This window comes from Quercus robur, chromosome 1 (genome assembly GCF_932294415.1).
Source record: "Quercus robur chromosome 1, dhQueRobu3.1, whole genome shotgun sequence".
NCBI lineage: Eukaryota > Viridiplantae > Streptophyta > Magnoliopsida > Fagales > Fagaceae > Quercus > Quercus robur.
The window spans coordinates 51,980,762-52,052,850 of NC_065534.1; the positions used below are offsets into that span (position 1 = coordinate 51,980,762).

The following is a 72,089-nucleotide window of genomic DNA, read 5'->3' on the forward strand; positions in this document are numbered from 1 at the left end:
GAAAAAATCAAGCTGAAAATCGAGTTTTAAAGACTCGAATTCCACAAATTGAATTAAAAACGCCGCTATAGGTCTATAAAACGTCACTATAGGGATTAAAAACGCCACTATAGGACCCCCTAAACCTGTACTTTAAAAAATTTTTTGCAGGAAAACGACGCTATAGGGTTTTAAAACGTCACTGTAAGACTTTAAAAACGCCACTATAAGTGAAATTTTTTTTGATTAAACTCGAGTTTTAAAGACTCGAGATCTATGTGGCATTTTCATACTCGCAAAGCGAGTCTTTTGAACTCGAGTTCTAATAGGATCTCGAGTTTCTAAAACTCGAGATGCTATTTTCCTTCATTGTTTCAAACGTTGTCTAACTAACTATATACAATCCTTTTGCACTGCTATTTTGCACATTACCTCGACTATTGGATATATGACTATTATGCTGTGTATCCAAGAGTTAAGTTATTTTGAATATATACCACTGTAAGTTACTTTAAGACATCTTCCTCTCTTTCCATGTGTGTGTTAAAATACTTGGTATTTTAAAAAAAAATACTTACATTGCAACATTTATTGGATTATTGAATACTAATTTTTATTTTTAATTTTTTGTTTGATTGATATTTTCTAAGAAAACGTTAATGCTAAAACAAAAAGAAAGTTAGTAATTTAATGTTTCATATCAAATTTTTAAGATTGGAATCTTAATATGTGACCAAAGGGGTTACAAAAGGTATATTTGTAAAACTAATAGTCGAAACTAATAACTAATAGTCGAAACATATAACTAATAACTAATAATCAGTAATAACTAATAATCGAAACATTTAACTTTTTGTTGACTATTCTTTATTGCGCTGTGTGACTACACAAATTTATGCCATGTCTACTTAAAAAAAAAAAAAATAATAATAATAATAATAATAGTTGTGCCTTTTCATTTTGCCATTAAATTTCAGTATCTACCGTCCTTTTCATATAAGATGTAAATATTAAAATAAAGGGTCATTCCACAGCACCCATCGTTCTTTCACTCGTTCTTTCAATTCAGAGGCGATGTCAACGAAGACGATGCGCGAGACTGCTTCCATGAAGTTCAAGATTGGCAAGGCATGAACTCTAACTTGTTTTTCATTTGAAATTTCAAACTTTGTTGTCTTCTTTCTTTCTTTTCATTTGCAGTTTTTTGTTTTGTGTATTTGAATGAATTTGGAACCCTAAACTCCCTAATATATGGTTTTGGTGTTTGGATATCAATGATTTTAGATCCTTTGGATTCATTACTGAAGCACAATATTTCAGCATTATGTTGCTTTAGTTTTTTATTTTCTGGATATAGGCAAGTTGAAATTGCAAATTTCCTTGAGTTATGATTGGGTTTTGCTTTATTTTCTATTTGGATATCAATGAATTCAAATCCTAAATTCTAACCACTGGATTGTGATATTAATAGTTCTATACATACATAAACCTCCGTAAATCCCTGTATGTATGTGAAGAAGGTAAGGATCAAAATAAAACTCGTTTGTTTTGTTCCCTTTTTTTTTTTTGTTGGATTTTTGCAGCAACCCATTACATCACTGATTTTGTAATGTATTTTAGTCTCTTAATCTACAGAGTCTAGATGATAACTCCTCTTCTTAAATTAGAATCTAAGTTTCTGATCCTAATAGTTTTTTAGCATAGATTTCTTGGAAATAAATATTTTTTTTTGAACATCAATTTTGTTCCCCTTTTCTTCTTTGTATTAGTAAATTTTTGTGGCTTACCTTACATGATCTTGTTCGTTTATTTTGTGGTCCTTGGTTCCCATGAATATAACATATAATATATATATATATATGTTAGTCTGCAATTTGACATTCACTCATTGGACAATAATTGATATTCTCATAGGATCTTGGTTTGTTTTTGAATTGGGAACTAGTATCTTGTCTTCAAATAGGAGACATGGGGTTCAAATCCCGCCTACACAAAAAAAGAATTGGTGTCTTAGCCCGATGATAGAGAACAATTATCATAGAGTAGATGATATAAGTTTGAATTATATCCTATGTTCAAAAAGGTAGTAGCTTTCCTCAATTAATGCTGCGCTAATTTTTTTCTTTAAATTGCATGTGCACATTATTGTATCTTCCTCGGCTGTTAAGATTTTTGGTAGCCCAAGAAGATTAATTTTCTTGGAAGGGGCTGATACTTTCTGAACTGTAATGAAAAGGGGGTTATAGAAACAATAACAGTTTCTTAATAAGGAAATACAATAGTTCATCAAATTAGGTTGTCTTGTGAAAATGCAGTTATGTATGCATAGTTTAAAGTAACGCAGTTATGTATGCATAGTTTAAAGTAACAGAGTTTAACCTAAAACAAGAATTGGGGAAAATAGAGAGAGAGAGAGAGAGAGAGAGAGAGATTTTCTTGATAACTACCTTGATAAAAATTCTGATTTTGATTATGATAACTACCTCTATAGAATCTTCCTCCACTGCCTCAATTATTGGTTGATCTACCTCTTCCTCTATTTGCTTGGAACTGACCATTAAAGGTTGGAGGAGACGAATTTGGCCTAGGTCCTTGACCAGTCATAGCCATATGAACAGGGTCTTTGATTAGCTCAGAGGCATGCTTTAGTGATTTTTCTTCAGAGATGAGAAGAACATGAACTTGTTCATATCCTATAGGATCATCCCTGGTTCTTAGAGCAGAGGAATAGTACCCTTGTGGCAATCCATCAAGAACAATGTGTAGAAGCTCTTCATCTTCAACATGAAACTCCTACTGCCTCCAATTTGGTTCTGCAATCTTTGATTTTGGCCAAGTACACATCAATAGAATCATTGTTCTTCCTAATGCTATTTAGTTCTCTCTTCAAACCAAGAATATTGTTAGATCTAGACATAGAAGTATAGCACCTTTCCAAAGTATCCCATACACCTTTAGCTGTAGTTTGCCCAACAACAAGAGCAAGAGCTAAGTGAGACAACGTAGCACTGATCATTGACATTAAAGCTCGATCTTTTTATGCAACATTGAAGAAAATCTAGATTTTCTTGTGTGATAGGCAATCCCTTATCATCTCTGAGAAATTTTTCTAGACATGGATAAGAACCATCAACAATATCAAGAAACGAGTAAGCACTTAAAGGTAATCTAAAACTTCCGCTTAGATTACCTATCAAAAAAAATGAAACTTCCACTTAGATAGAGGTAATCTGGCCTCCTTTTGGATTTGCTAGCTAAAAACTAAGGGTTGTATTGTTGTTGGAAAATCATCACTAGGAGGCCTGATGCCTCTTCTGTTTATGTATTAAGTACATATAATGAGAGCTTATTATTACTTGATTGTTAAACGTGTGGAAACATAAATTGTGATGTAGGATTTAAAATTCTAAGTTGCTTTTGGTAGATTGGCACCAAATTTATTGTTATGTTAGAGGATTTTTTTTTTTTTTTTTTTTTTTTTTAGAAACATGTTGAGAGGATTTGTTGTAAATCAAGTTCCTTCTTTTGACATTGGCAATATGTGGTCCTGAACAATAATAATGCTACATTATACACTTAATAAGAGCAATTTCTTGCTCTGATAATAATATATGCCTGTTTATAGGCATGATATGCAGAGAAGATGGCAAACGTGTGGGAGAGACTTGCAGAAGAAACCAACACATATGTGAAAGCTGGCAGCTGAAGTATTTGGCTGTAATTTTTTTTTTCAGACATTCCTTTCTACTTTTTCCCTGTATTTGGCTGGAATTTTCAAATATCTTATAAAGTTGAGTTGTTCATAAACTTCATATCCTTCTTTGGGCTAATATAGTTGTCCATATCCTCCATTGTGGATGTATTCATTATTCAATAAAAAAAATTATTTGCAATTTATTCTTGTTGCTTTTCTCTAACTTTTAAGCCATTTTAGATTCTCTATACAACTATTGAATCAAATTTTCCCTCTTAGATGTTATGGGTAATTGTCAAAAATCTGAGTAGGCCATGTGCAGGACAGAAATGACTTCATTAAGACTAATCTAGTAATCCTTTTATTAAAAAGGACTCTTTAGAGTTGATATAAAATTGCAAAAGAGTTTCATATAGAAGAATTAAGTGGTAAATTTAATGAGTAAATAGTGAAACCCTAAGTTTAAAACTTATTCTAACCCATTTACCCTTTAATTTCTTTATAGAAAAATAAATAATCTTAAGAATTTCTCAAACTCTAAGACGATAATGATTATATTTTGGAACTTACACGAAATCACTATCATGAATTTTATTAAAATTAATGAACAACGACAATTTGAGCCACTCATTCCAAAGAGTTACTTGGAGAGAGAGAGAGAGAGTGATACACAAACCAAGACTCTATATACAAATCAGTATTTTCTTTTTTTAATAAAAATATGAAATTTAAATTTTCAAAATATTTAAAATATCTTAAATGCAAAGAGGGCGAGAGAGATTCCAATACTCAAAGGGAGGGAAAGAGAGAAGCTCAACAATGAGAAAATTCAAATAAGCATTTTTAATATATATATATATATATATATATATGGGTTAGATTTAAGTTACACCTAGTGTAACTTTAAGCAATGTTACACCATTCAATATTTTTTAATTGGATATGAATATTGACAAATTCACCGTTAGATTATATTATCTTTGCATATTCTTCATGCTTGCAAAATTTCAAGGTAATCAAAGATTAATTGCCATGTCATCAATCAATTGTTAAAATTCAAGTTTTTGTAATTTAAAATAATACATAAAAGATGAATTTATGAATCAAATGGTAAATAACATCCGATTGATATGAAAATTGACATGCATGTAAATAACATATAGAACATATAATTCAATGGTTGGATTTTCAAAGTATTAATTCATAACAAATTATTGGGTGGCGTAACATTGCTTAGAGTTACATTAGGTGTAACTTGAACTCAACCCTATATATATATATATATATATATATAGTTTAGGTCATGTGGCATCCTAGGTGGCATGGTATATATATATATATATATATATATATATATATATACTTCTAAGTGTGTGTGTGTATATTATTTTGATTCTTAACCGCGATAGTTTTAAAAAGAGGAAAATGTTAAGAGTTACAAATTTTTCTACAAATTGATATTGTGGTGAGTAGTTATTAGTAAGTAAAAATGTAATATATGTGGTAGGCTAAATGCAAACTAAAAAAAAATTATTACATCAAAAGTTTTGAAAAATTGTTGTAGAAAAGTTTGTGGCTATAACATTACTTTTAACAGAATCAATAATATTGTTGAAAGAGGCAAAGTGTAATTTTATGGAACAAAATTTCTAAAATTGGTATCTATGTATATAATATATATATATATATATATATATATATTTTTTAAATTAGGTGGGGTGAGGGGGGGGGGGGGGCATTGCCCCTGAACGTCTAAGTCTTCTTCTGACCCTAGTTGATACTGCATAATGTGACGACTGAACCTTTAAATGTGAGTAAAAAATAAGGGTACCACCGAATGTGATAATAATACAGTCAGATATGATGTTGGTACTGCATGATATTAATATAGAATAGTCAAATGTGAGTAAAAAATAAATGTACCACCAAATATAATAAAAGTACGGTTAGGTGTGATGTTGGTACTACTTGATGTGAAAGTGGAACTATTAAATGTTAGAAAAAATAAAAGAATCATCGAATGTGACAAAGTACAGTCACATGTGATGTTGGTATTACATAATGTAACGATGGACTATTAAATGTGAAAAACAAAATAATGGTCTCATTGAATGTGACAAAAGTACAGTTAGATGTGATATTTCAATCATTTCTTAGGTTTTTAGGGTTAATTCATTCATTTTTTAGGTACTAAGGGTATTTTGGTCATTTTCAAGTTTCTAAGGGTATTTCAAATATTCTCTAGGAATAGGGGGCATTATGGTCATTTTTAAGTTTCTAAGGGTATTTCAAATATTCTCTAGGTATAGGGGGCATTATGGTCATTTTCTTTTGTTCTAAGGGTATTTTGGTCATTTTCTAGATTTCTTGGTTATTTCAGTCATTTTTTATCTTTTAGGGTAATTTTCGTCATTTTTAGGCTTTAGGGTCATTCATTTTTTTTAGGTTCTAAGGCAATTTTGATAATTTTTTTAGGTTGTAAGGGTATTTTGATAATTTTCTTAGTTCTAAGGGTATTCCGATAGTTGTTGAGGGTTTCAGGGTATTTTAGTCATTTTTAAGTTTTGAAGTATTTTGGTCATTTTACAGGTTTCAAGGGTATTTTGAAATTTTTTAAGGTTTCAATGTCATTTCGGTCATTTTTAGGACTCTATGGGTATTTCGATCATTTTTTAGGTTTAAAGTGCATCATGGTTGTTTTTTAGGTTCTAAGGGTATTATAGTCACTTTTTGGTAAATGATATGTTGGTGCTGCCGAATGTGAATGAAACAATCATATGTGAGAAAAAAAATAAGAGAACTATAAAATGTGATAAAAGAACAGTCACATGTGATGTTGGAGTTGCACAATGTGAGAATGGAACCATCAAATGTGAGAAAAAAAATAAAGGAACCATCGAATGTGACAAAAATACAATCACATGGAATGTTTGTACTGCACAATGTGAGGATGAAACCGTCAAATATGAGAAAAGAAAAAGGAATTCACCAAATGTGACAAAAGTACTGTCAAATGTGATAAAAAAATAAAGGAACTACAAAATGTGATAAAAGAACTGTCACATGTGATGTTGGAATTGCACAATGTGAGGATAAAACCGTCAAATGTGAGAAAAAAAATAAGGGAACTACCGGATTTTTTTAAAAAATAACTATAAAATCTAAACTATTTTATTAGTTAGCTAAGGTTTGAAACTATTTTGGTATCTAACAAATCGAGTTCAATAGTGGCGATTTTGATGTATAAATCGAGTATAGTGCACTCGATTTCCCATTGCAGAGCAGCTGAGCTGGAAATCGATCCCAAAGAACTCGCTTTTTCTTCATAGAAATCGAGCCCAAAGGACTCAGTTTAGTTTAATGGAAACCGAGCCCTCTGAGCTCGATTTCAGTTCAGCCAGACCACTCAAAAAACTGACTCAAACACTTACACGGATTTTTTTTCTTCTTCTTCCTTTCCCTTTTTTCCTTAAGATGCCGTCCCACTCTCCGATCCGATTTGCTTTCGCCGTGTCAGAATCGGCGTCCTCCACTGGAGCGGCTGCGAGAAAACCACACATCCGATCCGATTTGCTTTCGCCGCCTGGGTTTGATCATGGGTTGGCATCGTTGCTTCTTTCTTCCACTGGAGCGGTGGCGAGAAACCACGTACGATCCGATTTGATCCATCGCCTGAAGCTTTCGCTGTCTGGGTTTGGTCAGAATCGGCACCTGAGTTGCTGGACGTTGTTTCTTTCTTCTTCGTTGTTCATCTCTGCGCTCTCTGCGTTACTAAATCAAGTCCATTGGGTTCGGTTTCCATAAACGAAAACCGAGTCCAGTAGACTCGATTTCTATGCTTAGAAACCGAGTCCAATGGACTCGATTTCTAGCTATCAAAATTATAAAATAACAACCCAGAAATCGAGTTCTCTGGACTCGAATTGTTAGAAACCAAATTAGTTTGAAACGATTCCTAACTAATGATATTGTTTGAGTTTTGTAGTTATTTTCTAAAAAATCCCGGAACTACCATATGTGACAAAAGTACTGTCAAATGTGATATTGGAACTGCACAATGTGAGAATAGAACCATCAAATGTGAGGAAAAAAATAAAGGAACCACCAAATGTGACAAAAGTCTTATCAAATGTGATGTTGGAATTGCACAATGTGAGAATGAAACCGTCAAATGTGAGAAAAAAATAAGGGAACCACTAAACGTGACAAAAAAATTATCACATGTGATGTTGAAACTATACAATATGAAGATAAAACCATTAAATGTAAGGATTTGATAACCTGGTATAATAAATTGCCTACTAGTGGTACTGTACCCCAAAAAAAGGGGTACGGTAAAGTTACCCTTGCTTCATGGATTTCGTGGGCTAATACGTATTATATTCAAAGTTTGAGTTCTCTTGACCGATGAAGTTTAATTGTTTGCTCGATATAAAAAATAATTTTGCTCTTTGCTAAAACTTGCGTCTTTATGCAGTGATTTTTTCTAGGATCTGCCATCTGATTGCTCCATCCATGTTTTCTTTACAATAACAGTTTTTTGTTTTATGGAGCAATCGGATGGCAGATCCTAGAAAAAATCACTGCATAAAGACGCAAGTTTTAGCAAAGAGCAAAATTATTTTTTATATGGAGCAAACAATTAAACTTCATCGGTCAAGAGAACTCAAACTTTGAATATAATACGTATTAGCCCACGAAATCCATGAAGCAAATATGGTTATTGATAACTTGGTATAACAAATTGCCTACTAGTGGTACCGTACCCCAAAAAAAGGGGTACGGTAGAATTACCCATGAAGCAAATATGGTTATTGATTTCCTGAAAAATACTAATACTCACATAACATAATGGCGAAAGAATACTATGGAGAATCCCAATCGAGTTAGAGTGGGATTTTGGGGGTAGGTTCACTTCTTTGATTCTATGGTGAGGGTGTTTAGACCGAATAAGGGATTTTCTTTATAAAAAAAAAAAAATTTTGGACCTTCTTAAATTAACGTGTTTTAGAAAAGCAATATCTGCCATGGATTGGTCAAAGAGTTTAGAAACACAGTTCAGGAAGAAGGTATTTGACAAACAAATTTCATTGAACCGTGTGTGGGTTTTATGCCGTCCGAGTGTCCTTAATTGTTTCTGTTGTTATGGATTCAGATTGACACATTATCGAAAGTTAACCACAAGAATTTTGTCAACCTTCTTGGATAATGTGAGGAAGAGGAGCCTTTCACCAGATCATAGTTTTTGAATATGCTCCAAATGGGATAACTCTTTGAGCATTTACACGGTAAGTAATTGCCTAATACCCTGTCATTATTGGTATTTACAAATAGCAATTTTTGAGAAAACTCATAGGTTTTTTGTGTTTCTAAGAAAGATGAAAGAGAAGAAGTTATCAGATGAAGAAATCATTAAGTATTATTGTTGCTATCATTGGTGTGGCTTGATTCTTGGACCTTTTCACTATTTAACCAAAAAAAAAAAAAACCGACTTACAAATAGCAATTTTGGGAAATACCCTCAGGTTTATTGTGTTTCTAAGAAGATGAAAGAGAAGTTGAGAAAAAGTTACCAAATTAAGATGAACCACTATTTACCCAAATAATTATGGCCCATCAACATGCACATTTTCATTCAATAAGAACATTTTCAGACACCTTTTTGTCAATAAGCACATTTTCGCTTCCAGTAAATAAAACAATAATTTATTTTTTTATTTTTTATTTTATTTTTCCGAAACTCATCTAGTGGCTATTCTTGTACATCACTCGAGTTAGGGACTAGTTTTATCTAAAATTATGCTATCTAGCAAATTTTTCCTGAAGCCGTCTATTAGAGCAACCGCATCAATATGTGTAAAATTTCTCTTCTATTTTAGCATAAAATCCTACTTTTTCTATTTTACACGACCACTTTTACAAAACACCCACATTAGATTATCTATTATATACCTCTTTTTATTTAAATATTCATTTTTTATTATTATATTTACCTTCATTTTTTCTCACACGTTATCTCTCATTTTTATCTCTCACATGTTCTCTCATCTCTCGGCTCCCTTCTCTTCAGACTTCAGACCACCACAAAACTTCTCTGGCTGAACATCCATAGCCAAAACTCAAATAGCCACCACAAAAGTGAACCTCCATGGTTGGGCCTCCAACCCGACCTAGCAGCCCTACAAGGTGCGCTGGGCCTCAAGAAGCACGTTAAGGGCTATAAATAGCCCCTGGCACCTTTGATTGGACCATAATTGAAAATTTGGGTTTTGGGAGCTGTTTTGGGCGTTTTTAGGCATTTTTTTTTCTCTCTTTTCACACCCAAAAAAAAAAAAAAAAAACACATCAAAGTTTCTTGATTTGCATCTTCACCAACAACACAGGGTAGTGTTCTTGTACTCAATCTTCTCCTCCTTGGTTCTACATCTTGGATTTGGGGTTTAAGGGTGTGGATTTAGCTTTGTTAGCTATCATCCACACCCCTAACCTTCTAAATTTTTTTTCCTAGCATGTTCTTGCTTTTTTTGCCATAATAATATGTTTTATTGCCTTTTTTGACATGCTTCTTGCTTTATCTTGTTTCTAGCATGTTTTAGCTTAAATCTGTGTTCTTTTATGCTTGTTCACATGTTTTTTTGTCCTGGTCTACATGCTTGTCCTTTGTGCTACATGTTTATGCCTAGATATATCATTTCTATGTGTTGTTTGGCTAGATCTACATGCTTCTACGCATGTTTACATGCTTACATGCTTAGATCTACATGCTTAGGGTTTTATGCTGTGCTTTCCTTTGTTTCGTTCCTCTTTTCTCTTTATTTTGATGTTAGGGTTATGTGCTCGCATGCTTGATATCATTTCTATGGTTATGCTTTGCTCGGATCTATGTGTTTGTGTGCTTTTCGCCATATTTTATGCTTAGATCCGCATCCGTACATGCTTACGTGCTTGGATTCATGTTCTTCCATGTTTATGTGCTAGCTTTCACATGTTCACACATGTTGCCATGCTTATATGTCTAGATCTATGTTTTCACATGTTTGTGTGCTTGGATCTATGCTTATGCAATCTTCCATGTGCTTGTGCGCTCCATGCCATGCTTGTATGCCTAGGCCTAGACTTGTTTGTCATGGCATGTGCAATTATAGCCCTTTTGTTCCTTTTATCATATTTTCTTATGTCCTTTTGGTTCAGACTCAATCTAGGCCCTATGGTCTTTGTCATCGTCCATACACCTTGGCCCATATCAAAGGATTTGGATCACCCGTTTTTCATGTCTGTGCTTACTTGTTTCTATATTTTATGCTTGTGTTAGCCTCTCTTGTTCTAGGTTTTGCCACGTTTGGTGCCCTTAGCGGGTTCGTGGTTGTGTGGTTACATTCCACGCCCATGAGGCCTTATTTGGATGTAGCCATTTGGGATGCATCGCCATGATGCCGGTTGCTTCGTGCACACCTATCCCTTTTTCCGCTCCATGCGATGATTGCTTACCATGCCTTTTTGTGCCACCTGTTGGCTTTATGTGCATCTTTACACGCTTGTTTACATGTTCATGCATGAGTCTTGCTTGTTAGTGTGTCGTCCATACTTCAACACAATGAAGCTATGGACAACCGATCCAAACCTACATTTGTCCCTCGCGGACACCACCTTTTGTTTGCTATCTTGCTTGTTTATCCTTTGCTTGTTGTTTGCTATCTTGCTTGTTTGCCTCTTTGCTCTTATGTTTGCTTGCATCCTGTATGCTATGCTTGTCATTGCTATCTTGCTTGTTCGTTTTGCGCCATTTTGCTATTATCTATGCATCTCTCCCTTTCCATTGCTCGTCTACTAATTTCTTGTCTTTGCCTTTACATATACACATATAGAGTGAGGACACATGGTGCTAGGGCGCGATCTCCTATACACAAGCAAAAAGGGGCGGATGCAAGCTTGCCAACATGAGTCGAGCGGCTGTATTCAGTAGGTTTAGGGTTTAGCTTTTCCCTTTGGTTATGTACCCTTTTAAACCCCTTCCTTCCTCCTGCCTTTCTCCCTTAGATGGTTTGTATTAGGCATATCGTGTTTTGTACCATTCGTCCTCATCTCTAGAGTATGGCGACCCATATTTATTTTCCTACACCTTTATTTTGGGCCATGCTCTAGGGATGTAGGCATTTACTTTCCTATTCTGTGTGCTAGTATTATGCATGATGCATGTATATATATCCCTGCTTGCCCCTTTCCAGTGTGAATGTCATAATCCGTGTCATTTAAGGCTAGCAATGCTTAATTTCAACCGCGAAAGTAAGGTGTCTTCTCGCCGGATTTTCGCAGTGGAAATTTGGCATTTTGCTCGAATGCCTTAGGAAAGCATTTATTAGGACCACACCCGTTCAAAAGCCAAACCTCAAAGCCCCCTCATGCATGTAAAGCCCTAAAAGCCAATGACAAAATCATGTTTTTATTGCCAATTTCCAAAAATTAAGGTTTTATCAAAACAAAGAACTGTCCTTGGATAGGCGTTGTGGAGTTCCTAACACCTTCCTCACACGTAACCAAACTTCCGAACCTAATAATCAAGATTTTTTGCCATCCACATTAGATTAGGAAAAACGCCATTTTTTCTTAGCCTAGGATCAGTAATAAAATCAACTAGAAACAGGTAACCAATCACACCTTAGAAAAACCCAATGATTGGTGGCGACTTCACTTACCTTTGGTAATCCCTTAAAATTTGGTCTAGATTCTTGCCATAACGCCAAAGGTAGACCTATATTCCTCCACTGAGAGAGAGAAAGCACCTAAAGCTCCGCGCGAACAACACGCATATACATCGAAAGGGGCCTCCAACGAGCCCTGCGTGCGCGGGAGCTGTTGCCATGGCGGGTGGTCGAATGAAGGCACGACAGCGGCAGTCTTTTCCGCTTAGTCGGTCAATGCTAGGTGTCGACAATATAGGTTTGATGATATGATCTTGTAAATGGGTTTGATGAGTTTGAGATTTAGATTTAAGAAAACCATATGAGTTTGATGAGTTAAGATCTAGATCTAGGATTTGTTTGATGATTTGTCTAGAATTGATGATTTGTATAGAGGAGATAGAGATGGAAGAGAGTTAGGTGGAGAAGGGAGAGAGAGTTGACGGAGAAAAGAGAAAATATGATTTGAGAAGTGAGAGAAAAAATTATTAAAAAAATAAAATACAAAGCTATAGTAATCGTGCATATATGCACGGTTACTGTAGCAAATGTGCAAATATGCACACTTTTAGAAGCAATGACGTGAAACATTTTTGAAGTAAGATGTGTAAAATTTGTGTCTTTTTGTATTATGCAAATGTTTACATCCGCTAATGTGGATGCTCTTATATCTCAAGTCTCATCTCATCCACACAGAACGCACACTCATATATATGCACAGTTACTGTAACAAATGTGCAAATATTGACACTTTTAGAAGCACTGATGTGAAACATTTTTGAAGTAAAATGTGTAAAATTTGTATCTTTTTATATTATGCAAAGATTTACATCCGCTGATGTGGATGCTCTTATATCTCAATCTCATTCTCAAGTCTCATCTCATCCACACAAAACGCACACTCATATCCCAATTCCCAAACAACCACTTAAAAAAAAACAAACCTCTGACTACCTCAAACGGCCAACACACACACCCGCGCAAGAAAAGTAACACGAGTGCCCAACACCCAAAATGCTGACCAAAATAACAGCCACAGCCACAGCTTCTCTATCAGTAGTCTGTGCCCTTTCTTCTACAACCCCATCTCCATTTCTCTGCCATTTCACTTCCAACAGTTCCAGATTCTTTACCCCACCAAACCCTTTATCCAACTTCTTCAGCATTAGATGGAACACCAATAAACACAACACCTATAACAAGAACAAGTGCAACAACTTTGGTACGTCAAGAATGGAGAGTTTCACAATAAAGGCATCGGCGCAACCTCTTAAGAACGCGGAGGAGCTTATCAACTCTGTTGAAACATTCGTCTTTGACTGTGATGGTGAGGGGTCTTTTTTTTTTTTTTTCATTCTTGAATTGTTTTGTTTTTGTTAAAGTTATATGAACAAGAACAAAGTTAAAAAAAAAGGGAATTGCTTTAATGGCGTTGGATTGAATTGGTTTTTTTTGTTTATTAATTTGTGTTGTGATATGAGGACGGTTTGTTCTGTGTACGTACACGCGTGCTAATATGTTTGTTTGTTTAGGATAAGGAAATAGTTAAAACCTTAAAGTGCTTTTGGATTTCATATTCTCAAGGCATTATGCTAATTAATTTAGTTATTTTTAATTAAGGTTGAAGTGAATGAGAACCCCTTTTTTTTAAGAGAGTGGGGTTGGAAGTTTGATTTATGTTCAATTACACAATTATGATAAACAAATTGAAGGGGAAAAATTGGGTCAGGTTTGCCCTCTTGAAACAATTTAAGTTAATTTCTTAAGAACATTTCCTTAATCTCTTGAGAAATTTTAAAATTTCCTTTCTTTTCATACGTTGATTGTTGGAGCCCTAGCAATTGCACAATAACAACATATATACTGTGTAATTTCAAGCTAATGGCTAACAAAAAACCAGCTAATAAGAACCAATGGATGGAAGCAATCAACTTGAAGTATAATTAAAAACACTTAAAGAAATGCCTATTACAGATCTTTTTGTTTAGATTGGAACTATTTTGCTTTCTGCACGAGGTAACTTGAAATTGAACTTCATATCACTAGTCTAAAAAAAAGGTTTTCAATATATATTTTTCTGCACATGTATATGAGCAATTTTCTTATTTCACAGATGGTATAAAAATTAAATGAGCCATCCAAACCAGCTTCAAGAACATCGCAATCAGACCTCCCTTTCCAATTTGCGGCTTCCCATCTAAGCTCTAATCCCATCCCCAACTCTTTTATTGATAAAACAGAGTCGAAGAAGTCTTTACCAAATCCTTCTTTTAGGCCACATTCATAGAATAGGTAATTTACTATTTTCCATCAAACATATCCATTTTTGCCTCATTTTAGGGATCTCTCTGGTAGACCATTTGTTTAGAATGATTAGCCAGGTAATAAAAGAGTGCCTAGGAATTGATTTTGAGCATCAAATTAACTTTTACCAAATTACCTTGGGAAGACCACTTCTAAATAGTCTTCATATGGAATAAAAGTTACAGTCTTCATATTTAGAGGCTTCTCAAGTAACTGAGTCTTCTTGAGAAGTATAAAAAAACCAATGTCTAGGTATTGCTTTGAATGTTTACCAGATAATAAAATCCAATAGGATGCCAACTTCAGCTTATATTGTTGATTACAGAATCTACAATTTCATTAACATTATTGGCTGCGTCATCTGCCTCCCAGAATCAAAGGAACAAGTCCATCTTTAAGTTTTCAATCCATATATAGTCACATTTTGGTGTTTTGTTCCACAAAAGACATGCTAGTGCCCCAAATTAGTTAAGCGTTGGGAAATTGAGACTTGAGGAGTCTTCTAGTGACATTTTGGACAAATATGTTGGATACCACTTGAATCCAAAAGCTTTAGTCTACCATGTATACAATCTCACTTTTTTCTACTATTTTTTGATCTGGACTTCACACTTGCACATGAACTCCAAGACCAAGCATTACTGTAATGTGTAACATAAATGCATTCCCAATTTCAGAAAGTTGAATGACTAGGTCTACAATTTGTCATTGAAAAGTTTGAGGCAAGCATAAATGGGATAAATCTAGTGCTAATTTATTGGATAACATTTTAATAAATACCTTTTTCTGTTCGAAATTGATTTCTTTTTTAAATTAGCATATTTGAATTTTCTAATTAAAATAATTAGGTATGTGTTTGCAGCTTCTGTTCTTTTTTTCTTTGCTTGGGGGATTGGCTAGGTTACATTTCTAGTGATAATCTAATCAAAGATCTTTACTTTATTTATTATTGATTTGCAGGAGTTATATGGAAAGGAGATAAACTAATTGATGGAGTCCCAGAAACACTTGATATGCTTCGGTCCAAGGTCTGTATATGAATGTAGGTGTTACCTTGCATGCATTTGTATGTCTATGATAAATTATTATTATTATCATTATTATTTTGTCTTTTATCTGTTGACTTCCTTGTGAAATGATTACAATTGGGATTATTGCTGCAAAGTATTGGGCGTCAGTGAGTTGTTATGGCTATGAGATATTTGTTGATTTTCTTTTTCTGCAGGGCAAGAGATTAGTGTTTGTTACAAACAACTCAACAAAGTCCAGGAAACAATATGGTAAAAAGTTTGAGACACTTGGTCTGAATGTCAATGAGGTTAGTTAATAACTCTTCTCTCCCCATGTTTGCTAAACTTTGTTAATAATAACTTCTAATGCAACTGAATCGTTTCAGGAGGAAATTTTTGCATCATCTTTTGCTGCTGCTGCATATTTGAAGTCCATTAATTTCCCAAAAGATAAAAAGGTATTTATATTAAATTTGTATTTTACCTGGTGACACAAACAGAAAATTTCCTATTATACCAACAATGTAGGGATCAGCTCCATATGTCTGGGCAAGAGCAATTGTTTTAAAAGGAAATTTCCATTGTTGGCCATATATCCTTGTATATATGTCTTGATTGCAGTCAAGCTTTTTACACAAAATTTATTCAGTTACAGACTCTGGAAGGTCTTAACAGGAAGTTATTTTTCTAAAACCTAGAGCCTAACCCATATATGTTTAGTAGTGAACAATTTATCTACATTATGAATAATTTATCTACAGTTATAATGTATAGCTAGCAAAAGACTCAACAAATTACATGGCACATACTATGGTAATCTGCTTTTGGCCATCTTATGGCATAGGACGGATGCCAACACATCCAGTAGCTGTAAAGTCAGGGGCGGCGCCATATATAATTGAGGGTGGTCACAGGACCACCCTCAAACTTGAAAAATAAATAAATTTTATACCTAAAAAAAAAATGAAATTCTAAATTAATATGGATTGTTGACCACCCTAAAAAAAACTTGAACATCCTTAATAAAAATTTGTCCATTAAAAATAAAATTTGACTTCTCCAAAATTTTGGTCCATCGAAGATTGAACCAAAAAATTGTGAGAAGTGCTATGTTCACAATATGTTCTCAACACTTTCATAATAAATCTTAAGTGGCAGATTGTTACCGGTAGAAAAAAAATATGTAAATTAAAACTAGTAACACTTGCCAACTAAGATTTGTTGTGAAAATATTGTGGACGTAGCATTTCTCAAAAATTGTCCAAACAAACAAATTAGCCTAAAAGCCCAAATCAAATGTTTAATTGTGATATTTTAAATTATGTTTACAAAAGAAATATTTTAAAATTGCTATTTTTTTAATAAAAAAATGCATATTTTCCAATAGCTAGTTAGTTAGTACTCGCTTTAGTTTTTAGATGAATTTATTGGATTTATGTGATATATCTTGTACATACACGTATGCACTAAAATAATACCTCAATATTTTATTGAACATGATTAATGTGACGGTTTAATGCCTAATTTGAATACGTTGAATGAACTTGTAACTTACGCTTTATTTTTTTGTTATCACTATGGACAAAATTCTTATAAGGAAATCACCTTTATTACAAAATTTATCTTCTAAGCAAATTCGTATTCACTTGAATAATCTTCTTTTAGATCCTAGGCTATAAGAAAAGTTCTCATCTTTTCATCCTAATAATCGAGAGAAAATAAAAAGAGCACATTTACAAAGATGTTCTTGTCAACCACGTTGCCATGATTTCCCTAAAAAAGAAATTAGTGGAGCACTGCATTAATTTAATCATGATTAGTTTAAAGAATACAAAATATAGGTTGGAACATATCATAAAAAAGGATGATGCATTTTGTTTATATTGTTACTTATTTTGGTAAGATGTTGGTAATTGAAAGGGAGATCAGTAGTTTAATGATTACTTGACTGTTTATATTGAAAAAAAATGTAATTGATAGCATTAATAATGAAACTATCATATAACAATTTCAAAAAGTAAAAAACTTGTAGAATGAAATTTTAAAACTTTATGTATTTGTGATTTTTTTTTTTGTCAATATATTCAAATTTTATTTTTATGAAATTTTGTTTAATTTAAATTTCTTAATAACCACCCTGAACAAAATTTCTGGAGCCGTCACTACGTAAAGTTTATGATTCTGAAGAGGATACTTTACTGTTCCATGAAATGAGACTTCTACCATTATCTTCCTTCCATTTGTAATTTATTTCTGGTCTTCTTATAAGGCCTTTATCTCAAACCTATACAATACTGATTAAAACGTTGCACTGTGTTTTCTATTCTGGTGAATGCTTACAAAAATTGCAGAGCATTTTCAGTTTTCTTTATTATCTAACAGTTATATCTCTCTGCTTACGGTTATCCCGCTACCCTGATATCCTTCAAAATTTTTACTTGTTCATAAATCACAAATGGAAAGGCATGTTTAGAAATCTTGTTGATGCCCTGAATGAGTATGCTAACTAAGGGATATAGAAAATACGGTGCTGATAGCTGGTCATGATTTAGGTCTATGTGATTGGTGAGGATGGCATCTTGAAGGAGCTTGAGCTTGCTGGATTTCAATACCTTGGTGGGCCGGTATGTGTGAATTAAAATAACATAAGTTGCTTTCTTGATCCAAATATACTATAAATCTTTGAGTTTCTTTACATGTTCCAAATATATCTGCAACTTTTACATGATAGTGTGTAAATTTTGTTTGATTTATTTATTTATTTTTTATAATTCTGATATATCAGTTTTGATAAAATTTTTCAAGGATCACGTTAGATATGATTTCCTCTTACTATGCTGTTTGCAAAGCTTCATACCTAATCTGTACTTTTCTCTCATAGAAATTAATGGTTCAGCTGTTCTTACACAGTAGTTTTTGTGAAGTATTCACTCATGATAGCAAATTTAAATTTAAATTCTGTGGAAGATTTCTCACAAAGCTGAAATGATGGTATGGATATTGGTGACACATAAGAGCATTACAATAAATGACATGACAACAACAAATGTATTATTCATTTATTTTCATACAAATTGTTCGTTTGAGAATATCTTATTTAACTTTTTGCTGAAAGTATGCTAAAGTATACTTGTACTTTGAAAAAATTTTAAAAAGTGAGAAAATGAGGAAAAAAGTGAGATATTAAAAAGCTATACAAAAAAACTAAAAGCTAAAAAAAGCTGATCTTATAAGCTGATGCCAAACAGACACTAAGGGGCTGTTTGGCACGGTTGTTTAAACAACAGTTTTCAGTGTTTAAATAATAATAATACTTTTGACACGTATCTCTATAACACTCAAGCACGTATTTTCACAATACTAAAATTTGAACAACAATACTTAAACACTGCTACCAAACGGACCCTAAATATCTTAGACTTTTTCTGCGACATCCAGAAACCTAATTCAGTGTCACCTACTCTATAAAAATTATTTGATGCTATTGAAATATAGGTCTCTTGGTTGAATATTTGCTTAATTGCATGAACTAATTGTCTGCCAAAGCTGAGAGTTTCTATTTTATCTTAGGTGCACTGTCTTGACAGTCTATGCCAGTGATTATTCATTCCAACTAAATCATTTTTTCAACTAAAGAAGAACATCTTGGCATGTAAACCAGACATTGCCTGTGATGGAAATTTTAAAGAGCCAATGAGGTCTATATAGATGAGATTTTGTATGATAACATGATATTTTAAACATAAGTTTCTATCCTATGTTGCATAAGAAGAAAGTGATGTTTAGATAAAGTATAAAATTTCTACATGTTTTGCTTTTGGATGTTGACGATAAATTAATTTTAACGATTTCTCAACAAAGAGCAATTTGATCAACACCATCTTTGAGGATGTTGATGTTTGGAATATAATAATTTTTTCATGAAGCATCTTTATTATTTATGTTAGGGATATTTGTGGTTAGTGCAGATAACAAGTGTTGTTATATGGCAAGGTTGTTGTATGATTGTAATGCAACTGTATTAGTAGTTTCATTGTTTTTTTTTTTTTTTTGATAAATAACGGAATTGTATTAATCAAAAGTCCAGGTACACCGGGGGTGTACGTGGAAAACAGTACATCAAACACAAAAATTACAAAGATCAAGCATTTCTAAAAAAGTAGAACAAGGGAAAAGATTAAAGGAAGAACTCCACTCTAGCAAGGTGTGAAGAAGAAGAGATTTAACTTCTGAAATAGACTGTTCCTTCCCTTCGAAACATCTTGAGTTCTGTTCTCGCCAAATACACCATAGGACACAATGTGGGACAGCCCTCCATAAATCAATGCTCCGATGCCCATTGAAGGAACCTTGCCAACTCGAAAATAAATCAGAGACATCAAGCGGCATAACCCATTGAAGACCAAATAGAGCCCACACCATAGACCATAATTCATAAGCAATAGGACAATGAAGAAGAAGATGATTCACCGATTCTCCACTCTTTTTACACATATAACACCAATCTACAACTGCGACACCCTTATACCATAAATTTTCAGTAGTTAAAATCTTACCCAATGAGGCAGTCCAAGAGAAGAAAGCAACCTTAGTAGGGACCTTTGAACGCCACACAGGCTTCCAAGGGAAAGAAACGTCGAGAGTAGAGGAAAGGGAGAGATAGTACTCACTTTAAAATTCTTATTCCCAGTTGGTTTCCAGCATAGTTTGTCCTAACCTTCACCATTAAGGGGCATTGAATTGATAAGATCTAGAAAAGTGTAAAAATGTTTTGTTTCCCAATCTTGGGGAGCTCTAGAAAAAAGAAGATCCCAGTGAAGCTTCTGGTTAGGAAAGTGCATAACATCTGCAATAGAAGACTCCTTATTACAACTAATATTATAGAGTTCCAGAAAATCCTCCTGGAGAGTACAGCTCCCACACCACACATGATGCCAAAATTGAATTCTGTCACCAACACCAACACCAACACCAACCTTGAACTAAATGGATTTTGAAAAGGCGGGCCAGCCTTGTCTTATGGTTCTCCAAAGACTAACACCATAAGGATTAGAGACTTCTTTTGTACACCAACCTCCCCAATCAGTCCCATATTTAGCCTCAATAACCCGCCTCCAAAGATGGGTTGTCTCTCTTCCATATCTCCACAACCATTTCCCCAACAAAACTTGATTGAAGGTTCTCAAATTTTTAATGCCCAAACCGCCATACTGCAATGGAGAACAAACTTGGGCCCAATTTACTAGTCGGAATTTAGGAGACTCATCTATCCCACCCCATAGAAAATTTCTTTGAAGCCTCTCAATACGAATAGCAATATCTGCAAGAATAGGGAAGATATAGGAAATAAGTTGGCAAACTTGAGAGAGTGCTTTTGATTAAGGTAATCTTACCACCTTTTGATAAGTATAATCGCTTCCAACTCGTTAATCTTTGCTCCATTCTTTCTAGGATAGAGTTCCAAATCGCCCTGTCCTTGAATTTAGCACCTAACGGCAGTCCCAAGTAAGTCATTGGCAAAGATGACTGTCTACAACCCAACAATGCCACAAGCTCCCCCATATTAGTCACCTCTCCAACTGGAACTAATTCTGACTTAGCCAGGTTAATGTGCAACCCTAACACTGCCTCAAAAGAGGCTAAAATCTCCCGCAAATATTCAATCTGACTTGCTGTAGCATCACAGAAAATTAAAGTGTCATCCACAAAGAGTAGATGTGTCACCATGAGGGGGGTATTAGACTTGGTACCAACAGTGAAACCCGAAATGTGTCCAGCCAGAACCGCACCATCCAACAAATGACTTAATGCCTCCATAACAATAGCAAATAAGAGCGGGGAGAGAGGATCTCCTTGGTGCAGCCCCCTAGAGCTCCCAAAGAAATACTTAGGGGAGCCATTTATCAAAATTGAAAATCTCACTGTGGAAATACAAAACAAAATCCACTTTCTCCATTTCTTAGAGAATCCGCAATGCTGCAACATATACATAAGAAAATCCCAGCTGACATGATCAAAAGCTTTCTCCACATCCAACTTACATAAAACCCCAGGTATCCTTGCCTTGAGCCTACTATCCAAACACTCATTAGCAATTAAGACAGAATCTAGGATTTGTCTATCCAGAACAAAAGCATTTTGAAACTCAGAGATAATTCCAGTAATCACCCTTCTCAGCCTATTAGCTAGCAACTTGGAAATGACTTTATAAATACTACCCATAAGACTAATAGGTCTAAAGTCTCTCACACTGACATCATCAACTTTCTTTGGAATGAGAGCAATGAAAGTTGCATTAAGGCTTTTCTCAAAAACAGCTTGTGAATGGAAGTTGGCAAGAACCTCCATAATTTCAAGTTTTAAAAAGTCCAACAAGCCTTAAAGAAAGCCATTGAGAAACCATCTGGTCCTGGAGATTTATCGCCATTACAACCTTGGATGACACCATATACCTCCTCTTCCTCAAATGGTCTTTCTAACCAAGCAGCTTCCTCCTCAGAAATCATAGAGAATTCCACTTCATCAAGAACAGGTCTTTGGCCCTCATTTTCAGAGTACAATTGTTTGTAGAAATGAGAGATGCAAGCTGCTATTGAATTAGGATCCGATGTCAATTCACCTTCTACCAACAGATTGTCTATAGTATTAAATCTTCTGTGGGAGTTTGTTGTTCTATGAAAGAACTTAGTGTTTCTATCCCCCTCTCAGATCCAAAGGGCCCTAGATTTCTGCCTCCAACATATTTCAACCATAAGAGTTACCTTTTCAAGATCAATGCGAAGCCGTTCTTTTTCCAAAGTCTCATCATATGATAGAGGACGATTATCTTCCAGCAAGTCAAGTGCTTCAAGGTTCTTCCATGACTTGTTCATCTTATCCTCCACATTGCCAAATTCTTCTACATTCCATTTCTTTAAATCTAGCTTCAAAGCTTTCAATTTGCTTGCAAACCGAAAGCTAGGGGAACCTTGAAAATGATATGACTCCCACCAAGTTCTCACTTTCTCCACAAAACCCTTTGCCTTTAACCACATATTCTCAAAGCGAAAAGGATGACTGCCTCTGTGAAAATTTCCCCCTTCTAACAAAACTGGAAAGTGGTTTGAAAGTAATCTATGCAGTCTTTTTTGACGAATATTAGGAAAGTGCTCTTCCAAATTAGAAGAGAGAAGAAACTTGTCAAGCCTAGACCGCGAAGCCACTTCTCTAGAATTAGACCAAGTGAAAGTACCTCCCTCTAATGGTAAATCAATAAGATTGTGTTCGGAAATGAAATCTGAAAAATCAAGCATGGCTGATGAGAAAGAGTCTGCACCAATCGCTCTGAAGGAAATCGCACGACATTAAAATCGCCTCCAATGCACCAAGGCACATTCCACCAACTATGAATACCAGCCAGCTTTTCCCAAAGCAGTCGCTGGTCACAATCAGAGTTTGGTCCATATACACCAAAATGATCTACCACATTCTTAAATTTGCAAGAGATAGAAAACCTTCCCATTGCTTCGTCAATTTTTTCAACCATCCTTCTATCCCACATCACCAAAACACCCCCCCGAAGCACCTATAGAGCCCAAATATAGCTAATCCAAATGTTGACAGCCCCACAAGCTTCGAATCTCTCTCCTTGTTATCAATTCCATTTTTGTTTACTGCAGACAAATAATGTCTGCACCCCAACCTTTGATCATGTTCCGAATTCGAAGTCTTTTTTTACAATCATTCAGCCCCCTAACATTCCAGGAGATAATTTTCAGATTCATTGAGGCACCACAAAATCCCGTTCCCCACTGGCAACTCCTACCAAATCAAAATTATTCTCAAAGTTCCAAGAATTTAGCAGACTTTTCAACTCTCGACACCCTTTATAACTTGTCTTAGGCTCTCTCTTCTGAGAGCATTCTACCTGCATTTTAGCTTTCTTCCTAGCCTCCAAAGCTAAAAAAATTCCAGTAATTTCCGCTTCGAAGCCTTCCAAGGAAGTACCCACAGATTTCTTAAAGGCTTTAATTCGTTTCTCAATCCATGGTGATAATTGAGTGGAAGCATCTGCCACTTCTACAAGTGGAGCAATTGGGTTAGCCATCGCCAAAGGTTGCACAACCAATGGTTCTTTAACGTTTTCCCAGTTTACAAGACCCCCATCAGATTCCCCCAACTCACAATTTGACCTTGAAACAATAGAAACATTATCCAGAGCACCATCATATTCATCCGCCCAACTAACAATATGCCCTTCTTCCTTGAAAGTGTTGTTACCTTGTCCCACAGCTCCCTTGAGATTGGAAAAATCTGACAAGCTCCCAGGAGAGTGGTAAAGTGAGAGAGGAATAGCTATATGCCTCCCTCCACGAAGTTCTAAGACCCATTTCTCTGAATTACCCCAGGTGTGCTCCAAATCTTCAACAAAATTCTTAATGGAGGGGTGAGGCTCAACATGACAATCCTCAGTTGTAACTAGCATCGGAGTTACTGGCAAATCGGAGAGCGTAGCACTGGCCACTGCAGTAGTGCTTGATTGAGAAATGCCGTTGGTCAATGGTGGGCGGTTGATGCCCAATATAGACCCAAATTGTAAAGAATCAGCCCGTGGTGGAGAAGAGCTGCTGCTGTTGGTGATGGGGCTGTTCTTCAGTGGTGGGGAGATATTGATATTGGTTGTCGATGGAGAGTGGGACTGTTCTTCACTGGTGGGGAGATGACGCTGTTGAACAACGGAGTGGTGTCCTTGATGATGGTGGACGTCAGAGGCATATCGGTATCGTTACTAGTGGTGCTCCTTGGTGGGTTAGAAGTTTCGTTGCTGGTAAAGGTAGTTGAAGGATGCATGGAGGGGGAGGTGAGCTTCATCGGCATCATATCGGTGCATTGATGAGAGTGGGTGGCTTTAGGCTTAGAAATAATGGGTTGCTGAGGTTGGGCTTTAGGCTTAGAAATAATGGGTTGCTAAGGTTGGGCTTTAGGCTTAGGTTTGGGGGCCCAGTTTTGGGCGTACATGTTATGGCCCTTGAAAGTATTGGGCCTCATTCCATGGCTAATTAGATTGGAGCCCACATCTTTAATAAAAGAAGAAACCACAGCCCACTGCCCCTCTTTTCCACGCTCTACACGTAAAGAGATGTCTGGAGTCAGCAAATCTCTTTTGACAATCACATTAATATTAGACAAAATATCAGCCCCGAATTGTGCCGTATCTTCCCCAGAATAACTCTTGCCTTGATCACAGTATGAATTACTGGGAATTGAAGGTTTCAAATTTTGAAAGACAAAAATTTTCTCCTTACCTGTATTTTTTGCACTGCTGTGATTATGAGGTCTACCAACCACCACCTCTGCATCAGCCTTCGGTGCACTTTGTATTCTATGAAGTGATCCCTGACTACTCAAGGAAGTTGGTTTTAAAATTTTCCTCAGGTTTAAGCCAAAGCCACGCTAGCCACTACCCAACCTTCCCTCCAGTATCACTATGTTACCCTTCCGCTGACCATGAAGAAGTTCAAAAACCATTAAAAACGTGCCATGGGCGTTGGACCCCAACTGAAGGATGAAAACAATTTCATCCTCTCTAATTGTTCTTACATAATGACCAGGTGATCGCTTTGAAATTAGTTCCTCCAAATGGAACAAGAATTGGTTTGCACTCTCCTTCCCCATAAAAATAGAGCGCATTGAGGTAAGGCCTCTCTCAAAGATCCGTAATAAGTAATAAGAACCCCCTTCCTCAACGGAAAACTCAAACGTTTTGGATTCAATGAAGAAAAATGTGGAACCACCCATTGTGAAAAGAAAGAAAGCAGCAGCTACCAAATCAGAAAGAAAACACGAAATCTAAGCAGCAGCAACCATACTACGAAGGAAGCACAAAATCTATGGCTAATTCAAGGTAGCCAGGCCTCATATGTGACTAATCTGAGGTAGCCAGGCCTCATGGTTTGTCCTATTCAGATACTCATACTAGATTGTTAGAAACAATGCATGCCATAGTTATTTGACCACAGCATAAAATGCCAAGTCAAATTGTTGTATAGTGTATTCAGATTGTTGTATACAAGTTAGTGAGGACAAGTGGCAGGGTGGTTATGACAGGGTGGCAAATTAGTTAGTTAGAAGTTAGTTAGGAAATTGGGTTTAGCTGAAATTGGGTTTAGCTGTTAGTACCCATCACGGGTTAGAAGGCAAGGCATTAGGCAATTGTATAAAGGCAAGAGAGTTGTAAAGCAGGATCAATAAGAAGATTGTTACTCAATTTACATTCTCTTTTCTCTGTTTCCTTCTCTGTTATTCTCTCTTTTCCATTGGAGGACCAGCTGGCCTCGAATTCAGCTAGAGAACCTATATCTATCAATCTACTCCTTAACAATAATGCATATATATGCTTATTTATTTATTTTAAATTTTCAGGATGATGGTGGTAAAAAGATAGAGCTGAAGCCTGGGTTTTTGATGGAACATGATAAGGATGTATACTTCTTTCTTGTGTTTTATGAATGCATTTCTGATTTGAGTTTCTCTAACAGTTTGTACAAGATAAAAAAATTACATTCAATCTCGTTTATGGTTTGTGCATTCTTTGGTTCTCAAAACAATTTCTTTTGCCATGATTCAAATTTCAGCCATAACAATGGAGTTTCCTCATTGCTTTCTAGGTTGGGGCTGTTGTGGTTGGGTTTGATCGCTATTTTAACTACTACAAAATCCAGTAAGATCTCAAGTTTTTAATTACAAGACACAGACACACATTTGTATTGGCAGAACAGCCATTACCTTTTCATTGAAGCATATTGTATAATTGCTGCTTTGGGTATAATCTCTGGCAGATCTTTTTTCTTTAAGTGTATCTATGAAAGGAATGTGGTCCATAATCATGAATTCATGTAGAATTCAGAATTTAGAATAACACTTTTACAGACAAAGTTATTGACAGGAGTTACTTTTTTTCCTCTGAGAACTATATGGAGATGTTTAAATTCCAGGCCTTTCTTTTTGTCTTTTTTTCTTTGTGCCTGGAGAGGGGAAAGCTAACACTGTAAGTCTGAAAAAGAAATTTTATTTTATTACTATTATTTTTTAAAACATTACCTTGTTAAGTAATATATATTACGTATCCACTAGCACCTGCTATTGCAGTCAGCGTCTTATTAATTGCTGGTGACGGTATATGTTCATACCCTGATTTACTTGATAAATAAGAATATCCAAAATTTATGCTTCTAATACACTTTTAAAAAGAGATAATCTTATTGATAATGATAGGATAAATTAAGGATAGGTACATCTCAAGTACATTGTCAAATAAGGAGGTAATAGAGAGTATGATTTTGAAAATGATAGAATAATTGAAAAGAATACATAGCTGACCTGAAGTTTTGGAACCAAGGCTTGGTTGTTGTTGTACATTCCAAGTACATGGGAAGTATACAAACGGACTCACTGAAGAACTATAACCATAATCTTAAGAAATTTAAATACACCCAAATACAGGAAGCAGGACACAGCCTAAAGCAACCATTTAGTCTAATAATGATCTCAAAAAAAACACATTAGAGGTCTGTCGTAAAGGTCATACCAAGTGCATTGGACTTTTGCTTCTGTAGGTTTAGGGAGGTGATTGGCATACAACCTTATCCCAATTTTGGAAATATTGAATCCCAAACTTGAACCAGTGGCACTACGCTTGGGTAAACGGAAGATGCTTTATCTTATTTATTAGTGCTCAATACCTTAGAAAATAGTTCCTTCCAAATCTATGTTATTAACTGGATTGATCAGAATCAATTCCATGCTTTGGTTGAAGATTGTAGTTACACATACAATAATTTATATCTTGAATTGTCAGTTCCTAGGGACTTTATGCCATCTATATATTATAACGTTAAGTAGCTTAGAATGTTATCAATGGAAGCCCTAATTGTACTCATTTGTCAAAGTTAACATACAACTTACTTCAATCACCTAGTTTATTGTTGTAGCACACATGTTTATCTACACTATTCAAAAAGGTGCTCCTTTCCTTTTATTTAGTAGTAATCATTAGTCTTTATTAACTCAAGTCACCACCATTAGTGTAAATACAATTGTCAAAGTTTTCTTTAAACCTCTGATATCATTCTAGTTTAATCTTGCTACATATATTCTATCTAGCCTTTCATGAAGTGAGTGATTAACAAATTATTTTCTTTGATGGAAGATATGGAACACTCTGCATACGTGAAAACCCTGGTTGTCTTTTCATTGCTACAAATCGTGATGCTGTAACTCATCTAACAGATGCTCAAGAATGGGCAGGTTTACTCCTTTCCCGCTTTTATTTTAATTTCGATTTTCATAACCTTACCTGCCATTTGTATAATGTAGATTATTTTTTTCATTTTTAAAAGATGGGGAACTATAGCTTGGCAAAGATGTGATTTATAATTTAGCTCAATGCTTACTTAGCATATTATGTTAAAAATTTACTTTCTAAATGAAGAGGAATGTTGACTGGTTCGAGGGAGTCACCCTCCAAGAAATGTAGAGAGGGAAAAGACAAGGAACACAGAGAAGAAGAGGAAACAAATTGTAGTCTTATTTCTGGTTGTTTTATAAAAGGTACATCACAAGTATTTAAGTTAGGCTCAACTTTACAACTGCCTATAGGAAGCCAGATTTAGTAACTAATTGCCCAATAGTCCAGCTATACAATTAACCCCACTTCTAACTAATACTCTATCAGTGGACACAAACCACTTGCATCCTCATGCTCTGCTATTTGTATTTTTCTGCGCCTGATTTAATACTCAAATTCCCTAAACTTGAGCTTCATTGCAATTTTCTTTCCACTTTTCATTAACAGTCGTTTATGCTACCTGTTCCTCAATAACTGTAGTTCCTTTGTGGATGTAACTTCTATTCTGTTCTCTATATGGCCTGGTGGTGCTCCAGTTGATCTTTAATACATTGGAATCATTATCATCTCTATGTTATAATTAAGTATTAGAGTCTAATTCCTTCTGGCTATGGAAATGAAATATTAAATAATTTTTTAAAGTCCAAAATGCTGTTCTCTAACGTAAACTGGTGAACAACTATAAAGCATTGTCTGAAATGAGCAGTTGTCACAAACTTGAGCATTTAGTTGAGAATTGACTTTCTAGATCAAATACTCATATTTAATTTTTCACAGCTGAGACTATGACAAAGAGGGTAGCTTGTCATGAAGGCTCCATCGCAAGTCTTTTGATGAGCTCTCCTTTCTTCAGCATGTAAAACCAATGCACCACCTAATCATGTAGAAAAACACAGTCATAATAGTAAGAAATCAGCTCAACAGAGTCAACACTCACCCTAATTTGATCACAAGCTGTGGTCAAATTAGGACAAGAAATGTCCAATTTTGACCGTATAAAACCCTCATATAATTCGATATCCATTAGCTAGACCTGGGAATTTGCATTTTTATGTGTGCTAGATTGAATTGAAATGGACAAAATATCATGAAAGCTTAGATAAGCTCAAGCTAGCTTTTCCAATTACTGAAAACCTCATAGGAATTAAAGTGCTGATCCAAAGAACAACTTAATCAATCTTAGGAATTGATTCCATTTTGGTTGGATGGAGAACCCATCTTGATTTAATTTATTTGTAGTTGTATATAATCTTTTTATTCACACTATAGTTGGTACTTGATTTTAGGTGGTGGTTCCATGGTTGGTGCTATTGGTGGATCTACTCAACGTGAGCCACTGGTTGTGGGAAAGCCCTCAACTTTTATGATGGACTACTTAGCAGACAAGTATAGCTTCTGATTTCCTTATTCTTCTAGCTCGTTTGGCTATCAATAATACAAATGCTCTTTGACATCAGCAAATATTATCTGTTGATATATTGTAACATATCTCAAAATGCTATGAAGTTCAGATAGATGCATTAACATTAGTGCACTAATTTATTCAGAAAGTTTTTGTTACATTTGTAGAAAATTTGGTTAAAAGTAGGAAAATTGTGTGCAATAGAACCATATTAGACACGGTTCATGGGGAAGAAAGCTGGCTGCATCTATATTAAATAAACCTAGCATCTTTTGAGCTGTCTTGGTTGTCTTTCATAGAACTGTTTGAATACTACATTGTAAGGTAACCTCTGTTACAGAATTATGAAGATGTAATCTTTTGGTAGTGGTGGAAAGAATTGAAATTGAGTTTGTTATGTTTACTTGGAATCTTTCCCTCCCTTCTCTCTCTTCCTTCCTAGTCTTTCCTCTATTGTCTCTTTTATTTTATTTTTCTGATTTCCTCTATCTTCTCTTACTTGGTTATATTTTCAGTAGCTCTTCCTCCCTTTCTTGTTGATATTTTCAGCCATTCTTTCCTTTCCCCTTGCTGAAATCTTACCAGTTCTCTATGCTCCCTCTTTCTTGCTGAATTTCACTGAAATCTCATCTTAGAATCCTTCCTAAGTTTTATTTTTGTTATCTAAATCCTGTCCACTTCTTTCTCACCACCCTCCTAGCAAGACAACCTTAATCCCAAAGTTTTAAAGGCTTTCCTGCATCTCTTCATAATAGTATATAATGTATAAACAGGATACCATCTGATGGTGGTTAGAGGAAAAAATATCCTCTTTGGAAGTTTAAGATTAAGGAAAAGCCCAAGAAGAAGTGTACATGGTAGTTTGTTAGGTTCTGAGTATTTTAATTTATTTTATAGTTGATTATTCTAGACTCAAGGTATTCTAGTAATTCTGTAATTTTTAGGTATGTGCCATAGTTTCGGACCTTGGGTTTAATATTATTAATGAGTAAGTCTTATTTAGTTTATGGGTCTTTGAGTGTGGGCACTCGTTTGATTCAATTAGGGTTTGATTTATTAGGAGATGTTAATATTTGTGGTGTATATAAGCGTGTTATTGTGCTTAAACAAGGATGAGTTGATCAATTAAATATTTGATATATTTCTTTTTCTTTGTCTTTGATATTTTGCTCCTATTCACGCTACTGCTCACAGACTCTGGTGAAATCAGATTTCCCTTTTTTCTTACCTCTTTTCAACCTTAAATCAAATCTGTTCTCTTCAATACAAAACCCTTGTCATTCTAACCATAACCCATCTTTCTAAAGGTTCTAAACCATAAATCTACAAATCCTCCCAAAGTTTAACCAGTCACAAGCACAGGTGGACAAATTCTCCAATTGGTCCTACATCATTGCCACAATCTTCCAATTAGGTTTGATGAATAAGCATTTGCTATATAAGTTTGAAAGACAACTTTGAGTCTTTGACAGACCACTTGCTACAAATATTGCAACTTCACAACTCTTATTTTATTTTATTTTATTTTTAATACTGACTACTTGCCACAAATATCTCAACTTCATCAATGTAGTAAATAGAAGTATAGAACATCCATCACTAATTCATCAAAAAAAAAAAAAAAAAATTCCATCACTCCATTAATTTGCAATGTCCATCCCTATCAGTCCACTAATTTGTCAACTTTGACAATGATTTTGGATGGTGTGGTGGACATTAGAAATTAATCTTGGATTAGGGTGTTGATTGGGAGCATTTATAGTTTAGGGGATTAAACAATCCTCAGAAGCGAGAGGTATGTAAAAATCTTCTCAAGGAGTGGAAGTGTGATATAGTTTGCTTTCAAGAAACTAAGCTGTCTTCTTTAAACTCTCCTGTTGTTCGAAGCCTTTGGGGTAGTTTGTTCCTAGATTGGGTTGCTCTAGATGCAGTCAATACTACCCCGGGGGGGGGGGGGGTGTTACTGGTTTGGGACAAGAGAGTTTTTGAAAAAGTTGATTGAGCTGTTGGTCGTTTTTCTATTAATGTTTTACTAAAGGGGGTTGTAGATGATTTTGTATGGGCTTGTTCAGGAGTGTATGGGCCTAATGATGATAGTCAACGGGGTGCTCTATGGGAGGAGCTTACAAGGATGCACTCCAGGTGGAATATGTCATGGTGCGTGTTTGGGGATTTCAATACCATTCATTTTCCAAGTGAGAGATTTGGTTGTGAGGCTTTTAGTCGGCTAAGTTTGCTTTTTCAAACTTCATTGAGGCTAATTACCTTGTGGACTTACCTCTTGAAGGGGCTTCGTTTACTTGGTTTAGAGATTTGGGGATAGATTGAATGTCAAGAATTGATAGAACCTTGGCATCGGTGGATTGGGTAGATCACTTTGGAAATGTGTCTCAAAGGGTACTCCCTACCCTCGTGTAGTTTCTGATCATTGCCTACTTCTGGTGGTGGCTGGTAGTGTTAATAAAGGTCGGAGTGCCTTTAAGTTTGAGAATATGTGGTTGAAAGAAAAGGGTTTTATAGAGAGGGTTCGGCAATGGTGGAATGGATACTGCTTTTCAGGTTCTCCAAGCTTTATTCTGGCTCGTAAATTAAAAGCTCTTAAAGCTGACTTGAAAAAGTGGAATAAGGAGAAATTTAGGGATTTGGCCTTTAGTAAGAAATGCCTTTTATCTGAATTGTTGGGTTTGGATGCTAGGGAGGACTTGTTAGGTCTTTCACAGGAGGAACAAACTTGTCGTATCCAGATTAAAGGTGAGATTGCACATCTTGTCTCTTTGGAGGAGATTTCTTGGAGATAAAAGTCCCGGATTTTATTTATGAAGGAAGGGGACAATAATACTCGCTTTTTCCATCGGGTAGCAAACTCCCATAGAAGAACTAATCATATTCGGGGTATAGAGGTGAATGGTGTCCTCTATGAGGATGAGGAAGAGGTGCGGGCTAAGGTGGTCCATTTTTATCAGAGTTTGTACACTGAGTCAGATACTTGGCGCCCTTTTATGGATGGATCAGAGTTTGCTAGAATTGAGGAGGATGAGTGGCTTGAATTAGAGAGGGATTTTTCTAAGGAGGAAGTGGTAAAGGTTCTTCAAGAGATGGAGGGTGATAAAACCCCAAGTCCTAATGGTTTCATTATGGCATTTTTTCAAAAATGCTGGAGTGTAGTGGAAAAAGATGTCATGACTTTTTTTTATCATTTCCATAGGAGCTCAGAGTTTGAACGGTCTCTTAATGCTTCTTTTTTATCTTTGATTCCCAAGAAAAATAATGCATTGAATATCCAAGATTTTAGGCCTATTACCTTAGTGGGCAGTGTGTATAAGCTATTGTCTAAGGTTTTGGCAAATAGATTGAGGTGGGTGCTGGATAAACTTATTTCGGAGTCATAAAATTCTTTTGTTGTTGGCAAACAGATTTTGGATTTAGTGCTTATTGTTAATGAATGTTTAGACAGTAAACTGAGTGTCATTCTCCAGGGGTAATGTGTAAGTTAGATATTGAGAAAGCATATGATCATGTGAATTGGGACACTTTGTGTTATATGTTGGAGAGGATGGGCTTTGGGGGTAGATGGAGGAGATGGCTAAAGACTTGTGTCACTATCGTTCGCTTCTCAGTTCTGGTTAATGGATCTCCTGTTGGTTTCTTTGGTAGCTCTAGAAGTCTAAGACAAGGTGATCCTTTGTCTCCCCTTCTCTTTCTTTTGATCATGGAGGTTGTTAGAATTTTGGTTAAGTGATTAAACTCGCCATTTCCTAATAATTTAAGCTTTTGGAACAATCGGTAATTTAACATGGTATCAGAGCAGGAGATCCCGAGTTCGATCCCTGTCTTCATTCTACCTCCCATTTAAAATGTTAAATTCCCACTTGTTGGGCCCCCACTTACTAAGGGGAAGTTTAGGCCAACAAGTGAGGGAGAATGTTAGAATTATGGTTAAATGATTAAACTCGTCATTTCCTAATAGTTTAAGTTTTTGGGACAATTGGTAATTTAACAGAGGTTTTAAGTCGTATCCTAAAGAAAACTGAGGAAGGTGGTTTCATTCAGGGTTTTCATGTTGGTCTTATTAATTCTATTAGTATCCGTATTTCTCACCTATTATTTGCTGATGATACCATTCTTTTCTGTGATGCCTCTAGAGAGCAGATTCTTTTTATTATGCTGGTTTTGACTTGTTTTCAAGCTTTTATTAGTTTGAAGGTGAATGTGGGGAAAAGTGAAATTGTCCTTATTGGGGAGGTGAGTAACATTTAGACTTTGGCTAATATTCTTCAATGCAGGGTGGGCAGTTTGCCTATGATTTACTTGGGTATGCCATTGAGAAATTTGTATAAAACAGCCTCTATTTGGAATCCGATCCTTGAGAAGATGGAAAAGAAGCTTTCAGGTTGAGAGTGGCTTTATTTGTCAAAGGGTGGTAGACTCACTTTGCTGAAAAGTACCCTTTCAAGCCTTCCAACTTATTACCTTTCCCTTTTTACTATCCCTAAAGCTGTGGCGATTAGATTGGAACGCATTCAAAGGAACTTCTTGTGGGGTTCGTCAGTTGAGTGTTTCAAATATTCTTTGGTGGCTTGGGAAAAGGTTTGCTTACCGCATGAGTTGGGTGGTTTGGGAATTCGGAATTTGGCATTTTTTAATCAGTCCCTACTAGGGAAATGGCTTTGGAGGTATGGCCATGAAACCACTCATCTGTGGCGAAGGGTCATAGCCATGAAATATGGGGAGGGAAAAGGGGGTTGGTGGTGCACTAGAGCTTGTAGAAGGGCTCATAGTTGTGGTTTATGGAGGAGTATTAGTGAAGGGTGGGATATTTTTGCTAAGCATTTCTCTTTTGTGGTAGGGGATGGTTCTCGTATCTTTTTTTGGCATGATAAGTGGACTGGGGATGTTCCTCTTAAAATTCTTTACCCTCAGTTATTTTTGTGTTCAGCCAATAAGGAGGCTTGTATTTCTGAACTGTTAAGCCCTCCAATAGGTGATAATGACAGAGTGTGGAGTTTAAGATTTTATAGGGAATTTAATGATTGGGAGTTAGTGGCTTCCTACTCCCTTCTTCATTTTATCCAAACTCGAATTCCTAGGGGTGGAGGGTGTGACAGGCTTTGTTGGGATCTTAATGGAAGTGGGAAGTTTGATATTCGGTCTTTTTATCATAAGATTCGAAACGTAGCTAGGGTGGCTTTTTTCTTGTAGACAGCAGCTCATGGTCAGATTCTAACCTTGGATAACCTTATGCTTCATGGTCACCTTTTGGCGAATCGTTGTTGTATGTGCTGTTGTAATGTGGAATCTGTGGATCACCTATTACTTTTTTGTCCAATAGCTCATTCTTTATGGATGTATATGCTTCAACTATTTGGGATCAATTGGGTCATGCCAGGTTCAGTTGTGAACTTATTATTTTGTTGGTATCATTGGCTTGGGAAGCATAGTTCTGATATTTGGAATTTGGTTCCAAGTTGTTTATTGTGAACCATTTGGATTGAACGGAATCGGCGGTCTTTTGAAGATGAGGGGAAAACTGTGGTTCAGTTATTAGACTTTTGCCAACGGACTCTTTTTGATTGGTCTCGTTGTTGGGGTTTCTCGGATTGTTCTACCCTTATGGATTTTCTTTCATAGATTAGGGCTGCTTCTTTTTGTTCCTTTTTTTCCTTCGTTCACTACCATGAGCTCTTTGTATTTTTCTTGTTCTTCTTTTATTAATAATATTCTCTTCTTACTTATCAAAAAAATGTGTGGACAATTCGATTGAGTGCATAGTTTTTGATGGATGGCTAAAACTAACCCTATTTATTATTTTATTTGATTTCCTGGTATACATTCTAGGAGCTTACTTGTTAATTATTCATTATTTCAATCACTTAGCATGTGCTGGCCAAAGATCTGGAATAGTAAATAGGTAGTTAGTTAGTTAGTTACTCTAACCAACTAATCACAGTTGTAACTACAACAGTAATTGATTACCTGCCTAGGGAATCATTACAGGTGATTTAATAGCCTATCATGTAAGAATCCTAATGTTACAAACCTATGGATAGAACTCATCCTTGAAAACCGGCTTGCAAGGAGAGGGTGCCCAAGAGCTTATAAATACATGATTAAGCTTATACTTAATTCATGTAGGACACTAAGATCATAACACACCACCACACACTGCAGCCGACATCTACGATGGCTCACTCTAGCGACACTAACCTGATGGTAGCCCTTTCTCTTTGGTGGCTCCACTCACTTATCAGTTATTTTAATCTATCCTCTAGGTCGTCCCCTCCAGGATTCAACCACAAAACCGCAACTCATTTGATCTCATACTCAATGAGTTACGCCCGATTACTTGGGATAGTGGTTGGCTCTGATACCAAATTTTACAAACCTATGGGTAGAACTCACCCTTAAAAACTGTCTTGCAAGGAGAGGGTGCCGAAGAGTTTATAAACACATGATTAAGCCTATATTTAATCCATATGGGACACTAGGATCATAACACCTAACATTTCCTTCCACATTTAAAGCAACTTGCCCACAAGGTGAGGGAAAAGGAGTTGCAGCTTGTAAAGTGATTCCCAAGTAGCATCTTCAGGTGGTGCTCCCAGCCATTGAACCAAAACCTCAGTCATAGTTCTAGACCTCAGAGTTTTTGATCTTGTCTGCAACAAGCAATAGTTTTTGGCACTAAATTTCCTTCATTATCTTGAGGATGCTGTGTAGGGAAAGGAATTATATGTTCTCAGCTTAAGCTTTAAGCAAGAAACATGAAATGCAGGATGGATCTTAGAGTCTGAAGGTAAGTCCAGCCTATAAGCCACTGGTCCAACTTGTTGCAACACCTTGAAGGGTCCGAAGTACCTTGTAGATAACTTCCACTTTCCCTTGTAAGCTAAAGATTACTGCTTATACGGTTGAAGTCTCAAATAAACCCAGTCACCAACTTGGAGAGATCTGGCAGTACAATGCTTATCTGCTTGGAGCCTCATCTTTTCCTGTGCAGCCACCAAATTACCCTTAAAAGAGCTAGAACATCTTGCCTTTGTTGCAACAATGTGTCAATAGCATCCACCCTAGTAGTACCTGGAACATTAGCTTGTAACTTTGGAGGAGGAAAAGCATATAAGGCTTCCAAGGGACTTAGCTTGAGAGCTGTGTGGAAGTTGGTGCTGAACCAAAAGGAAGCCACTCAGCCCACCTATGAGGTCTGTCACTAGCAAACGCTTTTAGGTATTGTTCCAAATTTTTATTCACAATTTCAGTCTGGCCATCAATCTGAGGGTGATAAGCTGTGGACATGGCTAACTCCACTCCTTTTAACTTGAACAATTCAGACCAGAAAAGAGAAGTGGATGTAGCATCTCTGTCACTAACAAGAGTCACTGGCATACCGTGAAGCTTGAATATGTAATGCATATATATTGAAGCAACCTTAGCAGCAGTATAAGGATGACAAGTGGAAAAAAATGAACATATTTTGTTAATCTCTCCACCACAACCAGAATCACTTCATAACCCTGGAACCGAGGCAACCTGTCCACAAAATCAAGACTAAAATCAGTCCAAGGAGTGATAGGAATAGACAAGTGCTGAGATGAAGTTTCAGATTTGATTCTCTGGAAAACATCACATTCTTGTATGAATACCTTGAGATTAGCTTGCATACCCTGCCAATAGAAATCGCTCTTAGCCCTTTGGAATGACTTAAGAAACCCAGAATGGCCTGCAATGGGGCTGCTGTGAACAAAATGCAGAATTTGGGACTTGAGTGGACAATGAGATCCCAAATAAAAACATTCCTTTGTAGAAAAGCAACCCATTATGAATGAGGAAGCCCTTAGGAAGAGACTCTCTTGTAGAGTGAGACTTAAAAAGCTGTTGAGCAAAGGCATCTTGGTGATAACTATCTTTAAGGAAAGATAACCAAGTAGGATCTGGTAGAGACACTAAAAACAAGCTAGCAGTCTTGTCCTGTTGCTGGTCAGATTCTAGAACCAAGGGTCCTTGCCTGGAAAGAGCATCGGTCACTTTGTTCTCAGTGCCTTTATTGTTTTCAACCATAAATGCATAGCCCATCAACTTAAACAACCATTTTTATTGAGTTGGTGCAGCAATACTTTGCTTTAGTAAGAACTTCAAACTATGCTGGTCAGTTCTAACAATGAAGGGTCTACCCAACAATTAAGACCTCCATTTCCTCACAATAGTGGCCAAAGCTAGTATTCTTTCTCATAAGTAGATAAATGAAGGTTTACCCTTCAAAGTATGGCTATGAAAGGCAATTTGATGTAGGACAACCTAGGCTTCCCACCTAGATTAGTCCCACCATAGACTTTAGGCTTCCCACCTAAGGTGTTTGGATTCACCACCAAACAAACATAGTGTAATCTTTGCAAATAATCTCAATAATAATAATCATAGTTTGTGAATACAAAAGAAATCATCCAAAGCTTTATATGTAGCTTCTAGGAATCACAAAGGTAAGGATAAACTCTCCTAAACAATTTCAAATACTAATTTGATAATCCTAAACAATTTCAAATACTAATCCGATAATCCTAAACAAAGGATAATGATGAACAACTAATCCTAACCAAACTCAAATATCAATCCAAACTAAACAAATAACTACGTTACAATCTGAAATTATCCACGGAAAATCTAAAATGAAATATTGAAATAACTTTTGGTTATGATCCTACATTATACTCACCTGGTTTAAGAAAACTCGACCTCGAGTTTTGTAGTGATGAAGAATTAGGACTTTGGTGCGTACTACTTCCTTCAAATTAGAAATCACCCTAGGAAGCACTGAGAGTAGAATAACCTTCAATTCCACGACACTATAGAACTCCTTTGGAAACACAAAATCAATGTGTTGAATAGGCACAATTTTATCTTGAACCATAGTATCAACCTTTTGGACTTCATCAACCTGTAGATGTTCATCAACCTCATGGATCATGAAGGGCTCAATAGCACTTTCATCATAATCAACCTCCACATCAAGTGTACCCTCTAAATCTTCGCTCACTTGTTGAAATTTCTCTTCTTGTGTAGTCTATAATAGGTTCTTCTTGCTGCATGAATGTTGAAACATCATCTATTGGCACTTGTACCCCTATTTCAACATTAGTCTTTCGTGGAACCTGAGCATCCTTTTTCTGAGTAGAAGAGTCTAGCAAAACCTTTATTATTTTTCTTAAGATATGGCGGTGAGTTCTTGATGGAAGGATGAGGTGTTTTCTTGCTGAATACTATCTCTGTGGTGTAGAAAATTCCCATGAGAGTATTGAGCTTGATAATTCTCTTGATAGCATTGGGGAACATATTTCTCTCTTAAGTATTTGTTTTATTTCATTCCAATTAGTTATGGCAGGCTTGCTCCTTCCTTTGCGATGATTCTCAATACTACAACAAAAGTTTCTAACTCTACTTCTCAATTTCAACTAGGCAAACCTAACCTTATTAGCATCTGGCAGACATATTTGATCAAAGAATTGATCCATCTCATCTAGCCAATTGATGAGGGTCCATGGATCTGGATGTCCATCAAATATTGGCGCTTCTAAGACTACCATGATTCATAGGAATAGATTTTCAACAATTTGAAATGAACATTTAGCGGACATGATTCCCACGGCTGGAGCAATAAGTGTTGGACCTTGATTGGGCTGGTTTAGTGACCTAGTGCTGCCCTGGACATGGGTCACTTGGCTGAAGCAAAAGAGGTGGACTATGGACTCCTCACGTATCTGCTGGAACATTCTCCTTTTGACTTTATTTATTTATTTTTAAATAACAATATTCAAGAACAACTACAACTTAAAACACTAAAGATGAAAAATTAAGCTAAAAGAAACTAAGGCTTTAGAGGAAACTAAACAAGTAACACAGAGGAAAAATATCATGGAGCGCGGCGCTGGATTCATCGGAGAAGAGGCGGCATGGACTCAAGGGCAACGGTTGTCATCAACGCTCAAAGGTGGAGATCGGTGCTTGCGAGTAGCAGCATGGAGAGATCAGTGATGGCTTCTTGTATTTCAGACCTGGTAGTGTGGGTTTTGCATATTTGAATCTGTGGTTTTGTATAGGTTGGATCAAAAATGGGTTTGGGGTGTGAGAGTCGCTGTGGCGGGTTATTAATTTTGTTTTGAAGGGAATAGGGTTCTAAGTTTCAGAGCCTTGAATCGGGAAGAATGGTGGGATTATAGGTTTTGTGGGTTTTGTGGTGGAATTTGGGTTCTTTGTTTCTGAGCAGAGATGGCTTGATTGGTGGTAATTGCAAAGATCTTGTGAGACATGCTTGGAGTGTTGATGATCGTGGGTTGTACTGCTGGTCGGTGTGGGTTTGGGTTGGTCAGACGTGGTTTTCGGTTTCTGAAAGGGGGTGATCAGGTTGAGCTATGATACCAAGTTGATGTAGGAGAACCTAGGCTTCCCACCTAGATTAGTCCCACCTTAGACCTCAGGCTTCCCACCTAAGGTGTTTGGATTCACCACCAAACAAACACAATGCAATCTCTGCAAATAGTCTCAATAATAATAATCATAGTTTGTGAATACAAAAGAAATCATCCGGAACTTTATATGCAGCTTCTAGGAATCACAAAGATAAGGATAAACTCTCCTAAACAAATCCTAAACAATTTCAAACACTAATCTAATAATCCTAAACAATTTTAAATACTAATCCGATAATCTTAAGCAAAGGATAATGATGAACAACTAATCCTAACCAAACTCAAATATCAATCCAAACTAAACAAATAACTACGTTACAATCTGAAATTATCCACGGAAAATCTAAAATGAAATATGGAAATAACTTTTGGTTATGCTCTTGCATTACAATTGGTCGATTACCTTGGATCAAGACAGCCATTAACCCAAACCCAGAGGCATCACATTCTATTAAAAAGGGTTGAGTAAAGTCAGGAAGAGCTAGGACTGGAGGACTAGCTACTGCTGCCTTTAATTGATTGAAGGCCAATTTAGCTTTCTCACTCTAGTCAAAAGAATCCTTATTAAGTAAATCAGACAAGGGTTGAGCAATGGAACCATACCCTTGAATGAACTTTCAATAGTAGCCTGTAAGAGCTAGAAAGCCTCTCAGTGCCCTTACATTTTCTGGTGTAGGCCACAATTACATAGCACTAGTTTTCTTGGGATCAGCCCTCACACCTTGGCCAGAAATAAGATGACGAAGATATTCAACATCAGAACACCCAAACAAACATTTAGATTTCTTAGCAATATAGATGATTGGTAAGAAGGAGCTTCAGTTGATCAAATAGGTTCTTCCACGGGGAACTTCATTACATCTTGTTCTTATGTTAATATGGTGGAAAAGCTCTTCAAATTTGCTTAGAATAAGGATTGCCAAAAGATGGCTGCTAGAAATTAGCCAGATAATTAGTTCTTTCTTTCTTTCCGATCAATTATGGGTGGTTCTTGCAATTTCTTTATTGAATCCAAATTTTTTCAATTGGTGGTAAGAATGCGGCACAATGGCAAATGAAGAATATTGAACACATTGTCGTTGGGGTTAACCCCAAGTATTTTTTCACTTTTAGGGAGGATGATATAGCTTATACTCTCCAACGGAGCTCCAACGCTTTTTGCCAATTCTTATTATTGACTGAACTCAAAGTTGGTGGGTTTAGGAGCTCCATTATTATCCCAGAGGCAGAGCAAGGAATGGCTGGAGGGTGTTTGGGCTTGAGTTAAGAAAGGTGTGGTGGGCCTAGGCTTGAATCCATTACAAAGTAAGTGCAGCGTGGTTCTTTCTGATGCGCTCAACCCAAGTTCTTCGGGCTCAATTATTTTGGTGTTTAGGTTTGGCTGACCCAAGACCCTTTAGCCTATGACTCGGTGATGGTGTCGACTGTTGAGCTCTAAAATCTCTCACGAGACCTCTGTTCTTCAGAATGAGGTATTGGGTGGACTTGCGAAGCCAACGATGGAGGTCAACTGCCCATGAGTCTTCGATGGCACTAGGTACGGCATCTCCAGTGAGTTCGAGGTCATCTATTGGCCATTTCTTGTCTGAGTTCTTTCTAAGCTTATTGAGAGCTAGGCTAGAGGATTTGGGTGTCTAGAATGGGGATGAAAGTGGCTGGGACAGTGGTGCAATTGTTGCTCAGGGGATAGATCATTATTGTGACATTCCGACAGGTGCTCGTGAATCTAACCAGTCCATGCTAGCTATGATACCCACGAAGGCTGATTGTGGTTCTCCTGGGGCGAGTGCTTTGGCTGAGGGAGAGGTGGTTAATTTAGAGCTGGGTTTGGGTGATGTGGATAGTTTCCCCCCTCTGATGACTATCACTCCCCTTGGGCTAGCTTTGTCAGCTTAGCTGAATAGTGGAACTGAGGTTTTGGGGCTTGAGAATACGTTTGATATTTCAAATTGGGTGAAACACAAAATTCCTAACTTTAGTAAGTTGGTGGGGCTTCCTTTGAGACAACATGAGAAGATGTGTATTGTGTTATTTCAAAGGCTAGAGAGGGAAATGGAAGTCGCCAACCTATTGCATTGGAAAGCTGTTGTTCATCGAAAAATCTCTATGGATAAGGGGAAGAGAGTCGAGGAATTTGATATCTTCGGTTAATTATGATGGTAAGTAGAACCTTGGCTGCTATACAGAGCTAGAGATAGGGAACTAACAGTCTTTATGAAGCTAAAGATGATTTCATGGAATGTTCGAGGTTTGAATAACTTACGGAAACGTTTGGTAGTAAAAAACTTTTTACGTGAGTGGAATTGTGATGTAGTTTGCCTTCAAGAAACTAAACTTGCTAGCATGGATAGATAGATAGTTTACAGCTTGTGGAGTTGTCCTTATGTGGACTGTGTGGCTTTAGATGCAGATCAGATGGCTGGTGGGGTTCTAATGGTGTGGGATAAGAGGGTTTTAGAAAGGTTGGAGGTTATGGTGGGTTACTTTTTTGTGTTAGTTCAGTGGCAGGGTGTGGAGGATAGTTTTACTTGGGCTTGTTCGGGGGTTTATGTCCCAAATGATAATACTATGAGGGGGCAGACGTGGGATGAGTTGATTGGCATTCAGCAGTATTGGGATGTTCCATGGTGCTATGTTCGGGATTTCAATATTGTTCATTTTCCGAGTGAATGCTTAGGTGGCTCATGTCTTGCACCGGCAATGAAAAATTTTTCTGAGTTTATTGAGGAGCTTAATTTGATTGATTTTCCTTTGGAGGGTGGAAACTACTTGGTATGGTGGTTCAGATTAGCCTTTGATGTCTAGGATAGACAGAGCCTTGGCCTCTCATGATTGGGAAGACCACTACTCGGATGTGATCCAACAGATTTTACCCTGCCCTGTTTCAGACCACTTCCCAATTCTAGTGGAGGCAGGGAGAATGACAAGGGGAAAGAGTTCTTTTAGATTTGAGAATATGTGGTTGAAGATGGATGGGTTTACAGATTAGGTTCATTCTTGGTGGAATCGCCACTCTTTCTTAGGTACTCCTAGTTATGTGCTTGCCAAAAAATTGAAGGTTTTGAAAGAAGACATTATTCAGTGGAACCATAGTGAGTTTGGAGATGTTGGTCGTCAAAAGAAAGAATTATTGGAGGCCTTTAGATTTTTGGATGCTAAGGAAGGGGAGTTTGGCCTTTTTGATGATGAGATACATGAGAGGGTTGTGGTGAGATCTCAAGTAGAGAATCTTCTTTCTTTGGAACAAATTTCGTGGAGACTGAAATTGAGGATGCTATGCATTAAAGGAGACAACAGTACTACATTCTTTCACAAGGTGGCTAACTCTTGCAGAAGGTATAACCATCTAAATATTTTGGAGGTGGAAGGGGTGATTTATGAGGAAGAATCGGAGGTGGTAGATCAAGAAGTAAAGTTTTATAAAAATTTGTATCAAGAGACCGAGGAGTGGAGGCCTTTTGTGGAAGATTTGGAGTTTGATCAAATTGGAGGGTTGGAGAGGGGCTAGCTTGAAAGAAGGTTTGAAAAGGAGGAGATTTCTTTGGGTCCGGATGGTTTCTCTATGGCTTTTTACCATCATTGTTGAAGAGTTGTGGAAAGAGATGTTTTAGCTATATTTGAACATTTTTATCAACATAGTAAGTTTGAAAATTCTCTTAATGTGACTTTCATCTCATTAATCCCTAAGAAGAATGATGCTTCTAGACTTTAGACCTATTAGTTTGGTGGGGAGTGTATATAAGATCTTAGCTAAGGTTTTAACAAATCGTTTGAAAGAGGTTTTGGATCAGTTGATATCTAAATCTCAGAATAGTTTTGTGGGTGGTAGACAGATACTTGATTATGTCCTTATTGCTAATGAGTGTGTTAATAGTCGGGTGTAGAGTAAGATTCTGGGGATTATTTGTAAGCTAGATATTGAGAAAGCTTATGATCATGTGAATTGGGAGGCTCTCCTAGATTTTCTGAAGAGAATGGGATTTGGGGAGAAGTGGTGCAGGTGGCTCTGGACTTGTATATCTATAGTTCAATTCTTTGTCTTGGTCAATGGGTCTCCAGCTGACTTTTTGGAAGGTCAAGGGGAATGAGACAAGGGGACCCGCTATCTCTTATGCTGTTTTTTTTTTATTATGAAGGAGGTTTTTAGTAGGATGTTGAAAAGAGTTGAAGGGGCCGGTTTACTTCGTGGTTTTAGGGTTGATGGTAGGCGGGGTGGAGGAGAATGTGTCTTGCATCTTTTGTTTGTGGATGATATAATTCTTTTCTGTGATGCTGATGTGGAGCAGATCCTACATGTTCGGATGCTATTACTTAGGCTGTGTTTGGTTGTCGTAAAACGTTTTCCGGAAAATACATATTTTCCGGAAATGCTAATTTCCGGAAAAGGAAAATATTTCTGTGTGTTTGGTTGCATTTCAAAAAATTTTTCGAAAAATATTTTTTGGTGTTTGGAAAAGAAGAAGGAAAAGACAAAACCCAGAAAAACACTTACAAAACCCAAAAGAACCGGCGCGATTGACGGCGGCGAAGCACCGTTCGCGAGATCGACGGCGCCGAAGCACCGTTCGCGAGATCGACGATGAGCGAAGCACCGTTCGCGATCTCGCGAAGCGTCGCTCGACGCTCCGCGAGATCGCGATCGACGGCGCGATCTCGCGAAGCACCATTCGCGTCGATCGCGAAGCGTCGCTCGACGCTCCGCGAGATCGCGCCACTGTTCGCGTCGATCGCGAAGCGTCGCTCGACGCTCCGCGAGATCGCGATCGATGGCGCGATCTCGCGAAGCACCGTTCGCGTCGATCACAATCTCGCGAAGGGTGATTCGCGCACCGTCGATCGCGAGATCGCGCGATCTCGCGAACGGTGCTTCGCGCGCCGTCGATTGCGCTGTCGATCGGACCGGTGCTTTGGATCGACGGCGCGATCGGAGCTTCACGATTGACGGCGTGTCTGTGAGCTCTCTCGTTCTCCCTTGCGCGTCCCCAGTTCCGGAAATCATTTGAAGTGAAAATAGGAACTGAAATGGATTTCCGTGGTCAAGGGTGAAAATTTCGGTCAACAGGAAATCAATTTCTGGAAAATAACGTTTTCCGTGACGGTCAACAGGAAATCAATTTCTGGAAAATAACGTTTTCTGTGACAGCCAAACGCAGAATTTCCCGGAAATTGATTTTCGAAATTGGTTTGAAGTCGATTCAAACGCAGCCTTAGTTTCCAGGCTATAACAAGTTTGAAGCTATAACAAGTTTGAAGGTTAATGCCATGAAGAGTGAAAAAATGGTTCCAATAGGGGAGGTTAATAATGTGAATGCCTTAACAAAGATTTTGGGTTGTAGAATTGATACTTTGCCTATGACCTATCTTGGTATGCCATTGGGGGCTTCCCATAAATCCCTAACTATTTGGAATCCTATTTTGGAGAAAATTGAGCGGAAGTTGGCCAGGTGGAAGAAGCTGTATTTGTCAAAAAGTGGAAGACTGACGTTACTTAAGAGTACGTTATCTAGTCTTCCTAAATATTTATCTCTTTTTACCATCCCTACGCATGTGGCTAACAACATTGAGAATTGCAAAGGGATTTCCTATTGGGGGATTCCAAGACACATTTGGTGGGGTAAGATAAGGTGTGTGTGTCTATGGAAAATGGTGGTTTAGGAGTAAGGAAATTAACTATTTTTAATAAAGCCTTACTAGGGAAATGGTTATGGCGATTTGGGGTTGAGGAGACAAGGCTTTGGAGAAGGGTTGTAGCTTTGAAGTTTGGGGAAGAAGGGGGGATGGACTTCCAAGTTGGGTAGGGGTGTGCATGGGTGTGGTTTGTGGAGAAGTATTCGGATGGGCTGGGAGGTCTTTAGCAAAAGTATTCAGTTTGAGATAGGGGTGGGGAATAAAGTGAAGTTTTGGACAGATTGGTGGTGTAGGGATTTACCATTCCATGTGACATTTCCGGTTGTGTATTGGATTGCCACTAATAGAGAGGCTTCTATGGACTCTTCTCTTGAAAGGTTGGGATGGAGGAATGGAGAAGTTGGAATGTTCATTTCATTCGAGAACCAAATGATTGGGAGGTGGGTGTTGTGGATGAATTTCTTTGTACTTAGGGATCTAATTTACTCCAAAATGAAAATGGAGACCGTATGAAATGGAGGTTGAAGAAGAATGGAGGTTTTGATATCCGTTCGTTTTATAACAAGTTTCGAGGTCTCTTGCCCATTGTCTTTCCTTGGAAAGGTATTTGGAAGATTAAGGCTCCTTGGCGTGTTTCTTTCTTTGTTTGGACTGCAGTTTAGGATAAGATTTTTACAGGTGACAATTTGTGGGGTAGAGTCTTTGATTTTGTTGACTGGTGCATTATGTGTTGTTGTAGTGAGGAGACAGTGAATCATTTGCTACTTCATTGTGAATAGGTGTATTGGTCGTGGAGCTTGGTTTTTAGATTTTTTGGGATTTCATGGGTTTTGCCAAGATCGGTTGTAGATACTCTTTTTGGTTGGTGGAATTGGTTGGGAAAGCACTCATCTAGCATTTGGAATTTTGCTTTGTTATGCTTAATGTGGTGTATTTGGAGGGAGAGTAATTGGCGTACTTTTGAGGAGGTGGAAAGTTCTGGAGACCAGTTGCTTGCTTTTTTTAGTGGTTCTCTTTATGATTGGTCTAGGGCTTGGGGACTCACTTCTAGTGATTTTCTCCTGTTGTTCCTTTGTAATTAGTTTGCTCTTTGTTTTTTCTATCTTTTTTTTCTCTCTGTAATCTTTGGTCTGCCTTATGCTCTTTTTGCATAAGGTAGTTTTTTGAATATATATCTCTTTCTTACTTATCAAAAAAAAAAAAAAAAAAAGATTGGTAAGAAGCATTTCCAGAACAACCCTTAAATGTTTTAAGTGATCATTATAACATTTACTAAATGCCTGAATATCATTAAAAAAAAAATACAGAACCAACTTTTTCAAGTAAGTCTTAAATAAACTTTCACCATTTAAGAAGGTAGAATCCGAGGGTTGTAGACCTTGGAGCAACACCCTTTTACCCATATAAAAGAACTTCATGGTCAATAACTGGAAGTCCCAGCAAATCTCCCCTAGTGTCCGCAGCTATTGAGTACCCAACACAACTTCACAACCCCCCAAATACAGTATATTAAAATCAACTATGAATTTGCGACCTTGCATAGAAATATTAGCCCCATGACACACCCCGTGTCTTAATCATAGAGCCATTAGCTACTTTGACTTCAAGATTTGGGAGGTATCAAACTGCAATTTCAGACTTGATAACTTAGCGGCATTAGAAAATTATGGGTACTCCCTGTATCAAGGAGAGATACTATTTCTTGATTCTTGATTTTACTTTGAACCCTCATAGTATTTGATGAAGGGCTACCCACCATCGCATAGAGTGTAATTTCAGCATTACAACTATCTTCCATCATTTCATGATGTGGACCCAACTACAGCTCCTAGATCATCTAATTCTACCAACTGCATACCTTGATTGCGTTCAATTGACAAAGATGAACCCTCCAATAAAAAAAAACTTAGCACCTTTACATTTATGACCCAATTGCCACTTCTCATCACAATTGTAACAAAACCCTTGTTTACTCCTTTCCTCCATTTGAGCCCCAGTCAACCCACAAACCAACCAACTTGTTCAGCATCCTGGAACCACACTAATGCCTCTCCATCCATGTGATAAGATATCATAAGTACCTTCTGATGCTCTGGTGTATTGTAGAAAGAAAAAATTCGTTAGCCCTATAAATCTGGCAACTTGGATCCTCTCCTTGGAATTTAGGAAATTCCAATTTCAAGGGTTTGCTTGGATTAACCAGTGTCAACTCAGTTGAAGCTGCATGTCCTTGTAACCCAGAAGAAGAATGTCTCTTATCTTCTGCCTGTGCCATTTTCTGCATAAAGGCATTGATTGATTGCAGCTGCTTCTGAATTTCTTGTACAGTCTGATCATGGTGATCTGTAACTCTGCTCAAAGCTGCAAATCTGTTCTTGGATTTGAAGAGAAGCACCAGTTTTTGTCATGGTGGAATGGTAGGAAGAGCTGCTCTGATACCAAATGTTAAGACTTTAACAGTTCTAAAGAACGAAAATGGTGGAATTGAGATTGTTACTTCAAGGGAACCAGTCCTCTTAAGAATAGAGAAGAGAGAGAAGAGAGACTTAGACTAAGAGTGTTCTTATTTCTGCTTACTTCTAATCACAGTACCATTCCCTTATTAATAGGCACAAATAGGTAGTTAGTTAGTCTAACCAACTCACTGTAACTACAACAGTAACTGATTACCTGCCTAGCGAATTATTACAATACAATGCAAATGTACAATACAATCATATAGATGAGTCAATAGCCTATCATGTAAGAGTCCTAATAGTATGTGATTTTGTTTTTGTCAACCATGGGGCTTAAGTGTGCATATAACAGTTAACAACACAAGAAACAATATTTATAAAAGCTATGACTTGATGCTACATTTTGCGAGACCTAAACTCTTTTGTGGAAATTACGAAAATAACAGTTTCATCAAGTATGAGGTCTATAATATTTGTCTCGTCAATTTGATCAACCACAGATTTGGCATTCTCAAGTCACAAATATGCATGGTTGGGGACAGATTAGATACTGATGTTCTTTTTGGACAAAATGGTGGTTGCAAAACTCTTCTTGTTCTCTCAGGTAACTAATACTTGAATAATTTATCCTTTGGTTAGCTTCGTGTATTGTCATATATAATCTGATCAAGCCCAATTTCCCCCCCTTTTTGTCTTGACAGGTGTGACTACATTGCCAATGCTTCAGAATCCAAACAATTCCATACAACCAGATTTCTACACCAACAAGATTTCAGATTTCCTTTCCCTCAAACCTGCAACTGTATGATGTTCATATAAGCACATTGTGACATTTTTCTTGGGCACATCTGTTCATTTTTAACCTTATTAATAATGAATTGTTGATATACAAAAGTCGTTCATTTTTATTTTTTATTTTTTATTTTTATTTTTCATGAAATGAACAAACTGGAGATTGAACTTAGAAACATACTTTTGTTGTAGTTCCAATAATGAAAAGTAAAAAATATTAATCATTCCTACATGTATTATTGTTCATGTTATAGTATAGTACTATTTTTAGTTAACCTTATTCTTCTCTCTCTCTCTCTCCCTTTTTTTAATTTCAATTTTTTATTTTGGTGGAATGAATTTGGTTCTTTAGACGATAGATTGATTATTGGACACTTGGTAAGTAAATATATAGAAGAGATTCAGCTTTCGGCTGTCCCTCCGAAGCCTTTTACTCATAGCCCCCAAGTGGTAAAATTTATATATTTTGAACGGTTGTGGACTGTCTTACTGAAACAAGTAAACTGTAATGTGGCAAGTACTGTAATGGCTAACAAGGAGGATCATATAGGCATTATGCTATTCTCTCCAGTCCATTCAGGCCCATATCACTTTCCCATGTGTTCAACTAAAGCATGTTTCATACTCCTGATGTGGCAAAGCAGGTTTCCTTATTTGGGCTTATATGTTTCCAATCATCTCCTCCTACCAATAGGCAATAGCCTGCATGTTTGTAGTACATGCTAGCAACATAGTTTAATATGCACATGCTAGCAACATTGTTGATTGTTGGAATGACTACTGGACATCAAGAAAAACCAAAACTTTATGGTCTGTTTGGATTGAGGGGGAGAGAGGGGAAGTAGAGTAGAATAGTGTAAATTTAACCCAAAATTAGTTTATTTTTAGTCAACTCTACTTTACTTTTCTCTACTTCCTCTCCTTCCCCCCTAAATCCAAACTGGCCATTAGACTAGGCAAAACAAACTAAGTTGTACCCAACTTGTTTACTATATAAAAAGTGAATGCCTATTATGAAATATGAAGCATCGACATTCAAAAACCAATATGAACCTCTTTTTTTTTTTTTGGTTGAGAAACCAGACTAGTAGCCTAGGCTTTATTAGAAACAAAAACCAAAAAAAGAGGAATTAATGAACATCAAAGAGAGCCAAGGGGGAAATGTCATCCAGCAAGTCCTCTATCTAGGCTTGAAACTCTAACCGAGATTTGGCCTTTTTTACTAATGCATTAGCTACCCTATTACAAGAACATTTAACATGGTTGAATTCAAAGCAGGATAAATGAGAAACATGGGTAAGAATGTCATCGATCATGTTGCCATACGGAGCTTCACTAGCAGACTTGTGATTAAGAGCTTGTATCACAATCATTGAGTCACCCTCAAAAATTACTTCATGGATACCGATTTCAAATGCAAACTTCACAGCACGGCGGCATGCCAAAGCTTCAACCTTGACAATTGAATTTGGAAAGGGGACACTCAGCCAAAACAATAATCACCTTGCCTTGATTGTTGCGAATTACCACCCCAAACCAGCCGTGTGGTTATTGCTAAACATGGCACCATTAAAGTTTGCCTTGAATCCCAGGGAAGTCGCCGGGGGGGGGGGGGGGCATAGGCTAGGGGGAGCAGTTGGAAAGTTCACAGGCTATGCATCTTGAGCACAGATGAAGTCCTGGAGAAATTTTGCAGCATTTGGACCAACTCTGTCTAGCGGTTGAGATGGGAGTCCAAGCCTTAGAGCATTCCGATGATTCCAAAGCCTCCACGCCATACAGATGAACAACTCGACCCTGTTATCATAAAAAACCTACAAAAATCTAGACAATAGGTTAAAAAATCAACTGGTGGGGAGGAGGCCGCTTGGCTGAACCAAACATGGTCACTCCACACCTTCTCCAACCTGGGATAGCCCCAAATAGCACGCAATGGGTCCTCAATAGTAGTTTTGCAAATGTTGCATCGATCCAAATCAACAATATGGCACTAAAACAGATCATTCGTGGTTGGTAGGGCTTTGTTGCAAGTTCTCCAAGCAAAAAGCTTCACTTTGTTAGGGACTTGTAGCTTCCTAAGGCCTCTCCAAAATTTCTTTTGGGGGTTTGGATTGGAGCTACTAGCACTATTAGCCAAAGTAGCATTGGCCAATGATGAGCACTACGAGTAGTAAACAGTTCCGTAGGCGTTTGAGACCATATTAGACGATCAGGGGGAAGTCTAGCGCTAAAAGAGGGATGCTAAGAATAAACTTGGCTTCATGAGGCAAGAACAACTGCTGAACTTGATCCACTTTCCATGTAATTGACTCGATATCAATGAGAGCACTGACCTTGGCATCAAGGGTAAGAGAAGGTGGTGGAGCGATGACAGTTTTGCAAATTTTATCCGATAACCATTTGTCTTCCCTGATGCACGTGGATTGCCCATTCCCAACCCGCCACACCATGCCTTTTTTAATAACATCTTTCACACTTAAAATGCTCTTCCAAGCGTAAGAACCAAGTGTGGATTCTTTGGCAAATAGAGTAGCCAAGATTGAATCTTGCTTTAAAAACCTTATGACATAGTGAATTCGGACTATGCATCATGCGCCATACTTATTTACCTCGCAAAGCATCATTAAACTTCTCAATCTCCTTGAACCCCATACCACCATTTTCTTTGGCCTCACACAATTGCTCCCATTTAACCTTGTAGATATCGTATTTTGCCCACCCTCGATTTGCGTGCTAGACCCAAAAAATTTCAAAAATATTAACTTTTTTCCATGGGGCTGCTGACATACGCGGACACACCTAGATTGATGTGGTGCAACCCATTTGGGCATCAGGGCACTCGAAGTGCCATTTTAGGTCAAATTGACCAAAATGTCCCTAGTCAACCCTGAGTTGACCGAAAGTCAAAATTGGTCAAAATCATCCCAAAACAAAATTATTCATGTTTCTACATCAAACCCGAGTTACTTAGAGATTTTTGTCAACTTTGACCAACTTTGACTTAAGGTTGACTCCCGAGGGCAACAAAAACCCTAATTTTGATCCAACTGTTAGAATTGGTTGAGACTAGCGTCATTGTAAAGATTATTGAATTCCCTTTTCAAAAACTATTCACAGGTCAAAATTGGAGTTAAAATGGTTGAGATATCTTGAAAATCGTGTGGAGCGCATTAGCACTCTCCCCGAGGCCATAACTTTCAATCCGACTGTTGGAATTTCAATTTCTTTAGTGTTCAAGAAACTAGCCAGAACTTTCGAGGGACATCAAGATCAATTCAATATGCATACCTAAGCCTATATTGTTGATGTCAGCATACCCAACCCAGTGCACAAAAAGTGGCCATTGAGCCTCGAAAAGCATGCCAAGCTTATATTTAACCCCCAGAACCCTAGATTTCAAAAAAAGAAAAAAAAAAGATTTTGGGCATTTCGGAGTACTTTTTTGGGTAGATTCTCTCTCTATTCCCCTCTAAATTCTCTCCCAAATACATCCAAAAACTTTTAATTCCTCTATTTTCTCAACAATCAAGTGGATGCTTAGAGCGAGGGTGCAATTCCTAAGATACAAGCTAAGAGGGCAAGGATGCAAGCAAGAAGACACAATTCTGTGTAGGTGCATATTCGTCTAATTTACAATTTCCTATACCTTGGGTTGATTTACATTTACATGTAGTGTGAATATGCACCTACAGGGAAAAAGAAGAAATTACCGATGGTAATGTCTAATTTATATTTTCTGTACATAGCTGGGCTATACTCTTGGAACGTTGGCAATGTCTGCTTTACTTTCCTGCTTTGTGTGATAGCATTGCGCATGATGTATGTATATTTATACATGACTATATATTGGTGATAGTGCACTTTGTATGATGGACTCTTATGGCTACGTGAGTGACCCTCTCTAGTCACGAGTGCTCTTGACCTTGTAGTGTGAGTATGTGCTTAAGGCACTTGCTGTAGGTGCATATTCACGCTATATTATGTGTGTGATCATTGTGGTGTGATTGTCTTGATCCATGTTACCTGAGTGACATTGGGTTTCCCGTGTATGCAACACGCATCAATATGCTTGATGCTTTGAGGGGCTCCGGCTTGTCTTAGCATAAGCATGTTGGCACGCGCCATATACATAGGAATGAAACCCTACCAATGCGCTATAGCGCACCAAACGCGAAACTCTGCCAAATTTTCGCCATGAAAATGAGGCACCTTCGTTGCCATGTTTTCATAGCAAAAGCTTGGTGAGAGTAGTGTTTTGTGTGCTATGATGCACTCGTGGCGAAGCACTGTCAGATTTCCACTATGAAAATAAGGCAAAATGCTGCTGGATTTTTATCGTGGAAATTTTGCAACGATTCCAAACACACTAGGGAAGCATTGATCAAGACTACACCCTTTCTGAAACCAAATCTCAGAGCCCAATTTCGTTAAAGCCCCAAAAGCTAATGCCAATAACTTATTAGACTGTCTACGGACAGGTATTGTGGGGTGCTTAACACCTTCCCACACGTAACTAGACTTTTGAACTCAATAATCAAGATTTTTTATCCGGCAATATTAAATTAGGAAAAATGACATTTTTCATAGCCTAGGATTGGTAATAAAATCAAATAGAGTTAGGTGACCAATCACACCTTAGAAAAAACCCAATGATTGGTGGCGAGTTCACTTACCTTTGGTAACTCGATTAAAATTGACTCATTTTCCAATCACAAACCAGAGGTATACCTTTCTTCACAGCACCCAAGCTCCGAGCCCACATACACATCTTGTGTATGCATCTTTAAGGGTGCGCACGAGCGTCGCCACGATGGGTGGTTGAACCACCGCGAGGCATCGACAGACTAGTGACTCCACTGGGGATACTTAGAGAGCTTTTGATGAAATCTTAATCTTTGGATATTGGCTTTCAAAAACATTGAAATTGGCATTAGCCTCTAGGGCTTTCCTTTTGGAAAATGCTTTTACTATATCCTTAGTAAACTATTTTCAAAACTCAAAAATGTTTTCAAATGGTTTTCCAAAAATTGGCTTTGATGTATTTTCGTATGTGTGAAGCTTTCCTGATTTCCTGAGCATGCTTTGCCACTTTCCTTCACATGTGCAAACCTAGGGTAGTAAGATTTAATTTCTGCTACACCTTTATCTATTCATATATCTGCTGTGCTTGGAAAATCTTTCCCCTTTCATTTCAAAATGCATGACATCACCCTTCATATTGGGTCGAACCTGGACTCAGCGTTGAAGGCAAATGCTGGATACACATACCTTAGATAGTTACTGGGTGCCAACTTGTAGGCACTTCTAGATCCATGGGTGGACAGGAGTAGTTGAAAAGGCCCCTCTTAATCCTCTCTATCCCACAACTTCTATGAAGGGAAGGATTAAATCATCGGGGTCTTCCCTAAGAATAGGACAAACTTACCAGTTAAGTTGTGTCTCATACAGTTGGCCTAGAGTAAGTCGAAATCCATGAGAACTAGGAAGAGCCAAGACGAGCGAACATTCAAGTCTAGGGTAGGATATCCTTGTTAGGATTGATTTCAAAAAGAGTCAAGGGGAAAGTGTTCAGTTTCCATTTGCAGGTTTGCCATTTTTGCTTGTGTCAAAGAGTTATGCTCTACTCCAGTTTCTATCCATCTTGCTCACATAGCATCTGTGATTAACCCCTACAAGGACATGCATGCATACACTAATGGCTCCATCATGTAAATGTGTACAAATAAAATTTGTGGCAAGTAGTCGGAACTCCGTGCCAAGGAGGACATTGCCAAGAGTCCAAGATCTTCTTCGAGAAGGCAAAGCCATCAAGAATGAAGCCTCCACATCTTGTAAATTTGAACTTCCTTGTATTGTAAAAGGCCTAGTGTTGGAGCCATTGTATAGCCTAGTTTTGGGGGCATTGTAAAAAGCCAAAGTTTTGTAAATGCATTGTTTTCTTTGTAATGAAAAGAGAAGGGTCCATCCCGCAACTTCAAGCATGATATGAAAGTTCAGGTTACTTGCCAAAGCTTATGCATTAATTTTGTATCACTATAGAAACTCACCATGATAAAAACCCGCTCAAGGGTTTAAGCCAATTTCTAAAAATGATAGAAGCGTGTCCTTAAGCATTTTGATTGCAGGGGAACAATTCTCAAGTGAAGGTATGATCTTTGCCTACTTGCATAACATTGAGAAACCCTAAGAGGGATGGTCCCATGACCACTCATGCATTAGTATCCACCTGAGCCTTAATGGTCCCCGGTCTTACAAGGGCATTCATGCATCTTCTAATATCTTTCACCTAATTGTACAGATAAAAATTGGGTGACAAGCAACCAGATCTTTCTATAGAGACAAGCAAGAGGCCAAGTTTTTCTTCAAAATTGCCAAAGAGATCGAGCCTTGCTTTCCTTGTATCAAATGCTGTTGTATCAAAATTGGATCCTTTGTCCAAGGATCATGGTGAATATTGTATTAGAAAAAGAACTTTGTATTTGCTTTGATCGTTGCAAAAACCTTTGCTATACAAATTATGCCAAATTTTTCCTAAAAAGGGGCAAGGTGTTGTACCTTAAAATTTTCATTATGAAAAAGGGGTTCATCCCATGATTTTTCAAAACCTATGCAAATGTTTAGTTGCTTGCCACAAAGAGGTTATGTTAAGTTTTGCATCACTTTAGAAACCCATTCAATGACAAAAAGTCCAAATCATGGAACTTCTCCCCCTTAATTGCAAAATGAAATAGGGGCATGCTTAAAGCATTTGGACATAAAACTGACATGTGCTTTGGTTTTTTGTTTCCACCATGGAAATATCTCAATTGTAATCCTGACTCTTTGCTTTCCCATTCTTTCTTGAGGTGTGAGATAACATGTGGGAAGTTCTCTAAGCTTGTACAAAAGGATATGTGGCAAGAATGAAGAGTGAGTCGAATATTGAACAGAAACAATGGACCATTTCAATTGAATGCCAATATTCTTTGGGGGATTGCAAAGTGGGAACTGGTTTTTGTCATCTAGTTGCAAACTGAAGTCTTGTTTCATGTATGGGCTATTCAAGATTATTTGGTCGAACCTACTACCACATGGCATTTGAAACTAGAAAGGAATAAGCATGAATTGCTATTGAATGCCCGTACCATCATTATCTTGACATTATGGTAGCTCATTGACATTCTAGTTGAGAGAAAATGGAGGGAGAGGATGGGGACTTTTAGAGGAAGTACTTAAAGATGAAAAGAGAAAGGGGATCTTGAGTGCATTCTCTGAAACTTGAAAATGAGATGATCAAGCCATTCCCAGAAATGTCTAAGGCTCTGGTCTACAGGAAGATCAGTAGGACCTAGGTCCATGGCTTTTGCTAGTCTTATAACTCTAGGGGAATGAGCCAAAGATGGTTTGAAGAACAAGAAGCTTTTATAGATGTTCTCATTCGTGTCACACTTCAAGTGATAAACTGAAAAGACTAGTGCTACCAATAAGACCCTTGATTGGTCTTTTGTAATCCAAGCCAGTTGACTCATACCATCAAGATTGGTCTTGTCAAAGTATTTGGAGTTAATTCTTCTGAAATGGCTATCAATGGCATAAACTCCTAAGGGTGCCTAACCCTCCCACTGCTTATCAAGATGATTTCATGACTAGTCTGGATTCGACTATTCTTGGTACTGAAAAAAAGGACTTCTAGAATTAGCCCTTTAGGCATGCACACCAACAATCACAAAGTCTTAACCAAGAGGTCACATTGAACATAAGATGGTAGAAGATAGATAAGTCAGGTTTGGCACGCCTCTATACTGGGGTAGTTTTTGTTGGGCTCCTATGCGTTGTGAGGAGACCTTTGTCAAATCTTGTTAATCTCAAGTTGAAGAGAAATGATCTTAGGAAAATATCTGGGTTATTCATCTCAAAGGGATTTCTTTTAAGTACTGTTTCGAGAAAAAACCGTGGAACTTCCCTGACACTACTTCCAAGTGTGGAAATTAAGACCTGATGGTGGGCTCTCGAGATCATGCTGATATGTAGCCAATTTCTGGCTTGTAGTGTTTCTTAAAGGACCACTGACTTCACCCCCAAGTTTTAGTTAATGTTGTCAACCGGTGGCGTGAAATTTTCAAGAAAACCCTAAGAGTAGGGAGGATGCTAAAGATTGACCTAGTCTAAAGACTTTTTTGGGATCAAGTTCTCCTTTAGAGGAAGTGTACTGCCAATGCTATGCTCAGAAAGACCAAGCAGTCATGGTTCATCTTAGCTAGGAATCTTCAAGAGGCCGATTAGATGGTTGAAGAACCGGAAAAATGCCATACTAGGGTAAAAGTTTTCTTGATTCTCTCCTGTGTAAAAAAGGGAAGAAGTTGATGACCACAAAAGTGTCATGAATTCCTATGCAAATCTCACATAGGGTTGCCTCCACAAGACCTATGAATGAAATTCCAAAATTTTTGAACCTGGTTTTAAGAACCAATTGAAACAGAAGGGAAAAATGATGACCCTCAAAGACTTCAAATGACAAGGATTTTAGATCCTCCAAAATTTTCAAGTTCAGCAAATTCTTAAGGGTTATTCATTTCTTCCCAAGGAATTTCGAAGAAAATGGGATCTTTATGATTGCAATAGCTTATGCAAGCCTCCATCAATCATTAACAAGCATCTTCAAAAAGACCTAAACCCAAAAGATTCAATTGCTCAACCATAGGTTTTAAATACCATTTGAGCATCATTGCCCTAAACACTTTTCGAGCCTATCGAACTCATCCTAGTAGAGGACGCCTGAGTCATAATCCAAACATGACCCCTACTGCCCCAAAGGTTGGCCCTAGTCTCAATCTTGATACTGAGGCAGTTTTATTTCAGATATTTTCAAACCATGGACGGTATTCCCTTTATCTAGTGCAATTCAAGATATCCACTAGGAGAAGGAGAAATCTCTCCTCGTGGGAGCTAGAATAGGTGCCAAGCATGCACGATTCATCAAGACCACATAGAACTCAACATCGAGGTAGTTTTGGTGTAGTTATGACCAAAAGTCTCAGCATTTCCTAGATTGGATCTTCCTAAAACATTAAATCCAGAATTCAGCATATCAAGGAACCTAAAGAGCTCACAATAGGGCAATCCTTCAGTTCTTTCAAGCCTTGGGTGGTGTCTCAATAATCCAGCACAACCAACAAATCCTTTCCTTCGAGTAGTCTTTAAATAGATTTCTTTCGATGAAATCCTTTCACCTTCAGGTTGTCTTCGGACCAGTTTCTCTGGATGAAACACTTTCAGCTTTAACTAGCTCCCAAAAGGTCTCTTTCAAACACTTTCACTTTTGGGTAGTCTTTTGACCTGTTTCTCTTTATGAAACCTTTTCCATACTTCCACGGTGTAGGAACCTTTTCACGCTTCCATGGTGTAGGAATCTTTTATGGTACTCAATGTACCTCAACATGCTCAGTACAACCCTCCTCACTTCCACGGTGTTGGAACCTTTTCCACCCTTCCACGATATAGGTACTGCTCCACGCTTCCACGACGTAGGAATCTTTTATGGTACTCGCTGCATCCTAACATGCTCAGTACAGCCTTACTCACTTCCTTAGTGTAGGAAACTTTTCCACACTTCCACGGTGTAGGAACTGCTCTATGTTTTCACAGCATAGGAATATTTTATGGTACTCGATGCACCCCAACATGCTCAGTACAACCCTCCTCACTTCCACGATGTAGGAGCCTTTTCCACACTTCCATGGTGTAGGAACCTTTCCACGCTTCCACAGCATAGGAATCTTTTATGGTACTCAATGTACAACATGTATAGTACAACCCTCTTCACTTCCACGGTGTAGGACATTTTCCACACTTCCACGGTGTAGGAACCTCTTTCTCAAAATATAAAAGTTTTCAAAATATCTCTCACAGGATTCAATTTGACGGCAATTGTTTAGTCTGGGTTTTTATTTCGAAATGTCAAGTGTCTCAAAATGTCAAATGTTTCAAAATATCTCTCTCAAGATTCAATTCGACGGCAATTGTTTAGTTCGGGTTTTTATTTCAAAATGTCAAGTGTTTCAAAATATTTCTCTTAGGATTCAATTCAATGGCGATCGTTTAGTCCTGATTTTTATCTCAAAATGTCAAGTGTCTCAAAGTGTCAAATGTTTCAAAATATCTCTCTCAAGATTCAATTTGACCGTGATCATTTAGTCCAGATTTTTATCTCAAAATGTCAAGTTTTTCAAAGTATGTCTCTCGTGATTCAATTCGACAGCGCTTGTTTAGTGCCACATTTTCAAAGCTACTCTCCTTCTTTAAGGTTTCCCCTTTAAATCAAAGTTACATCATCACCATGTTTTAAATCTCCCAAAATTTCCTGTTCTATCATGCATAGTTTCTCAAGTCTACCTAGCATTCCACATAGATTTGCATTATTTTTCGTGCATTTTCATAGCATCCAGCATCTGCATGTTCATCTATGTTACCCCACCCCCCCCCCCCCCCCCAAAAAAAAAAAAACAAAAAACAAAAAACAAAAAAAGAGAGAAGAGTTTTTGCCTAGTGCCAAGGAGCCAAACTAGAAGAAATTATTCTTAGATTAGCTGCAGTAGCTCAGCCTTATTAGGGTAAGACCAGTTTTGACCCATGAATAGTACAGTTATCACACGCAATTTTTGGGCAAAAAAATGCAGAATTATGTTCTTTATCCAACACCTCTCATTGCAATCGAGATATCAAATAAAAAAGGGGTAGCTGTAAATACCGTATTTTGTCCGCTCTCTATTTGCATGTCGGACCCCAAAAATTCAAAAATTATTAACTTTTCTCCATGGGGTCGCAGACACACCTAGATTGACATGGCGCAATCCATTTGGGCATCAAAGCACTCGAAGTGCCATTTTAGGTCAAATTGACCAAAATGCCCTTGGTCAACCTTGGGTTGACCGAAAGTAAAATTTGGTCAAAATCAACCCAAGACAACATTTTTTATGTTTCTACATCAAACCGAAGCTACTTTGAGATTTTTGTCAACTTTGACTAAGTTTGACCCGAGGTTGACTCTTGAGGGCACCAAAAACCCTAATTTTGATCTGATTATCAGAGTGTATTGAGACCAATGTCATTATGAAGATTATTGAATTCCCTTTCAAACAACTATTCATGGGTTGAAATTGGAGTTAAAACGGTTGAGATATCTCGAAACCCATGTGGAACACGTTAGCACGCTTCCCGAGGCCATAACTTTTAATCATACCGAGGGAATTTCAATTTCTTTATTGCTCTGAAGACTAGACATCTAGAAATTTCCAAGGATACTAAGATCAACTCAATTGATGTTCGAGAAGGGCTTCAAATATGTGGTCGAAGTCAAGTGGAAAAAAAGATGAAATTGCTAATGTCAGCATACCCGACCTGGCGCATAAAAAGTGGCCACTGAGCCTCGAAAAGTGTACCAAGCCTCTATTTAACCCCTAGACCACCAAATTTTAAAAAAAAAAAAAAAAAAAAAAAAAAAGGCATTTTAGAGCACTTTTCTTGGCAGATTCTCTATCTTTCTTCCTCTCTAAATTCTTTCTCAAACACATCCAAAAACCTTTGATTCCTCTCTTTTCTCAACAATCAAGAGGGTTCTTGGAGCGAGGGTGCGATTCCCATGATGCAAGCTAAGAGGGCAAGGATGGAAGCAGGAAGATGTTAGCCCAAAAAGGGCAATGTTCAGTAGATTTGGAGGCCTAGCCTCCTCAAGTGGTTTTCTCTCTTTCTCTTAGCCTTTTCTCTAGAATCATGTATTAAGGTCTCTTTTCCTTGTACCTTTTATCTTTCCTGCACTTTGCTTGGGCTGCATTCCCTAGGTATGGCAATGTCTAATTTGCATTTCCTGTACCTTGCTAGGCCATACCCTTGGAACGTTAGCAATGTTTGCTTTACTTTCCCACTCTATGTGATAGCATTGTGCAAGATGTATGTATATCTATATATGCTTGTATATGGGTAATTGTGCACTTTGTATGATGGACTCTTGTGGCTATGTGAGCAACCCTCTCTAGTCACGAGTGCTCATGACCTTGTTGTGTGAGTATGCGCTTAAGACACTTGCTGTAGGTGCATATTCACACTATATTGTGTGCATGATCATCGTTGTGTGATTGTCTTGATCCATGCCACTTGAGTGTCATTGGTTTCCTCATGTATGTGACACGCATCAATATGCTTGATGCTTTGAGGGGCTCCGACTTGTCTCAGCACAAGCATGTTGGCACGCGTCGTATACACAAGAATGAAGCCCTACTGGTGTGCCATAGCGCACCAAACGTGAAACTCTGCCAGATTTTTTCCGTGAAAATGGGGCACCTTCGTTGCCATATTCTCATAGCGAAAACTTGGTGAAAATAGTGTTTTGTGTGCTTGATGCCCCTGAGGCGAAACATTGCCAAATTTCCACCATGAAAATAAGGCGAAATGCTACCGGATTTTTTGTCGTGGAAATTTGACAACGATTCCAAACAAACTAGGGAAGCATCGATCAAGACCACACCCTTTCTGAAACCAAACCTCAAAGCTCAATTCCATTAAAACCCTGAAAGCTAATGCCAATAGCTTGTTTTTTAATGCCAATGTCCGAAAATTAAAATTTTACCAAACAAAGGACTATCTATGGACAGGCATTGTGGAATGCCTAACACCTTCCCCACACGTAACCAGACTTTCAAACTTAAGAGTCAAGATTTTTTTTCTGCCCATATTAGATTAGGAAAAAAGACATTTTTCTTATCCTAGGATTGGTAATAAATTCAAATAGAGTTAGGTGACCAATCACATCTTAGAAAAAACCCAATGATTGGTGGCAATTTCACTTACCTTTGGTAACTCAATTAAAATTGACTCATTTTCTAGTCACACACCAAAGGTATACCCTTCTTCACTGCACCCCAGTTCTGAGCCCGCATACACACCCTGTGTATGCATCTTCAAGGGTGCGTGAGCATCGCTGCAATAGGTGGTCGAACAGCCGCTAGGCATCAACAAACCCAGTGAATTTTTCTACCTTCATTGCTATAACCCCACCAAAACTTTCAGATCATGGTCTCCAATTCTTTAATCAAACCCTTTGGAAGCTTGAAACAACTCATAGAATAAGTTGGGATGGCTTGAATCACTACTTTAATCAGAACCTCTCTACTAGCTCAGGAGAGTAGCTTCTCCTCCACCCTTGAAGCTTTTTCCAAACCCGCTCCTTGATATAAGTGAAACTTTGTTTTTTAGCTCTTCCCACAAAGGCCAGAAGCTCTAAGTATTTTTCAAAGTTTCTTATTGAAGGGACACCAAGGAGTTGTTGAATGCAAATCTGGACATCCTAGTGAGCATTAGAGCTAAAGAAGATGTTGGTCTTATCCTTGTTAATTTCTGCCTACTGCCTTTCTCATAAATAGCCAAAATATCTATAATAACTTGGCACTTTGCTTCCTTCACATGGCAAAAGAGAACACTATCATCTACAAAGAATAGGTGGGATACCTGCGGTCCATTTTTGCATATAGAAAACCCTTTAATTGAACCATCATATTTTGCTTTATAGAGAAGCCCTTGAAGACCAATAGCACACAAAAGGAACATATATAGAGACAATGGGTCACCTTGGCGTAAACCTTAATCCGGTTTGATATGCCCAATAGGTTGTCCATTGAGGAGCATAGCATAAGAAACTGATTTGATGCAAGACATGATAGTGGATACAATTTTTCCCAAAAAACCCAAATGAATCATCACCTTCTCTAGTAATTCCCATTCAACTCTACCACAGGCTTTGCTTATATCAAGTTTGAGGGCCATGTAACCCAATTTTCCTTGTGTCTTATGCTTTAAGTAATGGAAAGTCTCAAAAGCCACCAACCCATTATCAGTGATGAGCCTCCACAAAGGAAGGCACTCTGAGAATCAGAAACAATATATTGCAAAGGCTAATAGGTCTAAATCCAGAAACTTTTTTAGGGTTTTTGATTTTTGGAATTAGGGAAATGAAAGTTGAATTAATAGTTTCAGGATAATACCTTTATTTAGGATTGCAAGAATTGCCTTGGTAACATCCTTACCTACAATATGCCAAAAGGATTTGTAAAAAGTGGGAGACATACCATCTGACCTAGGAGCAGTTAGGGGAGCCATTTGTTGAAGCACTGCATGAACTTCTTCTTCACAAAACTCACGGTTAAGGCCAATGTTCATCTCCTCTGAAATAGTAGGTAGAATTCCCTCAAGAATCTCATTAAAGCCGATCGAGCTTGAAGTGGAAAATAAACGAGAAAAATACTCTTCAACTAATTCTCCCATTCTCCCATTCAGCCCTCATCCTTCACCCACATACCATTTTCATCCTCCAAACCTAAGATGAAATTTTGTTTGTTCCTTTGGTTTAGGCTGACAATGAAAAATTTTCATGTTACTATCTCCATCCCTTAGCCAGTCATTCCGGGACCGTTGTTTCCACATTGTTTCTTCTTTTGTTTTAAGAGCTTGGATATCATCACAAAGTTGGAAGATGTAGTTTGGGTTAGATTGGTAAAAACCCATCTCTTCGGCCCTGTTCAACTCCTTTAGCCTCTTCACAAGTGTGCTATGGACATGCCTAAAAGTCACTTGTTTCCAAACTCTAAGATTTTCTTGGCATCAATCTTTTTTGTGAAATTCCTAACCAGGGATAAACCTAAAGAGCTTGCCTAAGAATCTTTAACAACATTCTCAGATTTGTCTTTCAACCACATAGCTTCAAACCGAAAAGGATGACCCTTCTAATAGAATCTCTTTTGCTTTGAGTCTGAAAGCAAGATGATTGGTCTATGATCAGAATGAGAAGCCTCCAAATGGTGTACAAGGGTAGTAGGAAATTTGAGCATCCAATCCACTAAAGCCACTCCTTAATCCAACCTAATCCAAACATTATGATTACTAGGTCGCCGGTTACACCAAGTAAAGGGATAGCCATTATATCCAAGATCCTTAAGCCCACAATAATCCAGAGCATTCCAAAAGCCTTGCATTTGTCTCTTCGGTTGGCCAAGCCACCCCTGCTTTTCCTCCGCTCTCAAAATTTCATTAAAATCCCCCATGCATACCCATTGGAGAGAAAAACGATGGCTCAAATCTCGAAGTAGAGACCAGGAATCTTCTCGATTGGCAGTATCAAGGTTACCATAGAAACCTGTGAAGGGCCCCATCCACCTTAACTTAATTATCTGAAGCACATGACCCAACCAGTTTAATTGGTAAATCCCTCCCTAGGTTTGCAACACCACCCATTAACTTGAATTTATTTTCAAAACAATCTGAATTGATCAAATGATTCTAACAAGGACTTGTGGATCAAATCCATATGAGATTAACATTTAATCTCTACATCCTAGAATTCCAATTCAATTAATAAATTAAAACATTTTCATAAAATGATATAGAATTGGAACTCCTTAAGCCTTTCTTAGCACTCAATATGATTTATACCAAACATCTCATTTAGACTTAATAAAAAGTCTAAGTCTAGTACTAACTCTTGCATCTCATGCTGTAGCACAATTGAGATAGAAGCCAATATAACATTTTAGCATTTCAATGGAGACTATGATCACATCATAAGCTATCTTCCATAAATGCATCTTGTATTAGAAATTATGACAATGCTGAATCAAAACATATTTATGTACCTCAGCTCCTTAAGCACCATGTCCAAAATTATTTCTTAGTTAATATGATTCAATTAAAATAGTAGTTAGAGAACAAAATTTTATGACAACTTTATTTTGAGACGATGAACATAATTACAAGGACATTATAATTTTGCATCCATAATCATATAATATGGAACTTGAAAACCATATTATACTAGGTGCAATGACAAACTAATCCCGCAATTAATATTCCTCAGCATAGAGTGAATATCAACCACTATGATCAGGTGAGAATTATTCTCATTATTAATGCTATCATGGTAACTCTTACCAAACAAAAATAATTTGCCGCTCTTCCTTTAGCCTTTAAGTAATAATAGCAAGAACTCAGCATAGAGGATACTATCAAACTTAGTCTAGTGTACACCATTGCCTAGACCCATGTGTAGCCACATAACTCTACCCTTATAAGGTTTAATTACTATAAACCGGGAAGTTCAATCTTGTAGTACCATGAAATAAACTCCCTTCGGAATGCAAAGCTTGAGGCCAAGACCAGATGTTTATCCCACACCACTATGAACCGACAATGGAGGCCGTGAGATCCAACCCTTGTATCTCTCTCCCACTAGAAATTTTAAAACAAGTGGATTGTCCTGAAATCATTGTGATCTTATCACAATTTTAACCCTACACATTAAATGTGATTAATTGTTTAAATTCGATGTGATCTTACTAAGTCACATCACAATAGTGTAACGAACATTCGTGTAATCACAAAGAAATTTAATCATGTAATCCGTAAAGTAAATACCCTCCGCATGGAATGCAAGACTCGAAGTCAAGACAAGGTATCTATTCACATTACAATAAACTTAACAAAAGGGTTATTTCAACACTCCCACTCGTTATTTGGGTTTTTCTTAAATAATTATGATCCCATCACAACTAATAACCTTGCACTTATTGAAGACTCTAATCTCATTAGAATCACTAACTAAAATGGAAGTCCTAAACTATTTAGGATTCCTTAAACTCTAATGGATCAAAAATTAGTTATAAAGAACTCTATCCTTAATTTACTAGATAAAATATTCTAATCTTATTAGAAACTATATACCTTTTAATTAGAATTTTAATCTCATAAAAAACTCTAATTAAAATAAATTAAGGACTTTTAATCATAAAACAAATTTAGGACTAAGAGTTCTATTTAACTAACATCTTTGATCTCATTAGGTCTTTTAGTTAGATAATGATTAATAAATGTCCTTAACTTTTAAGGACTATAAAATTAATCACATAGCCTTGCTTTTTATCAAAGTTTTAACACTTAGTCAAAAACAAGTGAAAATTCAAAATTTAGTGCCTTCGATCGGTTGAACCTATTACTTGATCAATCGAAAAATGAAGAAATTCATCACAAAGGTTCTACCTTGTTCGATTGATTCTCGATTCCTGTTCGATCGATCGAAATCAACATTCGATCGGTCGAAAGGAATTCTCGATCGATCAAGACTGTAAGGTTGAATTTATTTAACCATCTAATTGGCTTTATTCCGTGCCAAATTTGCTTGTAATTCAGCATTTAGTAACCCTGTATTTAGGTGGGTTTGTTGTAAGGGTAGTGAGTGAGATAGAGTGAAGATTGCTCAAGAGTGTGCAAGAAAACAGAGACTCGCGGCTGGGACTCGCGGGTGACTCGCGGCTGCAAGCCGCCAGAAGCAGCACACGTGCCAAGCATGCTGGAAGATGAACAGTCATGCTAGCTGGAGCACTACAGGACAAAACAGGACAACTGGCCATACGGTTAACTCGCGACTGGATCTCGTGACTTAGTCAAGCCGCGAGGTCAAGCCGCGAGCCACCCCTGTTTTGTAAAACCTGACGTTTCACATTCCTCTCCCAATCCAGTATAAATATCCCTTTTACCCACGATTGAAAGAGAGCTTCCAGAGAGAATTTTGAGAGAGAAACCCTAAAGAAAAACAAGATTGTTTCACCCACAATCTATACCTTAGAGTCTCTTCAAATTACTCTACTCTCTTCCTCTCCATTGTCAAATCCTTGAGAGGCATTATACCAAACTTGGTTCTCACCATCATCATCACTGTGAGACAGTTGTTTGGATTTCTGGGAAGCAGTTAGGAAGGAACCAATTTTCATTGGTTGATGCTACGGTCTAGTAGCGGAATCCGGGAAGCTAGAAAAGAAAAAGGTTCGGCGCAACCTCGTTGGAGCAAGAAGCTTGGAGGGCTTAGGTACATCGGGTAGATTAGGCTTGGAGGGTCTATTGCTGTTCATGTATCCCAACTACATTTTCTAGTGGATTATTGACCGCTTGGAGGGCGGCGGAGAGGTTTTACGCCGAGGGCTCCGGTTTCCTCTTCGATAACACATCGTGTGTTGTCCTTGTGTTTGCATCTCTCTTCCATTTATCTTTGCCTTTTATTTTCTGTTGTGGATGTGTTTTTAATTGGCTTAGAGTGTTTACCAATTCTGTTTTAAGCTTTTGTTCATGTTCCGCACATTAATTGTTTGATTTAAAGCTTGTTTTGGTAATTTGTATATTGGGGGTCTAAACGTTCAAGGGTGTTTATACACGTTTTTGAACTTTCATTTGGTATCAGAGCGGGTACACTTGTTGTGGTTTAAATACCTAAGTGTGATCCTTGACCCCTTGTGTTTATTTGCCATGGATTGTGCTTTGTATGACTCTTTGCATGATTTGGTTGGTGATGAATGTAACATGCCACGTGTTTGTGAAAATGCCTCTATGAGTGTTAATCCTTATAAGTGTGATGACATGTTATTTGAATCTATGGGTGTTGTTGACAAACTCTTAAAGAAAAATGCTAAGAAGTTTCAAAAGAATTTGAGCAAGTTATTTTGTGAAAAGGATGATTTGATTGCTAAGCTCAATGAATCCAACAAATTGGTTGAGAAATATAAAAAACTTGCTGAAATTTCTCATGAAAAGCTGAAAGAGTTTGAATGTTTGAATATGGACTTGGATGCTAAACTTGTTTTGTCTAACAAACTTGTTGATGATCTTAAATGTGAAAATGAATCTCTTAAGATGCATGCCAAGTGTTTGATTGCTGAACCTATTGTTAAAAAGGATGAAAATATTTGTTGCAATCATGTTATAGTACCCGATTTTGTGTCTAGTGTGTGTTCTACCTTAAAGGACAAATCGGTGTACATTCCTCCACATAAGAGAAATCAAAAGGTGGAGAGAAAGGATGTTAAGTCAAAACCTCCGTTTAGGTCTCAACCTAAGGTTTTGAATGGATCTAAGTTTGTTCCAACTTGCCACCATTGCGGTGTGATCGGTCATATAAGACCTCAATGCTCCAAGTTGAAAAGGGAACAAAACAATGTTGCTAGATCTCTTTCTAAAAAGCCTAGTAGACCTAAACACATTGTTTGCCACCATTGTGGTGCCTTTGGTCATCTAAGACCTCAATGCTCTAAGTTTCATGCTTTTAAAAGAATCAAAAGAAAAGAGAAACTTGAGCTTTTTGGAAGTGCTAAAAAGAGTAAACCGGTTTTGAGTGAAAATAGCATGTTGTTAAAGAAAATGTTTAATGCTCTTAACTCCTTGACTATGTGCATCTCCGGTTCTCATTCTTCCAACCCTCGTCTCACTTCTCTTGAGACACTCATTCCAAACAATCGTTCCGTTTGGATGAGGAAGGGTTCCTATGGTTGAGCCTTTGCTCTTTTGGTCCTTGATCTAATTCTTTCGATCTTTGTAGGACCCTTCATGCATTTTGTGCATCTTGCATCTATTTATATGCATTGTTTTGTTTTTGATCTTACTTTTATATTTCAGTTTTGTGTGAGTAAAAAATCCAAAACCACATAAAAAGTGAAAAATTCAAAAAGTTTAAAATTCAAAAAGTTTGATCGTATATGTTTGAGCACATATCACATGTGAGTTTGGCCTTGTACCTTTGTACAAATGGCTTTGTGCATTTTCGAGCTTAGCTTGTTATTTTTGCACTTATATCTTTGTGGGAAAAATCTTGACATCTTTGTGTAATTGTTGTAAATCGATCTTCAAGCTTGTCATGAATGATTAGTCAATAGTCATGTTGGTCTTGATACATGCGTAGACTTGTGTTTATATCTCTTCCCACTCTTTTATTTTTATTGCTTAAAGAGCTCAATAAATGTAAATCTCAAAATGAAAAGAGATAATGAGCTGCAAAAGCCGTCGCACATACTAGTATTCGACTAGGAAAAAGGGAAAGCGACTTAAATGAAATTGTATGATGCCTAAAAAGCCAAAGGCTTGTTCATCAAATTGAAATATCACAAATTTCAGGCATCGATCTCAAAATGAGATGTTTTGATTCAAAATGATCAAATGTTATGAATTGTAAAGAAGCCAAATGAAAAGCTTCATCATATGTAATCATTTTCTTGTGGGAGGTCATATATGTTCATTTCTATAATTGAGATAGACCACTTGACTTAGCACTAGTTGTGTATGACTTGATTGAATTGATCATTGAAGTTTCACTCTAGACTAAGGACTACTCCACATTTGATACACACACACAACACACATGCCTAATGTTCAATGAATGTCTTATTCATTTGTTAGATTATACTTGTCTAAATGTGATGTGTGTGTGCTCAATCATATATGGTTCAATCCAAAAAGATTTTTGATCATTTTATATGTTTTTGGAAGTGATTTTTATCACTCTTTGAGTTCATGTTTAGTCCTTACTTTGTTTTTCAATGTTTAAACATGTTCTGAATTGAATAACAGGTGTCAGAGTTTTTCGCGGCTCAACTGGCGACTCGCCAGTCGCGAAACCCCAGTCGCGAGTTCATCCAGAAGCTTTTGGCGGCTCACTCGCGACTCACTCGCGACTCGCGAAAATTTTCGCGACTGAACCTCGCGACTCGCCCAGTCGCGAAACGCCCAGAAACAGCTTTTTAAAGGGCTTTTTGTGGGAAACCTGTTTTAAACCTCTCCCATCCTCTCTAAAACCCCTCTTTCAATATTTTTACATCAAAACCCAACTAATTTGAATTATTTTTCATTCCATTAACATGTCTAAGGTATTTATAAACTCTTTTCATTTATTTTGATCCTTAGATTATGTTTTGGAGAGTTTTGTGCTCTTGGTTGGGATTTTTATCATAGGGGTTGGAAAAACTTATTTTTTGTCAATTTTCTTCATGGGATTGGTTTCTTTTGCTGATTTGCATTGGATGTTGGCCCCTTGTGGCAGATAGAACATGTATTGAGGGTGGATTTCATGATGTTCATGCATTGTTTCACATTATTGTTCATAGTGTGCATGCTAGATGTTTGATAAAATGCCTCTTAGACATTTTCTCGCTTGTATGGACTCCGATGAGTACCAAACTTTGGGGTTTCTCATGTTTCCTCATTAGGAACATGTTTGGTTCATTGGTTGTATATTTAACACACCTTACCCCACATGTGCATTTTTCATGCATTGGTCATGCATTGCACTTAACCACCTCTTGCACACACCTTTGCTACCCTTGTCATGCATTGGTCTTGACCTTGCTTCTTCATCCTAGCTTGTCATGTCTACCTTATGCTCTGTAGCATGTTACTTTGTCTTAGGTTTGAGCTTCATTTTCTCATTCATCTCGCACCCCTCATGCATCATTAGCATTGTTCGTACCTTCATCTCTTGCCCTCGTTTCTTCTTGACCCTTTGTCTATTCCTGACAAAAAGGGGGAGAGTATACTCTAGAGAATATACCGGAGTATTTTGTCATTTTTATATGACTCTTGTGCACATCCTTAGGGGGAGAAATTCTATTTCTCATGCACATTTGTAGGGGGAGAGATATTCCATAGGAGAGATGCATATACCAAGGGGGAGAAGACATTGTGTTAACAATAAAACTTTATTGTGTTTGTTTTCTTGTATTGTATCGTGTTTGTGTTTTGGACATGCATATATCCCTATGCTATTGTGCTTCATTGAATGCATGTTCGAATAATCATTTGCTTTACTATGTGATCATTGTAGTCATTTCTATATGACTGTTTTGGTGTATGATCAAATTGCTCACATGTTTCACATCATGTTTACTTGATCGCAATTTGCTTGTTACATTATACTTGTCCTTTTATTACTTGCTTTACCTTGAGGGTCTAATGTGTTTTGTGCAAGTGTTTCAGGTTACAAGTATATATGTTCCAAGTGCATCACAACTTCTCATCACTTTGAAGGGGAGAAACTTTATGCACTTTTAGTTTATATTGTTTAAGTTTTTATTCAATATAATGTGTTTGTACCCATGTGCTTTTGTAAGCTTTTAGGGTTAATGTTTTATGCATAGTTTGTAGGCTTTATGGTATGTACCTTACTTAATGCAGCCTTTATGCTATGTTGAAATCAACACTTTAATCTAAATGTCTTGCATTTTGATTTATGTACTGTCACTCTTGTGCCCTTGTAGGATTGTTCCTAGATGCATATACCTTGTGTGTTATGCATTGGTTGAGTGTTGAGCATACAAGTGTCTTGCCTTGTGCTTGTTAACTTGTATGTCCTTGTGTTCATTCCAAGTGTGAATGAGCACTGTGATCACTACCTTGTGGTGTTCACTTGGTTGATCAAGCCATGGTTTGTTTCTTAACTCCATCTTTGCTTGATCACATATTGCCTGTTTCATATGCATTTATAATTTTCTGCTTACAATGATCATGGTGTATTGTTGTGTTTTAAGAGTATTATGTTCATATGATTCAAGTGCTTCACAGCTTCTAGAGTTAGGTGTGAGTGAGTTTTGTTCAACTGTTCCCAACTCACATGTTAAGTCTAGAGTCTGTTTTAGGGTTTTGTCACGGATTAGCCAAAGGGGGAGATTGTAAGGTTGAATTTATTCAACCATCTAATTGGCTTTATTCCATGCCAAATTTGCTTGTAATTCAGCATTTAGTAACCCTGTATTTAGGTGGGTTTGTTGTAAGGGTAGTGAGTGAGATAGAGTGAAGATTGCTCAAGAGTGTGCAAGAAAACAGAGACTCGCGGCTGGGACTCGCGGGTGACTCGCGGCTGCAAGCCGCTAGAAGCAGCACACGTGCCAAGCATGTTGGAAGATGAACAGTCATGCTAGCTGGAGCACTACAGGACAAAACAGGACAACTGGCCATACGGTTAACTCGCGACTGGATCTCGCAACTTAGTCAAGCCGCGAGCCACCCCTGTTTTGTAAAACCTGACGTTTCACATTCCTCTCCCACTCCAGTATAAATACCCCTTTTACCCACGATTGAAAGAGAGTTTCCAGAGAGAATTTTGAGAGAGAAACCCTAAAGAAAAACAAGATTGTTTCACCCACAATCTATACCTTAGAGTTTCTTCAAATTACTCTACTCTCTTCCTCTCCATTGTCAAATCCTTGAGAGGCATTATACCAAACCTGGTTCTCACCATCATCATCACTGTGAGACAGTTGTTTGGATTTCTGGGAAGCAGTTAGGAAGGAACCAATCTTCATTGGTTGATGCTACGGTCTAGTAGCGGAATCCGGGAAGCTAGAAAAGAAAAAGGTTCGGCGCAACCTCGTTGGAGCAAGAAGCTTGGAGGGCTTAGGTACATCGGGTAGATTAGGCTTGGAGGGTCTATTGCTGTTCATGTATCCCAACTACATTTTCTAGTGGATTATTGAC

The 72,089-nt window shown here is 37.4% G+C and overlaps 1 protein-coding gene across 1 annotated transcript; it reads left to right on the plus strand.

Moving 5' to 3' along the window:
- The first annotated feature begins 13,287 nt into the window (after positions 1-13,287).
- LOC126691649 (phosphoglycolate phosphatase 1A, chloroplastic-like) lies at positions 13,288-49,017 on the plus strand. The gene is made up of 11 exons (XM_050386698.1): positions 13,288-13,678; positions 15,616-15,683; positions 15,881-15,973; positions 16,052-16,123; positions 18,218-18,289; positions 26,067-26,126; positions 26,312-26,364; positions 27,853-27,950; positions 29,337-29,436; positions 48,494-48,597; positions 48,695-49,017. Exons 1-11 carry the CDS (start codon positions 13,366-13,368, stop codon positions 48,799-48,801), a joined length of 1,140 nt encoding a protein of 379 aa, XP_050242655.1. The 5' UTR covers positions 13,288-13,365; the 3' UTR covers positions 48,802-49,017.
- The last annotated feature ends 23,072 nt before the right edge of the window (positions 49,018-72,089 follow it).

Bases quoted from the DNA above. Each gene is read 5' to 3' on its own strand.
- LOC126691649 (XM_050386698.1), top strand. From the start codon at position 13,366: ATGCTGACCAAAATAACAGCCACAGCCACAGCTTCTCTATCAGTAGTC. The intron at 29,437-48,493 runs GTATAGCTTCTG...GATCAACCACAG, and splicing joins ATGGACTACTTAGCAGACAA to ATTTGGCATTCTCAAGTCAC. The intron at 48,598-48,694 runs GTAACTAATACT...TTGTCTTGACAG, and splicing joins AACTCTTCTTGTTCTCTCAG to GTGTGACTACATTGCCAATG.